General features: G+C 39.3%; 3 protein-coding genes, 1 long non-coding RNA gene and 1 pseudogene across 4 annotated transcripts; 2 read left to right on the forward strand and 3 right to left on the reverse strand.

The window, feature by feature from the left end:
* Positions 1-3,445: 3,445 nt before the first annotated feature.
* Positions 3,446-11,177, reverse strand: LOC140925928 (uncharacterized). The gene is made up of 3 exons (XM_073375757.1): positions 11,172-11,177; positions 10,011-10,257; positions 3,446-7,667 (listed from the first exon to the last, which is right to left on the reverse strand). The coding sequence occupies exons 1-3, from the start codon at positions 11,175-11,177 to the stop codon at positions 4,339-4,341; spliced, it is 3,582 nt and encodes a 1,193-aa protein (XP_073231858.1). The 3' UTR covers positions 3,446-4,338.
* A 541-nt stretch (positions 11,178-11,718) lies between these two features.
* LOC140925929 (uncharacterized) lies at positions 11,719-12,524 on the forward strand (annotated as a pseudogene).
* A 22,746-nt stretch (positions 12,525-35,270) lies between these two features.
* Positions 35,271-49,800, reverse strand: LOC140928149 (multidrug and toxin extrusion protein 1-like). Its single transcript, XM_073377861.1, has 13 exons — positions 49,762-49,800; positions 49,320-49,417; positions 47,941-48,038; positions 45,212-45,325; positions 44,308-44,375; positions 43,068-43,176; positions 41,096-41,171; positions 39,985-40,054; positions 39,335-39,464; positions 38,692-38,729; positions 37,662-37,718; positions 36,749-36,845; positions 35,271-36,282 (listed from the first exon to the last, which is right to left on the reverse strand). The coding sequence occupies exons 2-13, from the start codon at positions 49,346-49,348 to the stop codon at positions 35,903-35,905; spliced, it is 1,266 nt and encodes a 421-aa protein (XP_073233962.1). The 5' UTR covers positions 49,349-49,417; positions 49,762-49,800; the 3' UTR covers positions 35,271-35,902.
* Positions 49,801-49,944: 144 nt separating this feature from the next.
* LOC140928150 (uncharacterized) lies at positions 49,945-54,141 on the reverse strand. Its single transcript, XR_012164620.1, has 3 exons — positions 54,058-54,141; positions 51,308-51,828; positions 49,945-50,074 (listed from the first exon to the last, which is right to left on the reverse strand). It is a non-coding gene; the product is annotated as an uncharacterized lncRNA (long non-coding RNA).
* Positions 54,142-57,056: 2,915 nt separating this feature from the next.
* LOC140925930 (uncharacterized) lies at positions 57,057-60,570 on the forward strand. The gene is made up of 5 exons (XM_073375758.1): positions 57,057-57,170; positions 57,596-57,796; positions 58,559-59,290; positions 59,767-59,841; positions 60,484-60,570. Exons 1-5 carry the CDS (start codon positions 57,057-57,059, stop codon positions 60,568-60,570), a joined length of 1,209 nt encoding a protein of 402 aa, XP_073231859.1.
* Positions 60,571-64,495: the final 3,925 nt, after the last annotated feature.

The raw sequence follows: 64,495 nt of genomic DNA on the forward strand, positions 1-64,495 counted from the left end.
CGTCTCATTCACGATTTCACGTTTAATTCATAACAAGCTGCAAATCTGGTAAGCTTTGCCGTCAATTTCCTGAATGTATGTCCTTTCTTGCACCTTCACAGACTACCCTTCATGCAAATTTTAAAGACGATGTGTTTTGTTCAAATGAACACGGCCTCCATGAAAAGCAGTTTTTATTTTTTATATTTTGTATCTTTTTTTGGTAGTAGTTAGGAAGATAGACAGTTTTAAATACTGATGGAAATACCGTGTATAAATAAAGACATAACAAAACTGAATGCAGGGCTGGCACTACGGCAAAGTGCTGTTTTATATAGGCCAATATTTCGGCTAAAACAAAATTGGCCTTCCTCAGGGCCAGAGCTATACCAAGAGAAAATATCTTTTAATAAAGATATCTGTCTGTCTATCTATCTATCTATCTATCTATCTATCTATCTATCTATCTATCTATCTATCTATCTATCTATCTATCTATCTATCTACCTATCTACCTATCTACCTATCTACCTATCTACCTATCTACCTATCTACCTATCTACCTATCTACCTATCTACCTATCTATCTATCTATCTAGCTAGCTAGCTAGCTATCTATCTATCTATCTATCTATCTATCTATCTATCTATCTATCTATCTATCTCCCTGAGGGATGGTTGTTCATCTATCTGTCTGTCTGTCCGTCTGTCTGTCTGTCTGTCTATCTATCTATCTATCTATCTATCTAGCTAGCTAGCTATCTAGATAGCTATCTATCTATCTAGCCAGCTATCTATCTATCTATCTATCTATCTATCTATCTATCTATCTATCTATCTATCTATCTATCTATCTATCTATCTATCTATCTATCTATCTATCTATCTGAGGGATGGTCGTTCATTTGCTGCGAAGGGGGGGGGGGGGGGGATTGTGGTTAGCCATTTTAGACAAGCTGAGAATACTTTTAAACCTTCCCCCCCGCCCAAATTTATCCTAGCTTTTTAGAAATGACCCCACCTTATTCTCTCTTGCCCCCCATAAATGTTACATTTTATGAATGTGATTCCCCCCCCCCTCCCCCGCATATTTTAGCTATAGATCGTGCTGAGGTTCACTGCGCACTTCATCTAAAGTCGTGTGTATGAGATCGATGTTTACAATTTACAGCTGTTACATTCAATTTCAATTAATGCTCGTTATACTCTGCACTAATATACTTTCATGAAATTTAATAAAATACTCCCCTCCTCCCCATCTGACGCTCCCTTATCTAAAAATAAACCCCCAAAACGAATCAAGATTTTGAAACAAAAAATGTCTAGACCAACAACAGATACACGATTATCTGACCTTAACATTTATTTTCTCTTTTCTGCTTACAGGGCCCTACATGGGGAGGGGCCGGGGGCCCGAGCGGTTACTTGGCGAAATTTTTACTGGGTATGTGCCGCTGGCTTCTCAGAGCCCCTACCCCATTATAGTCTATTCTGTGACCAATTATAGACCCCATCTTGGTCCCTTTTGGGCAAATATGTAACTTTCGCGCGATACCAACTTAGGCCCTTTCTATTTTTCTGAATTGACCCATTTTTTAAACTGAATGAAGACCACTTTACAAACATTCTGGTACGTCGGTTCTAGTAACTCTATTGAAAATGCGACCTTATTATAGTCAATCCAGTCGTGAAAATGCGACCCCAACCAGCGGCACATCCCCATTAGACCCATTAGCCTCTTATAAGGAAGTACCCCCCGGGACCTGCCCCCTTGTTTTTTGCCCCAAAAAGTCAAAACATGCACGAATAAAAGTTGAAATTAATCTCCAAGGGCATTGAAACAATGATGCCTCTGCAGCTGGGTGAAACATGTTGTGGTTTTGAGATACAGAGACCAGTCCAATGGGTCCCCCGGACCCAAAACCAAAACAACAAAAACATTCCTATATATGGCCCATAAATATGGAACATAAAGCCAGACCCTACATAGACTAGACTACTCCAGTCTTGACTTCTCCATTTCACTCTTGTATTTTTGGTGGTTTCTGCGCCAACTATTGTATGTCATGCGAAACCATTTTATTTCACGCAGCACTATTTGTTTCGTCGTATCTCCACGTCAGTTTCGATTACATCATTCGACATGGCATTGAACCATTTGCGTATGCCTTAAACCATTTGTCTCTGGATTAAATAATTCGACTTTACATTGAACTAATTGCGTATGACTTAAACCATTTGTAAATGTTTGGGTGAATTCTTACTTTACTCAAACCATTACACAAAAAGGGCAGCCGACCGTTCGTTATCAAGCTCGATCATTTCGCATATGGTATATTGATGGATTATAATTTAAACAAACCGATTCTTGTTTGACGGTATCGTTTTAACATACACCTGTGAACAGCTTCTCTTCTGACCAAATCGTTTGTAGTTTAGGTGAACCATTTCACACAAAACAACCAGATTATTTTATTCTAAGAATGATCATTTCTTTGTTATTTGAACCATTTTGTAATTCGTCATAGTGACTAGACCATTTGCGTTTTCTCTGTGTTATTTGACATGACTGTATATTTGGTTGTAACGGCCGCCCATAAAGAAACATGTGGTGTAGCATCGGTTCAGTAAATCATGCTATAAAGGGCTAGCCACCTTTCTTTGTAGTGACATTGATTCTGAGCTATCATAAGCTAAGGGATTTTTTTAGTGCGCCGCGAAGGGAGAAAACAATTGGGTAATTCGTGTGACCTGCGGAATTAATCTGCGATCAGGCAGATCAGGGGTCCTAACGTACGTTTACACAAATCTTCCGCCTCATCGAAATTCTTGGGCGCAACGTACATTGAACAATAATTAAATTTGAGCTTGCGGATGAAGGACCAGCTTAAAAGTACATTCAAATCAGCTGGAGAGATCGACTAAAAAGGGCATAGAAATCGCGTTACCTAATAAGACGGACACAACCCTTTTTTTCTAGAACTTCCTAACTTGACAAAACGGGAGGAACATTCGATTTTCCAAAGGAAACTTTTCGGTTTTCCCATTTAAGTACCCTTTTCACGTTGGCTTTGGAGCAACCGCAAGTGATAATTTCTCATGTTTGGGTGTGATCGCGGGTCGAAAATGTGCAAGCTTTGTCATTTGATAGAGACCTGGCACTAACGCTCGTATTTCTGATAACTTATGCAGGACTCAGAATCACTTTTAGAGTTTGTAATTGACCGAAATAAATAGAGTTAATGGATTAAAATACCCAGACACCCGGCTCAATACGAGACATAGACAGCCCACATTAGCTGGACATAGTTGTTGGGAGTGACATTGCTACTTCTCATTTACAACGACGTCAGTCTTTTTGGCACCTGGGCAGAGATAAGGACACAAATACTATCAGCTGAATACGAAAACCAACAGCAACAACGATTACAAATAAAACAATAGTTTTAATTAACACGTGTGGGTGTAAGAGCAGTTGGTACTAAGTGAGGGATCACATAAAGACACGCTACATGTAAGTTACAGTCGAAACTATATCAAACAGCCTTCCTCGACCTAGCGGCTAGTCATCAAAAGCGTCAATAAATAATTTATCACTGAAAGCTAGACCTCAATTAAGAGGCCAATTGGCCTTCCTTGAAATAAGAGTGACTGCTTGATTGACGTTCGACTGTTATTGTAAAATAAAACTTGAAAAGTGTGGTCATCTTTTGAGGCTGAGCAAAATTGAAACTTTTTTTTGTATTTTAAAATATTTCTCCGTTTCCTATTGGTTTAAACAAAAAATACGCAAATAAACGAATAATCTTGTTCTGTTAGCGTAAGACGCTCAAAACAGGATATCTCTTTTTAGCCTTTAGATCAAATAACTTCCAGCTCTCTTCTATGAAATTCTGCACTGACACTTTTGCAACTTTCATTCAAAACCTCGCTAAGCAAACTTACGGCATGAACTAACCACTTACTAGGCGATCAGATGCGAGAAATTTAAATGCTTGTATCATTGAACTATTGCGTCTTGTTCATTGCTAAAATTGAGGGAAAAAATGGCGTCAACGCTAACAAATCAGAGTTGAGTAACTTTGCTTTCAATGTTATGATAAATGTAACATAACAATATCAGTGCAGTTAGAGTACAAATTACAAAAGGTTCTATTGGGGATTCAAAACGAGTTCTCCAAAGACGATCCGTTTGATTGTCCTTCACTTACAATTATTATTCTCGTAAATACAAGAACAATTATCATTACAATGTTCCTCATTTTAACGTTACTTATTTACATACTTTTCTTTATCTTCCTCCTCCTCCGCATCATTATTATAATCATCCTGATCGTCAATTTATCATCATAATCATGCTCAAGCAAAACATAGTTCAGCAGTTGTATTTACCGTATACACATTGGGCAATTCAGCAGCACCAGAATCACTAATACTGTTCTCACTCAAATCCAGCTTAGTTAAGGAGGACTTGACTGCGAGAGCCTGGGAAAGAGCTGCAGCACCAGAATCACCAATGCGGTTCCGACTCAAATCCAGCTTAGTTAAGGAGGAGTTGACTGCAAGAGCCTTAGAAAGAGAAGCAGCACCAGAATCACCAATATGATTCCCACTCAAATCCAAATTAGTTAAAGAGGAGTTGACTGCAAGAGCCTGGGAAAGAGATGCAGCACCAGTATCACCAATGCTGCTCACTCTCAAATTCAGCTTAGTTAAGGAGGAGTTGACTGCAAGACCCTGGGAAAGAGATGCAGCACCAGAATCACCAATGCTGTTCCCACTCAAATCCAGCTTAGTTAAGGAGGAGTTGACTGCAAGACCCTGGGAAAGACATGCAGCACCAGAATCACCAATGCTGTTCCGACTCAAATCCAGCTTAGTTAAGGAGGAGTTGACTGCAAGACCCTGGGAAAGAGATGCAGCACCAGAATCACCAATGCGGTTCCCACTCAAATCCAGCTTAGTTAAGGAGGAGTTGCCTGCAAGAGCCTGGGAAAGACATGCAGCACCAGAATCACCAATGCTGTTCCGACTCAAATCCAGCTTAGTTAAGGAGGAGTTGACTGCAAGACCCTGGGAAATAGATGCAGCACCAGAATCACCAATGCTGTTCCAACTCAAATCCAGCTTAGTTAAGGAGGAGTTGACTGCAAGACCCTGGGAAAGAGATGCAGCACCAGAATCACCAACGCAGTTCCCACTCAAATCCAGCTTAGTTAAGGAGGAAATGCCTGCAAGACCCTGGGAAATAGATGCAGCACCAGATTCACCAATTCTGTTCCAACTTAAATCCAGCTTAGTTAAGGAGGAGTTGCTTGCAAGACCCTGGGAAACAGATGCAGCACCAGAGTCACCAATTTGGTTAATACTCAAATCAAGCTCAGTTAAGGAAGAGTTGACTGCAAGACCCTGGGAAATAGGTGCAGCACCAGAGTTACCAATACTGTTCCAACTCAAATCCAGCTTAGTTAAGAAGGAGTTGACTGCAAGAGCCAGGAAAAGAGATGCAGAACCAGAATCATCAATGCTGTTACAACTCAAATCCAAATTAGTTAAGGAGGAGTTGACTGCAAGACCCTGGGAAAGAGATGCAGCACCAGAATCACCAATGTTGTTCGATCTTAAATCCAGATTAGTTAAGGAGGAGTTGACTGCAAGAGCCTGGGAAAGAGATGCAGCACCAGAATCACCAATACTGTTCCAACTCAAATCCAGTTTAGTTAAGGAGGAGTTGACTGCAAGAGCCTGGGAAAGAGATGCAGCACCAGGACATTTAATTGAGTTGGTTCTCAAATTCAAATTAGTTAAGGAGGAGTTGACTGCAAGAGCCTGGGAAAGAGATGCAGCACCAGAATCACCAACACTGTTTAATTCCAAATTCAGATTAGTTAAGGAGGAGTTGACTGCAAGAGCCTGGGAAAGAGATGCAGCACCACGACATTTAATTGAGTTGGTACTCAAATTCAAATTAGTTAAGGAGGAGTTGACTGCAAGAGCCTGGGAAAGAGATGCAGCACCAGAACCATGAATACGGTTCCCACTCAAATCAAGCTCAGTTAAGCAGGAGTTGACTGCAAGACCGTGGGAAAGAGATGCGGCACCAGAAGCATCAATGGAGTTTTTACTCAAATCCAAATTAGTTAAGGAGGAGTAGACTGCAAGAATCTGGGAAAGAGACGCAACACCAGAATCGTTAACCTGGCTCTCCCTCAGCTTTAACTGAGTAAAGTTAAGGTGCTCCCATAAGGTTTGAAGTAAACTTGCGTTCTCAGATAGACTTCTTACAGCAAATAATACACGTTTTGAAACGTCATTAGCTGCGTCTGTGTCTAACTTAAGACTTGTGAAAGTGATATTTGCAGCCACGCTTTTAACGAGAGATTCTGCAGTTTTCTTACTTTTTGACACCAATATTCCTATCAAGAATACAAATACTTGATATAGTTCGCTCTCATATCTTTGATCAGTCACCACTGACTCGCAGCTCATTTTTCCTTCAATAAGTTTTCCAGCAAGAAAGAAACCAGAAAAGAATTCTTGAAAGCTCTTATGAGGAAATGCGTAACGCGCACGAACTCTCCTCTTACTGCCAGCAGGCTGAAGTGAAAGGAATCCCATCTTGGATAAGACGATGCAGCCACCGCCTGATTGATGTTCTTCAAAACACAACCCTCCGTTTTGAAGAGACTCGAACGCCATTCTTCCGAGATATATCAAGTCTTTATTGTAGACGGACAAGAGGTCTTTACTGTCGCTCGATAGTCCTTGCTTTTGTTCATATCTTTCCAAAACAAGAAGAACAATCTCAGTGTACAATTCAGTTCTGCTCGTTGGGAACACGCCCTTTAAATCCTCCCAGATAACACAAAGCAAAGCAGTGTTTAACGGATTTGTTGTCAAATCGGGCAGATTTTGAGGTTTTTCAGACTCAATTAACCAGGGATCAGCCCATACCATTTCCATAAGCTTCATGGCCAAATGCTCTTTGTTGACGTTTTTAAAGTATTTATGAATAAAGCTTTCTGTATCCTTTCGGGTAAATCCTACAATCTCCCAAAGAATGTCACAGTACCGCCTTGCATTCCTTCCAGCCTCATGAAGAGACGTGAGAACAATGTAACAACTTGCGAGTTCTTTACCTTCAAGAAGGTTATAAAACATTTTGTGGTTTCTAGGATCCGCTTCGTCTAGTCCATCTAGCACTAACAGAACCTTGGACTGATTTTCACGAATGAATTTAAAGAAGCATTCCTTAGTTTCATTATCCATTTTCTCGGGGAGAACTTGATCATCAATAGCTTCCCAGATGTCAGACTTCATTTCGAGACATTTGAGAAGTAGAAGCACTTCAATCTTTGGAAAGGACGGGTTCAATTCGTCTTGCTTAGCTGCCCAGTCATACGCCAGTTTTTGACAGTACGTGGTTTTTCCCATACCAGAACCTCCCTCGATCAAGACTGTTCTCGGCCTTTGGCAGTCGCGGCGCGCTTTAAAGACTGCAGACATATTGGTTATATCATGAGTAAGTACTCCTTTGGTTTTTTCTTTTCCAACGATCTTTAATCTCGTAAAAATATCATTCATATGAAAGCTAGAATCTTCTAACCAAGAGACGGGTAAGAGGCGTTGTTCACGTGTTCTGTAGAGCTGACGAACCTTTTCTATGGCATCCGTTGGGTACAAAGAATCTACAATTGGAAAATAATAACAGCCAATTTAGTTCATTAGTTTTTTTATTGTTGCCGATGGAGGGGGGGGGGGGGGGGGGGGGCGGGCGGGCGGGAAGCGAGCGTGGTTAATCCGAGAAGCATGAATTCTTATTCAACGACGTTTTTTCCGTCGCACGCCAATTTCAGAGATTTGCACACCTAAAGTTACCCTAAGCTTAAGAAACAGGGGAGTTTCACTCATTTTGATCTTACGGAGTAAGTGAGGGAGGTATCAATCTTCAGTCCACGAAAATAAAGCTCGATCTACGATGGATTAAAACCTGTTATTGCGGTTCTCTGGTATGCTGGCTTATGCCATCAAAGACAAAATTTTTTAGATACTTAAAAATTCAAATTACCTGAAGTACAATGTTTTATTAACTGAAGATATGACTTGGCATTTTATTACCACATGTATTGAGTTTTGTACTACATGGTGGTGTAGCACTCCTTCAGATAAAATAGCCTAAAGACAGTAGTTTTTGGCGTGTTTCATGCCTGATCTGCAGGTGAATGTACACTCTTTACGTAAAACTGACCGTGGTAAAAGGCACTTTTAGGTATTAAAAAGTTGATGTGGCCTCCTCGAAGCGCAGCCCCATTGGAATAGAAATTTGAAACCTATGGATGCCAGAACATCTGGTTATGAAGTCAGCGTAACACCGTCCGCGCGTACAGACTGTGGGTGAGGCAAAAGGGGAGACTCTTTGAGGGGAGTGCAATGGTTTGTCTTGGCGAAAAGTTAATCAGTTTAGAGGCTACTAAAAAAGTTGACGTTTCTTGTGTTTGTCTAAGACAAACCTTCAAGAATAAAATTTAAAGGCATTGTTTTTAGTTTCGTCACGCTTTGGTCGCGCTCCAGGACCAGTCTAGTTTCCGAATGGTCAAAATTTTGACGGGTGAATGCTCGCGTAAAAACATTCATTCATTCATTCATTCAACATTCCCAGCTTCTGCCTCGCTTTCGTGCGGCTCATCAACACAGCTGTCCATTGCAATGCGGGCTCAACCACTTGCTTTACTCGATTCGCTTCCCGCTTTATTTTCAAGTATTTGGACGGACTTGTATGTTTTTTAATGCATTTTATTTAATCCTTTACCAGGAGAGAATGAGTTATAAAGTCTTTGTTTCCTATAAGTAAGGCAAAAATTGTAATTGTCATTTCTATTGTAAATATTAAACCGAATGTAATCTTATACTTTAGACTTTAACAATTAGGTGTCCTAAATATAGGCCACGTGTAGCCATCTGAAAGCGTGCGAAACGTTAATGAAGTTGGTTAGTTCAGTTCAGTATAGACTTGCCACAAGACGACTGCGTGAGCGCCGAAAGCGCGAGGGACGCTCGCGAAGCTGAATTTTGAGAACGTTAAAATCATAACGCGCGCGGTCCTTGATCTATCATAGTTTGCAACAAAGGATAGAGCACAGGTGTGTAGATCTTAACTCGAAACAAATAAAAATACAATTCCGTGGTTTTTAAATCCTCCACGAGAAACCCTTACTCCATTCGGACTGCTTCTGAAGACTTAGATTGCCATAATTATCTGTCGAGCCACGCCTAAGAGGGACTTTAAATTTGACCTACGAGAATGTCATTAGCACGATGTAAAGAAATCGGTTTTAAGACTGTTTGTCACTCAACCGAAGATTTGTGTCGGTCCAGGAAGTTGATCTCGACTCGTCAGGTATTGCGACGGGCTTAGAGAGAGCCTTACCTTGCTTGTTCTTGTTTTTTAGTTGAACGCAGGGCCTGAAAGCTATAATGTTAATCCTTTACTGCATTCAGATCCCTCCCCCCCTTTTTTGCGCTCTAAATAAAACGTAAACTACGAGCGGAGGCTTCATTTTTGCGATGTGGGCGTGGCTACCTGGTTAATTTTATTAATGTTTATTACTGCCAAACAAGAAAGATAAGATGTTAGGCTAAAAGATAACGAAGTCTTATGAATGAATGGAAATTAAAATAGCTAAAAACTTGTTGAACCGATTCCAGATATAACATGATAAAAACATTTAAAAATTTCAAAGGAACTGTATTTTTCTAAAATCATAATTATTCAACGTTTGGTTATCATCATCTACTGTATCATCAAGCCAAATAGGCAAATAAGAGCAAATTCTAAATTTCACCACCGTTGCAGTTTCATTTGTAAATTTTGGTGAATTCTCTCCCTCAGGTGGCAGTTACAATCAATATGAGTATCCCGCAGACTCTCAGTCAATGATTTCACTCTGATTAAGATGGCCCATCAACATACCTGCAATTTTCGAGAGAAGCTTAATTATGACAAGCTCTGTATTGCTCTTCTTTTATAGTACTCGTGATTTTAATTTTAGCTAGACCAAACGTTCTAAGAAGTTCCTCTGTCACAAGGAATTTTTGTGCCATTTCGTTAAGACAACCTGTGCTATAGTCTTCCCACAGTCCTTCCAGGATCTCAAGAGAGCTACATTCTACCATGACAATTAAACTTCCACTGGTAACATCCACAATAAGAGCGTTACGCACCCTTTCAATGTACTCAACAAACCCGTTAAACTCCTCTGGTGTTGATGGATCAACTTTCTGCAAGTATTTTGACGAAATGAAATTCAGAACTTCTTGTGATGAGAGGTAACCAGCCGGAAGCCCTGCATTTTTGTTCCATCTAGGGTAATATCGAACTAGTAGAGCTAGTTTGAAGGACAATGGGGCTAATGAGCCATTAGCTGTGGTCACACTAGAGACGTTTACCTAGGTAAAACCGATTTACCTAGGGCAAATTCATCAAAAATCTCCCGAGGTAAATTCATCTCGGGTTTTGTTTTACCTAGGTAAAAATTCTGGGAAGGTCACACTACTGATATCGCCTCCCAAGAAGGCAAAATGCGCAGGGATCTAGCTGATCAAAGAGACGTTTTTTTTCTTTTATCTCGCTGTTATTTCTTTCGCTAAGTCAACGTGCAAGGTGAAGAAAGGCGAAGACGTAGAGGACTCGTGCTCCCAAAATTTATTTCAGAGCGTGATCTATGTCCGGTTCTGTCATCAAGACCTTCGCCGATGAGCGTCTATTGGCTAGCAACCTCGGTATTTCATTTTTCCCTAGCTATTGCTTTGGGGTAGCTGTCAAGGTAAACTCTATTGTTTTCAAGACATATCCAAGACCCAGAGGTTAAAATTTCTCCGAGGTAAGTTACCTAGGAAAAAATCGGTCACACTTAAAAAATCAAGTTACCCTGGGTAAACTGTCAACAAGTCGTGTTTACCTAGGTAAAAAGTCTGTGGTGTGACCACAGCTATTGTTATCTGGTGTTGTGTCGGAGAGCCGCTTTGTCATCCGTGATAACCTGGAATGTTGTGCATCTCGTATCAAGATCAAGCGAAGCAAATGCCGGTGTGCATATTACTCCAATTCGACCGCGACATTCCAATGCCTACTCCAAGGCGACCTGGTATTTAAACTAAATCCCGGTCCCACGGGCGATCAATCAACCATTCACGTTCATTGTTCCGTTACACGTCGTCGCGTCCTATTGTCCACCAGAACAAGCAACCACTCGAATCTTAATACAGTTAAGAGAGCGCCAACAACAAAGCATTTCAACACGCCAATTCTTGAACAACAGGACAACAGGGCATTCCAGTTGGCAGTTTGAATGCAAGATCATTAAGAAATAAATCAACGGCTTTTGTGGACTTGGTATGTGATTTGAGGGCTGAGTTGTTTACGATATGCGAGTCCTGGCTCCATGATCTTGACTCTGCGATTTTAAGTGAGTTCACTCTTCCCGGTTATTCGAAGCTCTACCACTGTCCTCGTGCTGATCGTAGGAGTGGCGGGACTGCGCTATTATATCGGGACGGTCTGGATGTAAACAAAGTGTTTTCAGCCGAGCGATCTTCGTTTGAAGTGTCGGAATGGCTTGTGGTGTTTGGATCTGTTCGTCTGCGTGTTGTCATCGTGTATAGGCCAACATACTCTGCGGAGCAACCCGTGACTACGAGTGTTTCCTTTCATGAATTCTCAGTCTATCTCGAGTCGTTAGTCATGTGTAATGAGTTACTGTTAATATGTGGTGATTTTAACATTCATATGGACGTTCCATCAGACGCTGACACCATCCGGCTCAAGGACCTGTTGAACTCTATGGGTCTGGTACAGCATGTCAAACGACCCACGCACATACATGGCCACACCTTAGACTTAATTATCACACGGCAGGCTGACGATATGAGTGAGTCCCTTCCTGGGAGATATTTCTCTGACCATGCTGCCGTGATATGTAAGCTGTGTGGCGAAGCCTCCGCTAAGAATTAAACATGCTGAATACAGGAAACTCAAATCAATTGATATAACTAAACTGAAAGAAGATATCCGCAATTCTCAGCTATATCAAGACCCGCCTAATGATTTGAACATGCTTCTCGACTGTTATAACACTACTTTAAGATCACTATTAGATGATCACGTGCCCGTTTGTTCTCGTCATGTCTCCACTCGACCCAGGCCCCCATGGTTCAATGAAGACATAGTTCAGGCTCGTAGGGACAGGAGGAAGGCCGAAAGAAGATGGAGGGCAAGTGGTCTCCAAGCAGATCTTGTAGTGTTTAAAGCTAAGCGAAATTGTGTCATACATTTGATGAATGAAGTTAGATGTACTTATTACAAGGAATTCATTGACGAGAACAGTTCGGACCAATCAAAGCTGTTCCGGGCTAGCAAGAACCTACTAAATTTGCAAACGGACAAGTCTCTCCCACCTCACACTGACGCCTCTGTTCTTGCAAATGAGGTGGGTGAATACTTCATCCATAAAATAGTGGCTATTAGATCAAAGCTAGATGCATGGTGACAGGGTCTCTCCTGCGGTTACTGAGCGGGCGCCTCACGGTTCATCGAGTAGTGATGACCTTGTCACGCTATCAGAGTTTCAGCCTCTCTCCGAAGAGGCTGTAAGAAAGATGTCTGTGGCTTCTATGAAGACATGTACTCTGGACCCTCTTCCATCATCCATCTTGCTGGTTTGCATAGAGGAGTTACTTCCAGTGATTAGTATGATGGTGAACGTATCACTAGAGCATGGCTACTTTGCAGATGACTGGAAAAGGGCAGTAGTACATCCTCTGCTCAAAAAATCTGGTCTTCAATTGATAAACAAGAACTTTCGGCCTGTGAGTAATTTACAGTTCACGTCCAAACTCAGAGAGAAAGCGGTTGCAGTACAATTACAGGAGCACATGCTAGTCAATGGCTTGTTTCCAGAATTGCAAAGTGCTTACCGCCAACATCATAGCACTGAGACCGCACTACTCAAGGTGAAGAACGATCTCCTAATGGCGATGGATAAAGGTCAAGTTACGCTGCTGGTGCTTCTCGACGTAAGGTCTGCATTCACACCGTCGAACATGAGATCCTTCTGGAACGATTGAGGTCAACAATTCGATTGCGGGGGGAAGTACTTTCATGGTTTGAGAGTTACCTTAAGGGCAGATCGCAGCAAGTGTCTATCAACGGAGCTCTCTCAAAGCCGTTTGATTTGAAGTGTGGCGTTCCTCAAGGGTCGTGCCTGGGCCCGCTTTTATTTACCATCTACGTGAGTAAGCTGTTCCAGATTCTAAAACACCATCTGCCCTCCGTTCATACTTATGCTGACGATACACAGTTGTATTTGTCATTTAAGCCCTCTGACTCTTCCAGTGAAGTCGAAGCTGTATCAGCCATGCAGAAGTGCATCTTCGATGTCCGAGCATGGATGAGGGAGGATCAGCTGATGCTCAATGATGACAAGACTGAGTTCCTGATTATAGGTACTCGTCAGCAGCTCTCAAAAGTTTCAATCCAAAGCCTCTGCGCGCAATTTAGGCACATGGTTCGATACGCATCTAGATATGGGAACTCACATTACAAAGACTTGTAGCAACGCTCTCTATTATTTATACAATACACGTCATATTAGGGAATATTTATCCAGAGAATGAACTGAGAAATTTGCAATATTAAGAACTGTACACAGATGCGTCAGAGGTTCTAGATATCCATTCAAATCACGTGAGGTCTCAGAAGACTTCTCTCACGCTGTAGCCGGTCTACATCTGTATTCATAATTTTAGGCCTAGATCTTTAATAGTTTTTTTTTCTTAGTAATACTTGATTTTTAAATTTACATAATTTTTCTTAGTTAAATTAACTCTTTCTAAGCTAAATTAAATCGACAGGAATTGTCAATAGTGTTTTGAATGAATAGTTTTTTTTTCTTCTTTTTTAAGCGAATTAATTGTAAATAGGATTTTAATAGTTAGCATTGTTGTCATTAGTATTCGAATAACTTTTTTTTTAATTGAAATGGATTTTTTAATCGGAATTAGGTGGTTATTTTAATCAACTGAGAAATTAGTTTATGCTTTTATCAGTAGTAGATTGGATTATTGTAATAGCCTTCTGTATGGAATCCCGGAATATCAGACTATGACGTGTTATGAATGCGAGTGCAAGACTTATATATCGTGCGCACAAGTTCTGTCATATAACACCTCTACTCGCAGAATTACATTAGTTACCAGTGCGCTCCAGGATACATTATAAGATACTCTTGATAACTTTTAAAATTTTGCATGGCCTATCACCTAAGTACCTTTCAGATTTAATTAGTATTCGACAGCCTTCGTCCTACCATTTGAGGCGCAACGACAATGGTCGTTTGTTGGAAAGACCAAGTGTGAAAACCAAGAAAACATTGGGAGACAGAGCTTTCCAGGTAGCTGCTCCTTTCCTATGGAATAAGCTGCCAAGGTCCGCGCGCGAAGCAACGAACTTAGAATCTTTTAAGACTTTAATTCAGACATTTTTATTTCAGGAATCATTTCAGTTATCTTAGTATATCTATACTTCTATATCTTTATTTGTAATTATCTTTTACTCATTTAATGTAAATATTTTTTATGATTTTGATAGAAAAATTTGTAAAATTTAGTTATTAATTACTATTGTGATGCGCTTTTGAATATTTTATAGAAAAGGCGCAATACAAATAATAAATGTTATTGTTATTGTTATAAATCAAGAAAAAAAGCATATCTACAATCAATTCCTGTTGTCGTTTCCGCTTGTAAAAAGAAAGCTTTAAGAGAACGACCTGCTTCGAGGTATGTTTATTTAGTATTCGCTATTTCAAACACAAAGCCGGCTAAAATACTTGTACTGCAACAAAGGGAACAAGGTTTGAAATAAGATTCGCCTCCTTGAAGAAAAACTGTTGTTGTTGTTGAAAAATTATTCACGTTTTGATTGTCTTTAATGAATATTGTGCAATTAAGGTCCCGCTTTTTTCTGTGAATGCCGCTTTAGCTGAAGTTGAATAGAACCTCAAAATAAGTGGCATAATACCTTAAATTATATTGATTAATTAGTTTTTAAACAGAAGCCTCGCTGTTAGGCTTGGTTAAATCTATCTATATATTAGACAAAAGTATTTATAAATACAACTGTATCTTACCAGCTTGGTCATGATGAGCTTGCTCACTTGTAGAAGATTCTGTGAACACCCCAGATGAAAGATCACTAGCATCTTTAACCCCTCCTTGCTCAGGACCTGATGGAATACAAACCAGTAGGTCACAGTTACAAGTTATATCGTTACTAAAAGAGCAAAGCAAAACAAAAAAAGAAAACACTTTATTTAATTAGTTTTTAAACGGAAGCCTCGCTGTCAGGCTTGGTTAAATCTATCTATATATTAGACAAAAGTATTTATAAATACAACTGTATCTTACCAGCTTGGTCATGATGAGCTTGCTCACTTGTACAAGATTCTGTGAACACCCCAGATGAAAGATCACTAGCATCTTTAACACCTCCTTGCTCAGGACCTGATGGAATACAAACCAGTAGGTCACAGTTACAAGTTATATTGTTACTAAAAAAGCAAAGCAAAACAAAACAAAAAAAACCACTTTATTTAATTAGTTTTTAAACAGAAGCCTTGCTGTTAGGCTTGGTTAAATCTATCTATATATTAGACAAAAGTATTTATAAATACAACTGTGTCTTACCAGCTTGGTCATGATGAGCTTGCTCACTTGTAGAAGATTCTGTGAACACCCCAGATGAAAGATCACTAGCATCTTTAACCCCTCCTTGCTCAGGACCTGATGGAATACAAACCAGTAGGTCACAGTTACAAGTTATATCGTTACTAAAAAAGCAAAGCAATACAAAAAAAGAAAACACTTTATTTAATTAGTTTTTAAACGGAAGCCTCGCTGTCAGGCTTGGTTAAATCTATCTATATATTAGACAAAAGTATTTATAAATACAACTGTATCTTACCAGCTTGGTCATGATGAGCTTGCTCACTTGTACAAGATTCTGTGAACACCCCAGATGAAAGATCACTAGCATCTTTAACACCTCCTTGCTCAGGACCTGATGGAATACAAACCAGTAGGTCACAGTTACAAGTTATATCGTTACTAAAAAAGCAAAGCAATACAAAAAAAGAAAACACTTTATTTTATTAGTTTTTAAACGGAAGCCTCGCTGTCAGGCTTGGTTAAATCTATCTATATATTAGACAAAAGTATTTATAAATACAACTGTATCTTACCAGCTTGGTCATGATGAGCTTGCTCACTTGTACAAGATTCTGTGAACACCCCAGATGAAAGATCACTAGCATCTTTAACCCCTCCTTGCTCAGGACCTGATGGAATACAAACCAGTAGGTCACAGTTACAAGTTATATCGTTACTAAAAAAGCAAAGCAAAACAAAAAAAGAAAACACTTTATTTAATTAGTTTTTAAACAGAAGCCTCGCTGTTAGGCTTGGTTAAATCTATCTATATATTAGACACTTTTTTTACAAGTATTTGGACGGACTTGTATGTTTTATACTGCATTTTATTTAATCTTTTACCAAAAGAGAATGAGCTACATAGTCTTTGATTACTATGAGTAATGCAAGAAAATTGTAATTGTCATTTTTATTGCAAATATAAACCAAATGTAATCTTATACTTTAGATTTTAATAAGTAGGTTTCCCAAAAGTAGGCTACGTGTAGCCAACTTAAGCGTGTGAATCGTTAATTAATAAAGTTGTTCAGTTCAGTTTAGACTTGCCACAAGTCGACTGCATGAGCGCCGAAGGCCCGAGGGACGCTCGCGAAGCTGTATTTTATATAAGAAACGTGAAATCATAAGGCGGTAGTTGATCGATCTATCGTCGTTTGCCACAAAGCATGGAGCACAGAGATGTAGATCTTAACTCGAAACAATAAAAACACAATTTTGTGGCTTTAATCCTGCACGATTCCATTCGGACTGCTTCTGCAGACTTTGCTTGCCATAACTATCTGTCGCGTCACGCCTAAGAGGGGCTTTAAATTTGACCTGCGAGTGTCATTAGGATGATTTAGCAACAGCACGGGAACGTCAGTTGACGACGGGAAAGCGCGTGGAAAGAACTAAACACGACGTCCGGTGCCCAATTTGCCCCTCTGCCATCGGTTAAGCCAGTTATTTGATTTGCGCGCGCCGTCGTCAACTGACGTTCCTGTTCTGTTGCTAAATCAGCCTATTAACACCATTAACACGACGTAAAGAAACCGCTTTTAAGACTGTTTGTCGTACAACTGAAGATTTGTGTCGGTCCAGAAAGTTGATCTCCCCGCTAAAAAAGCTAAGTACGTGGATCTCGACTGGTCAGATACAAACGGCCAGGGTTAACCTCCCCCTTGCATATTCTCGTTTTTTAGTGAAGGCGTTGAATGCAAGACCCGAACGCTATAATGCAAATCGTTTCAGATATGTGTCAGCATCATCGTTCGTCTCCCCCTTTTTTTCGTTCTAGACATAACGTACACTGCGAGTGGAAGCTACATTTTCTGCGTTGTGGGCATGGCTACCTAGTCGGTTTCATTAATGCTCATCACTGCCAAACAAGCAACAAAAGATGTTGGGGCAAAATATAAACGAAGTGTTATGAATGAATGGAAATAGCGAAAAACATAACATGATAAAAAAATTCAAATTTCAAATTTCAAATGAACTGTATTTTTCTAAAATCGTAATTATTCAGCGTTTGATTATCAACATCTATCTATCATCAAGCCAAGTAGACAAACAAAAGAAAAAATCTAAATTTTCACTATAGCTGCAGTTTCATTTGTTAATTTTTAACCAGCCAATATATCTTGTTTTTCTCCCTCAGTCATGCAGTTACAATCAGTGAGTACCCCGCAGACTCTCAGTCAACGATTTAACTCTGATTACGATGGCCCATAAACATACCTTTAATTTTCGAGAGAAGCTTGTGACAAGCTCTGTATTCCTCCTCTTTTATAGTAGTCGTGAGTTTAACTTTAGCTAGACCAAACGCCTTAAGAAGTTCCTCTGTCACAAGGAACTTTTGCGCCATTTCGTTAAGACAACCTGTGCTATAGTCTTCCCACAGTCTTTCCAGGATCTCAAGAGAGCTACATTCTACTATGACTATTAAGCTGCCACTGGTAACATGCAAAATAAGAGCTTTACGCCCCCTTTCAATGTACTGAACAAACCCGTTAGACTCCTCCGGTATTGATGGATCAACTTTCTTCAAGTATTTTATCGCAATGAAATTCAGAAGTCCCTGTGAGGGGTGAACAGCTCTATTTTCGATATTTTTTCGCTTACGACCAGACGTAATCTCCGCTCTGGGTGTTTCTGAGGTACCAGGTACTACTGCCGCCCCCTGGACTTCTTCCTGAGATTCAACTGGGGCTAATACCTCTCTGGCCTCCTTTTGTAGACATGCTGTGGCTACGGTCTGCAGTTCATTCGAGTTGAACGATATACGCGCAGTTTGGGTTTCCATTCTTGTAGATGCGTCTAGTTCGCCAAGGGTTACCATTTCCTCACAATCAATCCGTATTGGAAGGACAGCTGTTAATATTAAAAGGAAATTATTGAAACTAAGTTCGACTTACCCTGATCATACTTTCCATTCCTTTCCACCACTAACAATCTATCGCTTTTTTAGTCCTTGTTTACTAACTGAATCACGAGGCGCAGAGGACTTATGTTTGACCTTGATTAATTGCAGTTTTAAAATAGTGGTTGCGGTATATTAATATGATGTGTAACAGATTGAGAGAGCTGAAACGCAGGGGGGGCGGGGGTGATCGAAATAACAATTGTGAATGGGTTTTTAATTGAGTGTATGATGTTCCCACGACAAACGTAACTGTTCTGGACCACGTGCTCTGGGTCAAGTTGTGCAAAGCGCCGTTGACGATATACTTATTGGCTATACACTACAAGCGAAGTTAGTTTTAAGTAAGCACTTCATTCACGTTACTACCCACATAAACAAAGCGACAATATTAACAAAAAAGAGGCCCTAAATGTAGGGCGAAAGACAGTTATGGATGCATCTAATCGCGGTGTTACTACTTTCGGGTTGACCGTTACTGGTGGGGCCGCTGGGGATCAAAAGAAAAGTAAAAAGTAGATGTTACTTTCGGCTAGCCGTTAATAGGGAGTTTAAGATACGGCGACTACGGACTACGACTACGGTTAAACATGCTACTGCGCATGATCAAAACCACGTGACTGTTTATTTTTCCCGCGTAGTCCTGCGGCTACGGTGAGTTGTTGAGCTGTTTCGCGTAGTCGGGACTACGGAGAACATTTTGCTCGTATTTTGCCGTCTCGGTGATTCAAGAATCCCGTCTTTTCGTAAGAAAGTTTTCAATTCACCTGCTTTAAGTGAAGGGGAAGCGAATTATGTAAGTTGTGCCTAATTTCTGCTCAGATTTACGCTTTTAATCCACCGTTGTGACTACATTTTTATCTAGCTAAGCTCATATTTAAAGGAGCTTAGCTGTTTATACGAAGTATTCAGATTGTTGGCCGAGGAGAAGAGAAATCATGCACGTAATTTACTTTCTCTTCGTAGTTGAAAAGTTTCAATGTTTGTTCGAACTGATTAGTGTGTCTTTCTACTTGTGTGACCTTTGTTTATGCGAGTTTTTGTATCGCATTTGCTGAATGAAAATGATGTAAACATCTTCGAGACAATTGAAACTCGGCATTTCAGTACTTCAAACTACATCAGATCAGTAGTCGGAGAAGTCCATCTTCTAAATCTAATAAATGAGCTCTTACTATTTCTGTCTATTTCTTTAATATTTTACATAAGTATTCGTGGGCGAAAAAAATAAAACCTGTGCAACCAAAACTTTGTTTATCAATTTCACCCGAGCTCGAATCAACTTGTACGCGAATCGACTGTACGTAATTGCTTCCTTCACGTATGGAAGAATTTGTTCATTGTTCTAAAGATAAGATCACATGCAAAACTGACGTGCATTTTTGTGAACTGTGATGAAAACAAGAAAATCTTTGCGTGTTGTTCCCCTCTCCGCCTCTTCTCTCGTAGTCTACCGTCTGTAGTGCAATCTTACCGTTCTATATATGCACGACTCAACCCAGTGCTACAAACAAACGACAACGCTCATCCAGCCGTAGTTCGTAGTCTGTAGTCTCCGTATCTTAAACTCCCTATTTTCGAGGAGACCGTTACTTTCGGAATTCTACAGCAAATGGATATCTTAACTATAACAATACCTGAGGTAGGAGTATATAGTCTGTGGGAACATTCTCTAAAAAGCTAATTACATTTTTATTGAATTTCGTTAACTTTCATTTGAATTATTTATTTCAGGCATTTTCTCGGGCCCACTAGTATCAGTGCTATAAATACTGCTGAATGTAAAAAAGGACATTGTTATTTCTACTACACGATTTACCATAAAAGCTAAGAGTCTATACGTGCTGGGATGTCTGCAAACTAAAGGGGTTTTAAAGGGACAGTGTCCCGATTATGCGCACGCGCGAGCGTCATCTGATTTTTCTTCAAAAGACAATAGAACTGTCATATTGACTCGACAAGATTTTCTTCCGGACCGCACCGCCGACAGAGATTTGTTGTTTATATTCTCAAGTAATATTTTAGACTTTCAAAGAAGTCTTTCGTCTTATATAACAATTTGGCTCGCGTTTCGAAGACTTATCGCGATTTTATCGCTAGCTGGGCCGCCTCGCGACCCGAAAATCTCGTTCCGCTCGCTTTAAAAACATATTTTCTAATTTGAAACTCGTGTCAGAGGTCATTTGTTCCCAGTCCAGTAATATCTGCCTGATTTGCTCGCGTTCTAGCCTCAAACGTTTGAAAGACATAAATAAAAATGCAATCTCAACGCTATGAATCATCAGAAAGGTTAGTCAAAAATTATATTATGATTTCATGGCACTAGTTTTTCTAAACATGTAGCGCCTGTTTGTTTGATTTTGTCGGCCGTTAGGGAGATTCATTTAAAAAAGTTTACTGTCGCGTCGTTGCAAAACATTCTGCTTCACGAAGCTCCCCTCCACAAGATCTCCTCAGTCACATCAATGTCTCAATGGTTTCTTTCTTACAGTCTTTATTGTTGCCGTTTCATTTCTGCGTATTCCTTTCACAATTATCTGAGCTTGTATGGAAGCTAGCAGAAGAAATAAGCCTTCAATCGGCACCAAAGTGCTCCCAATCTGTTGGTCCTCAGGCCAACGGCAATAAAAGTAACGCCAAAAAATCCAGATTTTGCCCAAATCGAAACTTAACAGGAACAATATATCATTGATCTGTAATCCTGAGAAGTTTTAGTGTCGTATTGAACCCGGTCAAGCGCGATGCAAACGGATTTTTCAAGGTTCTCTTACTCTCCTCGCATCTTTTGATTTCGCGACATCCTGTCCAAAAATCAAAGTTTGGTGCATGCGCAGTAACAGGATACTGTTCCTTTAAAAAGTGTGGAAAAAATTGCTAAATCAAATCGCCTTTTTCCATTGATACAAAAGTCAAAGTCGTTTAAAACTAAAAAATTGGCAGATCCACCAATGTTTTTTTTTTCCAATCTCTGGTAATTAAGGATGGTATCCCATATAGACAACCGAGCTGCAAAAGGTCTACTGTAAAGCATACCTGTTTCCTCAGAAGCTTTTTCACTCAAAAGCTCATTCAGCTTGTCTTTGATTTCGTCTTCCACCTTCTTCCACTGCTTGAGAAGTTCTCTGAAATGTTCCACATCGAGGAATTCAATATCCTGGTCTTTCATTTCATCAATCACATCTCCATAATCAGCTCCTCCCAACCTCACTAGTGTGTCACGGATATGCTGCCAGTAGCTACTGAATACAGCATTACTCACAGAGCCTTCCGTGGCATGCTTGGACAAGGCGTTCATGAAGTACTTTATGCGCGCAATGTCAGACTCGCGATTGGTGTCTGCTGTAAGAGGAGGTGTATCCCAACCAGCGGGTGGAGGACTCAGATTACAGATTGTCCTTAGAAGCACAATCAAGAGGGGGATATCAAAGCTTGCAGATGACACTTCAGTGGGTGTGGCAGGGTACAATTTACTCCAATGAAATGAAGAAAGGACTCTTTTCTTTCGCAGTAACTGTAGTCTGGAGTGCGCCTGGTCACGTTTCAACAATTCTCGAAGATTCTCTGCTGGAATTATGCTATCAAATGTATCTCTTAGCACACGCGAGCCTATGCTGATCAGCAGGCGACATAGACGAGAATAATTGGTTTTCCCTTGAGTGGACTTTGAAACTGAAGAGGATTCTACAACCAACAACAAGAGTTACCATTACATACAGTCCTAATTCTTCAGACAGTACTCAAAAATAGAACACCACTATTCCAAGTCACTGTACAATAGTCAATTGACCAATTTTTCGGTTAGATGAAGAGCCAGATCTACCTTATTGGTATTTATTCTCGCGGGTCTTTTAATTTTGCGTTTTTCGCGATTGTTAAAAAAATCACGCAATTAAAGACTCGCGAATAAAAGTCCTCGCGAAATTTAATACCTTTCAGAAAATTCAAATAACAGAAAAAGAATGATTAACATGTGAAATAAAACCAAAATATACAGGATATGTATCGACAAATACACAAATTATTAACTGATTTTAGTGGTAAGTTCCATTCTGTATCTTCTGTTGTGAAAGAACGATAACACTCTTAGAAGTTATTTGCGTTTTGCCTCTTCCAGTTTTAAAAGTAACTTTGAAAATATCGTTTATTACAGGTTTAAACTACACAAGCTTATAACCAAGAACGAGAAGTCCAAAGACTACTGCAAAGCTGATTTAAAACAACGTTTATTGTTTTTTTATAACAATATTTCGGCTGGCCATACCAGCCTTCTTCAGGCTTATAACATTTTTCTAGTTGCAAAAATAAAGAAGAAAAGCGTATCTACAATCAATTCCTGTTGTCGTATCCGCTTGTAAAAAGAAAGCTTTAAGCGAACGACCTGCTTCGAGGTACGTTTATCTAGTATTCGCCACTTCAAACACAAAGCCGGCTAAAATACTTGTACTGCAACAAAGGGAACAAGGTTTCAAATAAGATTTGCCTCCCTGAATAAAAACTGTTGTTGTTGTTGTTGAAAAATTATTCACGTTTTGATTGTCTTTCATGAATATTGTGCAATTAAGGTTCCTCTCTTTTCTATGAATGCCGCTTTAGCTGAAGTTGAAAAGAACCTCAAAATAAGTGGCATAATACCTCAAAAGGTAAATCATTACAAGGGCTCCTTAAATTATATTGATTAATTAGTTTTTAAACAGAAGCCTCGCTGTTAGGCTTGGTTAAATCTATCTATATATTAGACAAAAGTATTTATAAATACAACTGTATCTTACCAGCTTGGTCATGATGAGCTTGCTCACTTGTACAAGATTCTGTGAACACCCCAGATGAAAGATCACTGGCATCTTTTACCCCCCCTTGCTCAGGACCTGATGGAATACAAACCAGTAGGTCACAGTTACAAGTTATATCGTTACTGAAAAAGCAAAGCAAAACAAAAGAAAAAACACTTTCATTCTTGACTTCCATGGATTAGGAGAGTTTCACAAGTGGGAAGAACTTTTTTGGTTTTGTTTGTTTTTTGCTTTACTAATCAAGACCAAGAGAGAATGAGCTAATTAATTCTCTCTTCCTCTTGTCAACACATTATTCAGGGCTTCTGATATTTCGCGGAAAAAAAGCAAAATTTCGCGGGATTTTCAGGGGCAAATTCGCGGAAAAATCGGCCGATTTCGCGGGATTTTCGCGGGAAAAAGTCAAAATTCGCGGAACAATCGGCCGATTTCAGGCGATTTTCGCGGGAAAAAAGTCAAAATTCTCAGAAAAATCGGCCCGTTTCGCGGGATTTTAGAGGAAAAGAGTCAATTTTCGAAGGATTTTCAGGGCAAATAATTTCCTAAGAATTTCTTAGGAAAATCGGCCGATTTCACGAGAAATTTCGGGGGAAAACTTCGCCAAGAGACAATCAGTAAAAAACAGCCGATTTCGCTGGGTTTTTTTTGGCAAATTTCGCTAAAATCGATCAATTTTGCGTCGATATGCCAAGCGTTGGTAAACGTTTTTTTTTAACACGGATAATCATTTGCTCTTTCAACAACACAGTTCGCTCGAGAAATGAACGCATGTTAAAGCCATCAACATTATGGTTAGTGCCCAGTTTTTCGCAACGTTCATCTAAAAACGCCTGGTAGTTTTGGGATGTTGTTTACTCGTTGCAGTGATGAAGTTTCAAGCTACATTTGGAATTTGGGGTTAATAAAACCGGTCTAATAGCCAAGATAAGTATTAAATATGTTTTGCCGACATGTATTTGGAAATATTTCTGGCGGATTTCGCGGTATTTTGCGTTTTTTGGGGAATTTCGCGGGATTTCGCGGAAATACCTGAATTTCGCGGGTCCGCGACCGCGCGAAATATTAGAAGCCCTGATTATTATAATTACTAGTAGTAATCAAAGATTATGGTGCGTCGCTTTAAGGAATTACGCACTGCATAAGAAAAATCAGTACTTTCCTGATCAGGCTATAAATCTAAAAGGTTATCACAAAAGAAAGAGATTTATTGCTGAGAGAGCAGATCCATTTCATTCAAATGAAGGTTGAAATCTCGCCAGACGCTGGTAGGATATTTTGCCTCGCTTTCGTGCGGCTCAACAACACACAACACAGCTGTCCATTGCAATGCTGGCTCAACCATATGCTTCACTCGATACGCTTCCCGCTTTATTTTTCAAGTATTTGGACGGACTTGTATGTTTTTTACTGCATTTTATTTAATCTTTTACCAAGAGAGAAGGAGTTACAAAGTCTGTTTCCTATAAGTAAATATTAAACCAAATGTAATCTTATACTTAAGATTTTAACAATTAGGTGTCCCAAATATAGGCCACGTGTAGCCATCTGAAAGCGTGTGAAACGTTAATGAGGTTGGTTAGTTCAGTTCAGTATAGACTTGCCACAAGACGAACTGCGTGAGCGCCGAAAGCGCGAGGGACGCTCGCGAAACTGTATTTTGAGAATCTTAAAATTATGAGGCGCGCGGTCCTTGATGTATCATTGTTTGCAACAAAGAATAGAGCACAGGTGTGTCGATCTTAACTTGAAACAAATAAAAATACAATTCCGTGGTTTTTAAATCCTCCACGAGAAACCCTTACTCCATTCGGACTGCTCTGCAGACTTGGCTTGCCATAATTATCTGTCGAGCCACGCCTAAGAGGGGCTTTAAATTTGACCTACGAGAATGTCATTAGCACGACGGAAAGAAATCGGTTTTACGACTGTTCGTCACGCAACCGAAGATTTGTGTCGGTCCAGAAAGTTGACCTCGACTGGTCAGGTACAAACAGCCAGGGTTAACCTCCTATTGCGACGAGCTTAGAGAGAGCATTACCTTGCATGTTCTTGTTTTTTAGTTGAACGCAGGACCCGAACGCTATAATGTTAATCCTTTACTGCATTCAGATCCTTCGTCTCCCCCCCTCCCCAACTTTTTTTGCGCTCTAGATAAAACGTACACTGCGAGCGGAGGCTTCATTTTTGCGGTGTGGGCGTGGCCACCTAGTTGGTTTTATTAATGTTCATTTCTGCCAAACAAGATAGATAAGATGTTTGGCTAAAAGATAAACTAAGTCTTATGTATGAATGGAAATTAAAATAGCGAAAAACTTGTTTAACCGATTCCAGATGTAACATGATAAAAAAAATTTAAAAATCTCAAATGAACTGTATTTTTCTAAATTCATAATTATTCAACGTTTGGTTATCAACATCTACTGTATCATCAAGCCAAATAGGCAAATAAGAGCAAAATCTAAATTTCACCACAGTTGCAGTTTCATTTGTTAATTTTTGTGAATTCTCTCCCTCAGTCATGCACTCTCAGTCAGTGGTTTAACACTGATTAAGATGGCCCATCAACATACCTGCAATTTTCGAGAGAAGCTTGTGACAAGCTCTGTATTGCTCTTCTTTTATAGTAGTCGTGAGTTTAACTTTAGCTAGACCAAACGTTCTAAGAAGTTCCGCTGTCACAAGGAATTTTTGTGCCATTTCGTTAAGATAACCTGTGCTGTAGTCTTCCCACAGTCCTTCCAGGATCTCAAGGGAGCTACATTCTACCATGAGAATTAAACTTCCACTGGTAACATCCACAATAAGAGCGTTACGCACCCTTTCAATGTACTCAACAAACCCGTTAAACTCCTCTGGTGTTGATGGATCAACGTTCTGCAAGTATTTCGACGACATGAAATTCAGAACTTCCTGTGTTGAGGGGTAAACAGCTTTATTTTCGACATTTTCTCGCCCACGACTAGAAGTAATCTCCCCTCTGGGTGTTTCTGAGGTACCAATCACTACTGCCGCCCCCTGGACTTCTTCCTGAGATTCAATTGGGGCTAATACCTCTCTGGCCTCCTTTTGTAGACCTGCTGTGACAACAGTTTGCAGTTCATTTGAGTTGAAAGATATACGCGCAGTTTGGGTTTCCATTCTTGTAGACGCGTCTAGTGCGCCAAGGGTTACCATTTCCTCACAGTCAATCAGTATTGGAAGAACAGCTGTTAATATTAAAAGAAAATTATTGAAACCAACTTCGGCTTACCTTGATCATACTTTCTATTCTTCTATAATCCGATGACCATCTTCTTAAAATCACTAACAATCAATTGCCTTTTTAGTCCTTGTTTACTAACTGAATCACGAGGCGCAGAGGACTTTTGTTTGACCTTGATTAATTGCAGTTTTAAAATAGTGGTTGCGGTATATTAATATGATGTGTAACAGATCGAGAGAGCTGAAAGGCAGGGGGGCGGGGGTGATCGAAATAACAATTGTGAATGGGTTTTTAATTGAGTGTATGATGTTCCCACGACAAACTTAATTCTTCTGGACCACGTGCTCTGGGCGAAAGACAGTTATGGGTGCATCTAATCGCGGCGTTACTACTTTCGGGTTGACCGTTACTGGTGGTACCGTTACTTTGCGGATTTAAAAGAAAAGTAAAAAGTAGATGTTACTTTCGGGTAGCCGTTATTTGCGAGGAGACCGTTACGTTCGGAATTCTACAGCAAATGGATATCATAACTTGGGATGAAACAATACCAGAGATAGGAGCATATAGTCTGTGGGAACATTCGCTAAAAAGCTAATTGCATTTTTATTGAATTTCGTTAACTTTCATTTGAATTATTTATTTCAGGCATTTTCTCGGCCCCACTAGTATCAGTGCTATAAATACTGCCGAAGGTAAAAAAGGACAGTGTTATTTCTACTACACGATTTATTATAAAAGCTTAAAGTCTATACGTGCTGGGATGTCTGCAAAACTAAAGGGGTTTTAAAAAGTGTGGAAACATTGCTAAATCAAATCGCCTTTTTCCATTGATACACAAGTCAAAGTCTTTCCTCGTTTAAAACCTAAAAATTGGCAGATCCACCACTGTTTTTTTTTCCAGTCTCTGGTGATTAAGGATGGTATCCCATAAAGACAACCGAGCTGCAAAAGGTCTACTGTATAGCATACCTGTCTCCTCAGAAGCTTTTTCACTCAAAAGTTCATTCAGCTTGTCTTTGATTTCGTCTTCCACCTTCTTCCACTGCTTGAGAAGTTCTCTGAAATGTTCCTCATCGAGGAATTCAATGTCCTGGTCTTTGATTTCATCAATGACATCTCCATAATCAGCTCCTCCCAACCTCACTAGTGTGTCACGGATATGCTGCCAGTAGCTACTAAATACAGTATCACTTATAGAGCCTTCCGTGGCATGTTTGGACACGGCGTTCATGAAGTACTTAATACGCGCAATGTCAGACCCGCGACTGGTGTCTGCTGTAAGAGGAGGTGTATCCCAGCCAGCGGGTGGAGGACGTAGATTACAGATTGTCCTTAGGAGCACAATCAAGAGGGGGATATCAAAGCTTGCAGATGACACTTCAGTGGGTGTGGCAGGGTACAATTTACTCCAATGAAATGAAGAAAGGACTCCTTTCTTTCGCAGCAACTGTAGTCTGGAGTGCACCTGGTCACGTTTCAACAATTCTCGAAGATTCTCTGGTGGAATTATGCTATCAAATGTATCTCTTAGCACTCGCGAGCCTATGCTGATCAGCAGGCGACATAGACGAGAATAATTGGTTTTCCCTTCAGTGGACTTTGAAACTGAAGAGGAACCTACAACCAACAACAAGAGTCACCATTACATACAGTCCTAATTCTTCACACTGTCCAGTTAATATAAACAGTACTCAAAATTAAAACACGACGATAACAAGTCACTGTACAACAGTCAATTATATGACTTTTAGCTAGCCAGCGTAGCAGGCGCTTGAAAGTAGTGGGTGCAAGGAAGAACGGGGCGCGCTAGGGAGACACGCGTGACTTTGTTGCGCACCCTGTACTTTCTCGCTGACTTTAAGCAAGGACTACGGAAGCGTCCAGTACGGTGACTGGTATAAGTTTTAGCGACAGCAAATGAGTTTTAGTAACAGCGAATGTATCCTTTAGCGATAGCGAATTTATACTTCAGCGACAGCGACTGCAATTTTGCGACGACTGCATTAATTTAGCGAATATTGAAACATCCCGACGACCAGAAATTTGCGCTTTTTTAATCCTTATCGCAATTATTCCAACTCGCTTCCGTAGAACTTAATATTCTGTTTATGCACAGTGGGCGCGGCCTCAAGACTGGTGAAGGAAAAGCTAGAGATAGCCTGCGCAGCAAGCGTTTCCGTCAGTTTCTGAGCAAAGAAAGACCGAGGAACGGGATTTTCGGTTTTGGCCGCTCAAGAAATGGAACGAGAGCCAAAAAGTGAAAGATGGGGAGGGCGAAGGGAAGGAAAGAAACTCTTTCAGACAAACCCAGGATTTTGAAAACCTTGCTCGCCAGCGAACGGGTTCCTGATTGGCTTGGCTAGTCGAACATTACTGACATGTGTTGATCCAAGTCGTTTCATACTGAGAGGTCGTGACACGCATATGAATTATCTGCAATTATTGTCTTTGCCCTCTGATGCAAGCAAAGGTAACCAGGGCTCTGTGATAGTGCCGCAGTACGGCTCCAGTAAAATTACAGTGTTGTATCGGGTAAAAATACGATCCTAAAATTTGTAGGAAATATTTCCTTCTCCGAACAGATATTCTGGGAAACCGTCTCAATAACAGTAAAGACCATGGGCACCCAACGACTGTTTTCTGTAAAATATCTCTTCGGAGAAGGAAATATTTTCCTAGAAATTTCAATTACTTGAGGACGGCTAAAAATTTCTAGATGACCGCTCTATTCATGTACAATTTTCGAAGTTCATCTAATAACTCCCCAACGATTTCCTGAAGTTTAATTTTTCACATTTCACTCCCGGATTCAAAAATGTGATGGAGAGAGAAATCAGAAAAATTCCCACTTTCGTAATACGTTCAATTGCATCTTAAATATTCGGGAAAATAATACTGAAACCCTTGTAATTTATAAAAGGCTCATATTCCCCTAGGATGACCGAACAGGCACAAATTTTATATATCGCCCCGCTTAGAATGCATTTCTAGATATCTACAAGTACCCTGGCTAGCCTCAAAAGTGTTAGTTTCAATCTTTGTAGGAGGTAACCGTCGTTAGGTGCCGCTGAAAAACACTTAGCAATACACTTTTAATTTGTAGCTTTTTAGGCAAAATGAGATCCAATAATTTGTTCAGTGAAAAGTACGCAAATAGCACGTGTTCTCACATGCCGCATATTCTCTTTTTCTTTTCTCTCTCTCTCTCCCTCCCAACCCCTCCACCCACTTTTTTGGCAGATTCGAGAACTCTAGAAGTTTTGATGTTCTTGAACATACGCAGAAAGAGCGAAATCCTAAACCAGTTCGAGACAGACCAGAGCCAGCCGCTCTGCTTTGGCGGTATGTATAAGTCATGCAAGTGAACTTAGTTATCGTTCATCCACGCTAATTCAAGCATGGACGCCCGATTCAAATGATGTTAACAATTTTACTGAACAAAAAAAACTTTTGACCAGCAACACCATTCAAGACTAGTATTATGACGTATTACGCTGATTAGTCATCGGGGATACCTTCTGGGTCTACAGTTGTCCCCTCCGTTCGCTGAGAAACTTTATCGGCGGATGGAGAAATTCTGCGTTTTGTTTCTGAAGAGCTCTGGTAATTTAAAAGAGCATCTGTTGATAAAAAAGAGTACTAATGTAGCAACAGGCTGTTTTTGGTGAATGCGGATGTATGAAATAATCACATAAGCCAGTTAACTGGGGATAAATTACATCATAGATGGATTGGGTCAATATTACTTTCGTGCGTTTGCCCAAATGAAACATAAAACTTTGTAAAGGCCTTTTTTCACGATCTCACCCGGACAAAAAGGCAGCGGATATTACTCAAATTTGGTTTTGTCTGGAGTGTATATTTTTATTTCTTCTTAGAGTCCACGTCCTGTTATTCATTTTGCAATGTATAAATAATTTTTTTTCATAAGAAAGAAAATTCACATTCATACCGTAAACCCAACTGATCATCTTGTCAACGAGATCTTTTATCTGTTTGGCCCAGTTGTATTTCTTGCCATACGATTCGCGCAGGGTTTCCGCTTCCTCAAGACGACTTCTCCTGTTCTTGACCCAGATTGTTTTGATAGCAGAGGTCCAATCCACCGGTTCCTCTGAGTTCACTACATATGTTGATCCAAACGGTACACTGAGTAAAGCTTCTCCAAAACCGGAGTTGCGGCTGACGAGAACAGGGAGACCAGCTGACAAGGCCTCCAGTCCTGTCAGTCCAAAGCCCTCTGTTCTTGAAGGCATGACAACAAGATCCACTTCTTGAAACAAGCGCCTTAGACTCTCTCGATCTTGAACAAATCCTCTTACTCTCAAGCGACTTGGAGGGACACCACATTCGGTAAACCGTTTTGCTATTTCTTCGTGTTTTCCATCTGGAGCCCCAACAAAGACAAGACGAGTATCTTCTAACTCAGCAACCGCTTTCCCAGCGATGTCAAATCCTTTCAATTCGAAATCCTCTACGTCTCCACGACCAAACACCAAGACACTGCTTTGAAGCCTTTCGCTAGGAGCCTGCTTCACAGCCACAAATTCTTCAAATACTCCCGGAGTGAAGTCAAAAACATTGTCATCTTTTTGGCAGCTGCGAAGATAGGAGCGAAAGGCCTCGCTCAACTTGGGGCCAACTCCAACAACATGATCCGCCATTTCACACAGTTCTACTTCGGTCCTGTGCTTTTCCTCGCCTTTTGAAATTGGATCTGAATAGTTTTTGAACATTCCAAGTTCCTCTGGATCTGTGTGCACCACTTGAACCCATTTGCACCTTTTAGATCTTTTAATGATTTGTGCCTGTTTACCGAGTTTAACTCCATGACCTACGATAATGTCGACTTGTAAATCTTCAGGCGGAAAGCAAAGCCAGTCCAGTTGCTCAAAGCCAGACAGGGGGGTTGCCTCAACGATCTTTACGTTGTGCCTCAGGGCTAACTTCTTGTCCTCTTGACTGCATTGTGGTAAAAAGAAAGTGATTTCCACTTCAGAGCATTTGGCCAACTGAATGGCTAACTCTCTGTTTATGGTGGAAAGTCCCCCTTTACTTGATCCCCATTCAGAAGCCAAAATTGTGACTTGCACTTTGCGGGAATCATCTACTCTGCAATCCCGTGAATCAGGTTCCCGTAAAGAAGATGCCATCGCCAAACATTAAAGTTGTCATGCATCTTTATGAAAAGGAAACATAGAGAGTTACTTATGACCATCTGGGAATGTAAGGGTACCCTCAGGTAATGCAAAAGTGTTTGGTTTGTTAAACACGTTTCTGGTTCAAAAGGCTGGGTTATTCCAAAAGGTTTATCTGCTGAACATGCTGATATTATTGTTATTATTATTAATATTATTATAAATAAATAAATATTGATCCCGTTTGTTTGAATGACTTGAATCTGTTGGTAGTTGTAGATATCAGATTCATCTCTGCATTCCTGCATGGGAAATGAACAGCGAATTCACACGCGAGGTTGTTAAGAAATTTCTGCCCAAGTCAGTCGGGCGTGGGTTTTCAGAAAAGTGTGATGTATCAAAACTTTACCCTCCCCCCCCCCCCTAAAATAATTACATATGAAAATTGTATCCCCCTCCACCCCCTTGGCAATAACAATTTTTCAAATGCACCCAAACCCCCCTCCTCCAACCCCTTCTGGACCAAGTCTCTTCTTCCATCCTTGGGCATTGATTTCATAAGCTATAAGACACCGGTTGTTGGCAGCGTAGCGTGAGATTTTGAAGGTGCACGCAGGGGAAGAAAAGTTAGCGCGACATAGGCGCTCCAACCTGGGGGAGTCTGGGGGCATGCTCCCCCACAAACTTTTTAAATTGGGGTCTCGGAAATGCCATCTCCTACGTTTTCTGCTGGACATTTTCAGTAAATAAAGACGAGGGACATTGCAGTAATAAGTTGTTTATTTTACCTACTATCTCCGGGATAGAATTGGGGTTGGCTTGGTCAAAAGTGAAAATGAAGAAATGATCGTCGCAGTGAAGGCAATTTATGCAATTGCGTAAAGAAGCCTGTAATTAAAATTTTTCCATTTATTTTTATGGAAAAAACAAATGTGACATGGTCAAATACTGATTACAGCCTAGAAATTTTTGTTTTCATCTTGTTACTTTCATAGTTTTCCTGAGTGTTATGAGGTTTAATAGTACCGTATCTTGAGACTTACAGTGTTATTACTTCCTTTCAAAGGGATGCCTATTTTACAGTTCAACCCTTCAAGAAAATTTAAAAAACCTAGGAGACCCTCCCTTCTCTACAAGAATTCATGTATAGGAACAGTCTACGGAAGGACATTATTTAGAACCCAAAATAAGAAAGGCTGAATTCAAAACTGGACTGTCGTCATTTCTTTCTCAATAAATTTATAACATGGGTCTTCCAGCTAATTCCTTAAAACAGGGGAGTGGTTCCCCTTTTAAGCTTTCAATTTAAAAAGTAGCTGAATGGACAGACTCCCTAAGTATAAAATCAATGAGGATTGGAGTCATTTAGTCATGTTACTAGCTTGCTTTGAGGGGGGTTTACTTTTGAAAATGCACAGAATGTAAGGGAAGTCGGAAAATTGAGACACAGGACTGGCCTTCCATGTCAAAGTTGTCAAACCATATTATGATTGAAGCAAATCCAGGTTTCCTTCAAAAGTAGACAAAAAAAAATACGCTTTGACGGTTGTTGTTTATGTCCCTTGTGAGAGTCCTCAGATCATTCACTTCAGTTGGTGAAAACTGACCCGATCTCTCTACAAAGGAAAGAACTTGCTGCATATGGCGAACTGCACCACCTAACCTAAGGAGTAAAAAATCTGCAGTTTCCCTATCTAAAGGAGAACTACGACACCTATCAACTTCTTGCAACAGTTGTTGAATAGACGATACAAACCGCTGTAGTTGCCTGTTAGCATGTGCACTGTGTGTCATAGAGAACAAAAGAAGCAAAATAAGAAGCAAATATAATTTTTTACAGTCCAATAGATCGTTTTTACTGTCATACAATAAACACAGCACCAAAAAAAGAAACTGGGGAAAGATCAAAAGTCAAAGTCTCATGTCCAATAATATGGCCGCTGGAAAGCAACAAAAACATCTGGAATTTACTTTTTCAATAAAAGCTCTTTCTTGTCACACCTTCTAATACTTCAGAACTGCATGCAAACTGTCGTTGGTTACATGCCCCCTTTCGGAATCCTTTGCAAACGTAGATTAACCGCTAAATCTACCAGTATTTAACTTCTTGGATTAGAATTCAAATAACTGTTCAACTGGCGTCAAGGACAGAGTTTACCAGCGACTCACAAACGCGTATACGGGGTAGTAAATCACAACAAGGCAATCATGAGCTAACACGCTCCAATTCCAATATGGCCGGTCTACGCGACTGTTCTACAACAAATACCTTCAATGCCTCCAGGCTCGACTCGTGACATGATTTGTAACACGAAATACCCAAAACAATAAACAAACAGAGGTAAAAGAGTGGTAAAATAAGACCATAAAAAGCAGCTTGAAAACTGCAATTGTGTCAGACACGAATAAACCGTGAAGCCATAAACCAGACGACATTCAAGATTCATGTCCATACCGCTCAATTTCTTTTTTACATTCGTTTAGACCTTGAAGAATTATTGAAGGATCAAGATCTTTAACACTAACCTGTATCCGTGTGTAGCAGAATTTGTCAAATGAAAGCATACAGCAATTGACTGATAAAGGGAAGTGTTGCCCTTTCCCACCAAAATCCCAACTCAGACAAGTGGGACGGAGCAACAAGGAAACGAATGTAAACGAATATTTTTAGGTGCGGCACATGACGTCATCGTTCAAATAAGTCACGAGAGACATGTCACGCGAAGCTTTTTAAATCTTATTAAACTGTCGCGAAATCGTAAATGTCATAAAGGCAGGATTTCAATGGTAATTGGATGGATAAGCTTAAGATGCTTAATATTCAGGTTTTTTAAAAAGTGAACCGGAAAAAAACACGATTTAACCAGTCAGTTGTCGGATCCCCCATGTTTGCCAACAAAATTTTGCATAACTATTGCCTTCGATTTCTCTTGGGGGGTCTGTAATAACCAGGAGAAACTGGAATAATGGTTATGAATTATTATTATTATTTATTTATTTATTTTTAGTGGGCGGCCCGGGGTGGGGGGGGGGGGGGGGGGGACAAGGTGCATTATGGTCTATGTGAAAATAGTGAAAAAACGCAGTGGTGAAGAAACATAGCAACCTGCCAAAATAGCCGACTCTCATCGCTCCTCATAGCTGTCACGTTTCTTACATGCGATGAGGCATTTTTTTTCAATGGGGAGATTGAGTACTAAGGTCAGATGACGTTAACAAGTATGAAGTGATTGCAGGTTAGGACGTTTCGAGAGAGAGACTCTGTGGCGAAGGGAAACCATGAGAACTGCCTGTAGAAACAGGAAAATGACAGAAAACAAGATCCTTGCCGTGAATTAAAAAAAAAAAGAGATCAAAACAAAATGAGACAACTATGAAAAAAGGTACTTTTTCCCTTCCCCTCACCTGCCGGAAATAAAATCTTGGAAAAAGATCACTTTGCTATGCAAACAAGGCTAACCCTTCGGAGGCTATTATTTGTTAAAATAACTGAAGAACTGTTCATTTTTTATTTTTCTTTATTGTCAATGAATCAATACAGTAAGAGAATTCCACAAAGATGTGTGGTGTTTATGGCTTATGTGGACTCCGTAAATGAAATAAATATTACATATATCTTAAAAATTTAAAATCGTATCAGAAATGTCTTGAATTATTACGAACCTTAGATTCCAAAAATATGAAAACAATACTGCAGGGAAAGAAAATAATTTAATGTTATCTTACATTGAACAAAATTGATATAAATGTTACTAGAATTCAGTGTTTAGAATTTTTATCCCCCAAACACAAACAACTAATCATAAATTCCTGTGATAAAATGCTTTTTGGCCCTGATGAGGGAAGAGTTGACAGGTGGAAGCGATTGTGTGATGTTTGCATACATATGGAGTGAACGAGGGAAAACTCTGGAGAGTAGATAGTGAGGATGACTTTGCAGTGTGTTATAATATGTGATCAACAGATAAGACGTTTACGTTTCACTTATGTAGACTTGAGTTTTACACAATAAACAATGTTAAAAACTCGCGATTTGTATCGCGTCTCGTCCACTATGGTTCCATTCAGTACCAAGACAGGCTTATTGAAACACACGGTCCCGATGGCAACTGTGACAATGATCCCGCGTTGTTCAAGTTACTAAGTTAGTTGTTAGATTATTATAGGAAGTATTCGCAGTAAGTGTGTCATTTCCAAATGAAGAGGTCACGTGCGACGAAGGTAACGGAATTAGGAACCGTACGGCTACAGCACCGCCTAAAATCATCAGAGATATTACGAGAGGGATAAGTCGCTTTACAATAAGAGTTCTCTTTTGTGATGAAGTAAGATTATGACTTCTTTTTATATCAGCGGTTGCTTCAGATTTAATCTCTTCTTGATGACTATCTCTCTCTGAAGTGCTCCCATCATTTGAAAGTAAAGCAAGTCTAAACTGAGAGTTATCAGCATCGACGTGATTAAGAAACAGTAAAGACGAAGTCTTGTGGATCCAGCTTGCAAGATTTAGGTCTGAAATAAATCGACACATAATTTTATAAACATTTTGTATTAAGCTGAAGGTTCGGGCTTGGAGGATAAAACTCAACTACAAAAATAATCATGAGGCAGCAGAAATGTTTTGTTAACTACTTACCGGAAAAAAAAAATCACAAAAAAATCATTCCTTTTAGCAAAATACGGTTTTTACTAAGAAGTGTGATTAAGCAAAAGTTCTGCCAAAGAGGTCTCATTTGAATGGAAACATTTTCAGAGAGACATTTTTAGAGTCACGCAACTTAAAGCAACCTTAATTTGGTGCAAGACAGGTCTGAACGTAAGTGGTAAAACGCGTAACATCGCTCTGCAGCGATGTCGCAAAACACGTTGCACGTTTTTGTTGCCCGTTTTTAACATAACTTTATTTGGTCTTGTTATCAGAGGCATAAGAGGAATTCCTAATCAGTTTTACCCCCGGACCCTGTACAAATCATCGCACCTCTGTGTTTTGCGGCGGACTGTCCAGCGAAATGACCATTTAGTAAGTTTCCAGAGGTTAAATCTTTGACAGTCTTGGCTCCTGTTCTTCGCTGTGCCTGACAAATGAAAAACCATCATCGAACTAAGAAATGTTCCTATAAAATCCTAAGAGTCGGTACACACTACGCGACAAGAGTTGCAGCAACATGTCGCGGCGACTTTTTGCAGCGACAAATCGCTTCGTGTGTACTGGAGACCTTTTGTGAAAATCTTTGTAGCCGCAACAGAATTTTGTCGCCGCAACAAGTCGCACATTTTTTTTTTTTTGCGACTTGTTGCAGCGACAAAATTCTGCTGCAGAGACAAAGATTTTCACAAAAGGTCTCCAGCACACACGAAGCGATTTGTCGCAGCGACATATGGGTGCAACTAGTCGCCCGACCTGTACACACTGAGTGATCTGTCGCTAACTTGTCGTATAGTGTGTTTACATCATCCTCTTTCTCCTACTTGGCCCCCGGAGCGAGAGATGGGCCGGGTAGGAGAGGACCCTGGGAATGAGGTCGAAAACACACTCGAGTCAGTTTAATTAAAACCAATAGTAATTGTCCAGAAAAATTTTAAATAACTATCATTTTACAAGTCCCTATATGTCTTTTGGCTTTTGGTGACCAGGTTGGAAATAGATTGTAACTACTTCAAGTTCGGTGTCGTGACAACTGCCACGGCGAACAGAATCTCTACTTAAAAGAAACCATATGCCCCCTTTCCATGGTGGTCCGCTTCAGTGATACCAAACTGGTTATAAAACGATACGCATTTTTTCGGATTTGCAGACGAGCGAAGGCAAGTGAGCGGCGGGCGTGGAGCACAAAACACACACTAGCTACGTACGGTAGGAAGCCGCGCACGAAAATCAGAGATTCACTTACTAGCTCGGCTTGTTTGTCCCAATCTGTTCTCCAAAGAAGAAATAAATACGAAGCAGACTAAAATGAAACAGAAAAAAAGAGAAATAAACTTTTACTGTATCTGAGGTTAGGTACAAGTAAAAAAGAGGAAAAAGAAAGACAAGAGGACAAAAGAAAAGAGATTAAAAGGTGCCTCGACACAGTTTTAAATTGACAACACCTACTCTCTTTGTACACGAAATGCAAAGATGCCTCAAACAAAAAAAACTAGAACGGCGCATCCATGGCAATACAGTGGCCTCATTGTGATTTTATAGAGCGTATTCACATGTCGTCACGGCGGCCATATTGGTGTTCCAAACAAATCCTGTGGGAGTTGGACTCTTTTCTTATATAAAAAAATTCTCTTGTTCCCATAAAAATGGCAGAGATGCTGTTCACGTGAGTGTAAAAGCTCTATCATAATAATAATAATAATAATAATAATAATAATAATAGTAATAATAATTTAAAATACTCATGTTGCGCTATTTACATGAAAATGATCAATAGCGCTTTACAATAACTCACTTACTTAAAAATCTTATCCAAAAGGGGATAAAAATGTGATGTAAAATACAATTTAATAAAAATTGGTTAATTAATTAATAAAAAAATAAAAACTAAGAATAAAAATAGCCTAACGTGCCCGAAAAAGGTGGGTCTCAGGTTTGAGAAATCTTGAAGCTGCTTGTAGGGTTTTAGTCTTCAGTTAGCGACCAATCTTAAACAATTTTTATGGAGAGCGTTTTCGAGAATCTCTGTTTGAAATTTTTGGCTGTTACAACGAAACAAATCACCCGATATTCAAAAACGAAAACGTACTTTTAGAGTTATATTCCACATGCATTACTCTCACAATTTATCTTGCTGTTTACATCCGAACTGCTGCATCAAAAACGTTGCAACAATAGACAAAAATACCTCTAACCTATAACTCTCACGATATCACCTACAATAAGAACTTGTTCGCAGGATACTATAGGGTATCGACGCTGTTTGAGATGCTTACCTGGATAACCACTCCAGTTAAAAGACCAATCCACAGACCTTCATAATAAGACAAAAAACTAAGCACAGTCAAATCTGACCTTGAAAACATCTCGCTGTTACTAAAACCCGGTACTGATATGGAGGGCAGCTATACCCCAGCCCAGACACAAGTTGACAAAAACTATCGTCCATTACAGATTCTTGGGTCCCTACATCACAGTCTTTAATAATGAACATGGAGCATCATTGAACATTTGTATAGGATGTTTTTTCCGTTTGTATGATGGGCGGATTACTTTTGTCTTTTTGTTACATTGAAGCTTTAATCAACTTTTTTTTTGTTGCAAGTCCCATTAAAAATAGCTTTGTACGCAGTCGGTTATTGTGTCGTCACGCCACGCTGTAGGGAGTAGTTCGTTACATGCTCGTGGAGTTTGCGTTTCCTAAGGTCTAACTATAGCTACGTGTGCACCGTGCACTTTTATTATTATTATTATTATTATTATTATTATTATTATTATTATTATTATTATTACTATTATCATCATCATCATCATCATCATCATCATCATCATCATCATCATCATCATCATCATCATCATCATCATCATCATCATCATCATCATCATCATTATCATTATCATTATCATCATCGTTTTTACCTGCGCTTTCATGAAAGACGAAAAACATCAGGGTAATGCCAAGGGAAAGAGCCACGCAATATGACAGAAAATTGATCAGTACTCCTATCCTCTGTCGGCCAGCCCCTCGTACAATCCCACTACAGACACCCTGAAATAAAGGGTAACCAAGGCAAACAAGTCATGTACAACTTTGTAATGTTTTAACAGTACAACACTCTTACTTCAACCCAGTTAAAAGGCGAGTAATGACCTCAGAGAAAGACGTCTAGTCTGTTAATCTTAGCTGAGTACAGCCCTTGGACACTGTAATTTTTCGTTTCAATAGGCAGTGCTATCGTTAAGAGCACCTTAAAGTGAACACTGTTTTATCGAGTTTTAGTTTTTTAGAGCTTCTCTTTCTGCTTAGGAGATATATCAAGGATTTAAAATGCGAGGAAGCTGTGATATTTAACACTCGTTGGTAATTATCCTCAAGCTAGCACAAGCAACTACATGACAAAACTGGATAAAATGGACTGAACAACGTGAGAAACTCCTTTTTAAACGGTAAAATGTGTATTATCCTAAGGTATTTTTTAGTTGATGGTGGCACAAAATTAATTACCACCACTTATCGACTGACTACCCAAAGCCTTTGGTTCGTAAGTTCAAAGTAAGTCGACATGTACCTGAATTCCATCAAAGAAAAACTGAACTGACACGATGCGAATATTCTTTTTGTAAACAGCCAAAACATCGCTGAAAGAAATGGAAAAAGTTTACCTTAAACTCCATAAAAATCAAATGTTACATTCAACTGTCTAAAACATATATCTTCCGAAAACAAACACTTAAGGGTTTGCCCCTGTCGTTGTTCTCTCTTTTTAAGGGAGCTTAATGCAATGTCGCTGGGGACGATTCGTCACAACATTGTTTCAGTATTGTTGCGCTCAAAAATTGTCGTGGCAAATCGTCTTGTCAACAATGATGGAGACGGTTCTCTGCTAGCAGAGAGCGTGTGTAACAAATGAAGACCGAAAAACGAAGACCCCTCTCAAAATCACTTGAAATAGGTCGACACGGCTATGGCGACCTGCGTTTTTGGTTTTCTACAAAACCCCTCCTAAAGTAAAAGCCCGGGCGAAGTGGGCGAAGTCCGGTTGCAGATACATGTAAATTATAGCTCACCGCGCGTGGCTCTAAAGAAAGAGGGGCTAATGAACACCTAGCCTGTTCCAAGCTCCGTGATATTGGCCCTTTCCCGAGTCGCGCGCGTCTTATTTTCGCTTTGCTCGTTTTAATACGTCCGCACTATACTACCTGAGAGCCTGGCACAGGCTAATGAACACCTTACAATTGTGGTTGAGGAGTTTAAGAATTTGATTGTTTAATGACTAATCCCCGATTGCAAATCCAAGCCTTAAACAAGACATAAATATAGGATATTACACGGTGGCGCGAAGATATGAATTTTATTTTCGAGTGGCAAAACAATATTTTACGAACGAGCGCAGCGTGTGAGTAAAATATTGTTTTTGCCAAGAGAAAATAAAATTATTATCTTCAAGCCGCCGTGTAATGTTCTTTTTATTATATAGACAAAAAGACATCGATAAAATAATAGAGGGAAATGACCGAAATTACGTCATCGATAAACTCACGTGTGAGACTGATTATGGAAAATAAACCACTCGGGTCCCGGATGTAGTTTTTATGAATTTTACGAGTGGTATATTTTCCAGTAAAACACTCTTGTCTAAATAATAAAATGAAATAACTGTAAATATGGCATTTACACACCTGCTACTGGTGAAGACACGGCCACTGATATCTCCAAGACCAAAGAATAGAGAAAGTATAATGAGCTCTACAGAAACTGTAAGATAAAAGCAAAAAAAAAAACTTTTGGACATTCAAAGGAAATAGTTGTTTAGTGCCTAGTTTATAACAAGGAAATTCTTAAAAAACAACTTCAAAACATTATTACACTTACACAGTTAAATAAGGTTATGATAAGTGACTTGCAAGTAGGTGAGGTAAAGGTTTCTGCGGTTTACTCTGTTAGAAACCTGGGTGCTTGGTTTGATGCAAACATGAATATGACCACACATATTAACAGCATATGTCAGAATATTTATTACCATCTACATAACATCCGGCGTATTAGAAAGTATTTATCATATGATAATAGGAAGTCCATTGTACAGGCTATTATAATGTCACGATTAGACTATTGTAACGGTCTATTATATGGTACGCCCGCTGTTCATCTTGGTAAGCTGCAACGCCTGCAGAACGCGGCAGCTCGGCTGGTATGTACTATATCTAGGTATGATCCTATCACACCATCCCTGATCAACCTGCACTGGCTTCCGGTTACCCACAGAATAGAATTCAAGATAGCAATGCTAGTTCACAAATGTATCTACGGCGTCGCACCACAATATCTATTAGACTTGATAAAAATCAAAGAGAGCTCGCGGTATCAGTTGAGATCATACCGGGGCATACTCCTAATGGACAATACCTATAGAACAAAAAAGACACTCGGGGATAGGGCGTTTGAAAATGCTGCGCCCAAAGTATGGAATCGACTCCCTCTAGAAATAAGACAATGTCAATCATTGAACATTTTTAAAGTTTTACTAAAGACACATCTTTTTAAATTAGCTTTTTATTAGTTCTTTTATTAACTCATATTTTACTTTTATTGTTTTCCGAAAATTGTAAATTATTATTATTATTATCATTATTTGGACTAGCCATTTATTACTTTAAGATTTTAGTGTTGTAATGCGCACTCGATCATATCTTTATCGCATGCTAGACTGCGCAATATAAGAAATAAACATTATTACTATTATTATTTACTCACCGTATTTCCTCAAATAATAGCCGGGGACGATTATTTCTTTTTTCGTACCAAAAGGGGGCAATTGTTCGAGGGAAGGAGATTATTTGAGGGAGGCGATTATATAAAACATTGTTCACTAGAAGTCGTGACCTAAATATTTTGTTAATTATTATCCCAATAAATCAAAAATAAATATCACATCAAATAAACTGAAAATGGGCTTTTAAGTGTTCCAAATTTGGTTGCTTGGTTAATTTTGAGAGCTTGAATCGACACTGATCAGTTTTGCTGGATCATCATTCCACGGAGGGGATAAAAGAAAGGGAAGATGGCAAGAGGGGTGTGTGTGGGGGGGAGGGGGCGATTATTTGAAATACTTCCATCAAAGGGGGGCGATTATTCGAGGGAGGCGATTAATCGAGGGACGGCTATCATTCGAGGGAATACGGTACACTAGGAACAAGCAATGGAAACGAAGACAGAACGGAAGCATTGTTTACATCGTGGTCAAATCATAGGGCCCTGGCCAAATGTCAGAAATGGTCAGCTGGACCGACATTTTGAAAACGAAATAAGCTTTTGAACAGAAGGTTCGCATAACATAAAGCTGTTTATGTGATAGCCGCAGATGGAATAAATCATAAATAATAATCATAATAGTCACTGCGAAAATGAAATCAAATGAAGAATGATCCTCGCAGTTGTGAACGCAATTTATGCAATTGCGTAAGAAGCCTGTAAAAAAATCAGGACTTCAGCTGTCGGAGTCGTAAGTAGAAGCCAAAGGATACACCATGAAAGGCAAAAGCTAAATAAGCAAATAAAAACAAAACAAAGATAAAATTTTCACCGTCTTTGGGAGTTTGACCTACTATAATGATTTCAGATGTTAAACTTAGCGGTAGTAAACGCGTTTACCTATCAGTCCCAGAGCCACTTTGATCGTCTGTTTTACTGCCTTTGGGTTGCCAGCACCAAGGAAATTTCCAACACGAACCCCGGCAGCAACACTCAGTCCCAGCGGTATCTACAATTAACACACATAGATTCAGATTCAAAGCCAGGGGGAGTGATTACATAGGAATCGTACTCTAACTACCTCACTAAATAAGAGATAAAAACAAAAATCAGAATTAAGATGATACAGAAAAAAACCTGCTCTACAAGAAAGCCATATGTAAGTATTACTGTTTAATTATTAAATAACATCACTATGCTTTAAATTCACTAACGGATGTCTATTGTCTGACCCACAAAGGCAAGCTGTTCCACAGTACACCTCCGCAATTCACACGCCCAATTCAAATTCAGCGCCAGCGCGAGGGGGAGGGGGTGGGGGACTTTTACAAAATACACCTGTGTGACTTTCAGAAGAGGACTCGAAGGATCTCCTATTGTTTTCTTTTACTATGGAGAAGAGTTATACATAGATATTTTGATCCGGAAAAGAGAGCAAGCATGACTTAATTATCCTCAGCAGCAACAAATACAGTCAGTCCCGATGGAATCAGCAATTTGCGCACTCAGAGTCAGATTCAGCGCCAGAGAGAGGAAAGGAGGTGGGGAACTTGCTGTAAAATTAAAATACACCTGTAATACTTCCAGAAGTCAGGGCTGTCATCAAGAGGCGGGGCCGGGGATTTCCCCCAGCTACTATGAACGTTTTCCCCAGTAACTTTCAAAGGAAAATAGAAGCAAAATTGAACCAAAAGAAATTCCTAGCTGTTTGATTCCCCGCCTACTTGTTGTATTTACCCAGCAACTTGAAATCTTAGCAACAACCCTGTCAGAAGGCAACTCAAAGACTTCCAACGATACATTAGCCTTCTTTTACTATACTACTATAAATCGTTTTAAAGGGAGGTTAGGGACAGACTATTAGAAAACTTATGGGGGGGGGGGGGGTGGGCGAAGTACAAAAAAATATTCGCGCAAGGGAAAATTAAAAGAAAAAAATTCATGCACGCCAATTAACCCTACAAAATATTCATGCTATGGCCTAAAAAAAAAATTCATACAAAGAATTTGATAATGAATAAAAAAATTCCTGCGGCTAGAAAATTCCCCACCTCCCCCCCATAACTTTTCTAATGGTCCGTCCCTTAGATATTTTGATCCATGACAGAGAGTATGCATTACAATTAGATATTAATCTTACCATGAATACAAAGATTGCCCAATTGAACAAAATTCCAAATGCTGCCAATTGCACTTCACCAAGAGTACCTTAAGAAGAAAATCAAGATGTTACTGTTAATTTTAAAACAACAACAACTGCATCCATCGAGTAATTATTTGTTGGTTGCTGTCAAACCTAATGTGCATCATACAGTACATTTGCAACATAGCATTTCTGGCCCCACTTGTTCAAAAGGTAATTACACTGGCTAACCAATGCATGAAACTCTACCCAAAAGATAACATATCATTGGCTTTCCTATTACTACTTATCCACTGGATAGTGATTTATCCATTGAATAGCACTATCCATTTGTGAAAGGAAAATAAAACAAATTTGACATCCTAACTTCAAACGACTATAGTATTTATCACTAAAAAATGGTTCAAAAAGTATAGTTAAACTTGTTTTCCTAATAACTGGTTGTTGTCATTATATCATGTATCAGTAGTCATAGTCAGTTAATGCATCAATATCAGGTTACTTAGGTCTGTAGTCACTATAAGGTCATGCATTGAATAAGATATCTAACAAATCGTATCCTAGCATCTAATAAATTACTATCTACTTTTCTATGCACGCTTATATTTGTAATAGTTTCATTGTACACTGTTGTATTTATTTCCTGAATATATGACCCGCCTGCATAGCTAACAGTGGGTTTGATTTTATTTATTGTATCGCGAACTATGAAAACAAAACAAGATAAAATGTATACATGTATAAGTATGCTACGTGTGTATTTCACCTTCTACAAGAAGATTTAGAAAAAGATAATAGCAATATTCAGTGGTATTTTTAATTCAACGTACAACCAATCAAGTGTGTTATAAACTGCATGCATTGATCAGCAATATAGCATTGAGAGTAGTGTACACTGTACCTGTTAAAAATGCTCCAATTTCAAAGCTCCACCATTCAATACAGATCATGGCCATTCCTGACACCGCAAGTTTAATAAATTGTGACCAGTTCAACAAGCTTTCTATTGTCCAACCTAAATAGCAGAAAATCAACAGCTGTATTAAATAAACAACATTTTTTCATGACCATGCACTGCAGGGTCTGAAATGGGCTTGTATTGTTCCGTGATTGGATTTCACTGTGAATGCCTAATAAAGGAAAGATGGCTGTCCAATAGACAACCTACATAGACTTCAAAAAAATTAATACTTTCAGACCCTAACGCAGACTTAGGCAAAACTTTAGGTAAATAAGCCTGTGCACTACAAGCCAACGTGGCCCACCCCACTGGAGTTTATTCCATTTTCCATAGAATAAAGCACCAACAGGAGTAATACTATAGTACATGTACATGTGTGTCCCATAGTGGAGTAGTGTCATATAAGTTAATTGAAGACAGTCTAAACTATGTTATGACAAAAAAAAATACTGGTAATACTAAGAAACAGCCAAAATGGATATCAGATTAAAAAAGTCCTTTTGTTGAAAAAATTAGCAAAACAGGCCAAACTTTGACTAAAATGCCATCAGTTTTAAATGCAAAACAGAGGATCGCGAGCCACAGATGGCAATAAAATCATTGGGTAAATAATAATTTATTACCAAATTAACACCAGTATTAAAAATGCATTATAATGTAATTTACAAAATAACTACGATAGTATGCGCGCTCTGATTGGCAGAGAGGCATGTTTGCATGAGAGAATGTGAACATGGTAATTATAACATCAAGATGTTTTTCTTTTCAGTCGTGCTAATCAAGCAAGGATGAATTTGAAAAAAGTTTTTGAGTTGAAAACACAACAAGTTTACTATTAATATTTACCCATTTTGCCATCGGCTGAGACTTCGAAAATCTTTACAAACCTGCTGTTGCAATTTTTTTTCACTTAAGCTGACATTTTAAGAATGAGTGATTTAAGAGGAAAACTATCATCACTAAAATAACAACTATTAAATTATGTATGCAAGACTTCGTGAACAAGACTTTGCAACTTGTAAGGATTTCTCTTTTAATCAGTACCATAACAAAGAGTTCTGCGATCTTTCTTTAGGAAGTTATAGCCAAATTCATTGTGTCGCACTGCGTGTTTTGCAAACTTCAAAGGAAACTGGCGCTTTTCTGTTCCATCAATCATCTTAGCGGACCTCTTTGGAAACACTTCTTTTGTTTCCTTGTGATTGCTGCATTTTGATCCACTTTGTTTGTTTCTGTGTTTCAGGGTTTGCTGCTTGTGATTGAAATGTCTTGGGCAATGATAGGCTAGTTTTCTTCAAAGCTTTTTATGATCTTTCCTATTCTTGTCTCCTGCAAGAATAGAGCAATGTCTGCCTCCTGCCCTCAACAAAAATTCCACTCATGATTGCGATTTCCTTCGCTATTCTTGAGCAGTTTAGGGTCATTCTCAATTTTGTTTTTACGGGCCAAGCTGGGCGAGTGCATAGCCTGAAATTCATCTGATTGCTTCGAGTCATTTTCTCCTCTCAACAACGTCTGAATCGACCGGCCGTTAATGCCGTCCAGTGACGTCACTCACTACCCAAAAACCGGGTAGTGATTTTGATTGGTTGATTGTCTAAACATTCACATAATTATGTATAATTATGAAAAATTTTAGCGGGATTGTCGCTTGATATTCAGCGGATCGCATCCCGGGCATTCTTTTGTTTAGTTCAAACCTTTCGATAAGCTTAATCTTTATATTAAACGGCAAAATTGCCCTTGTCCTCGAAACTGAAATGCTAAATTGAACTGCGAATGAAGAATCATTGCAGAGAGTCGGTAGGTTTTTCATTTAGAGCCACTTTGTGGTTTCGCCGGCCGGTGATTTTGTTTACGCGCAGTTTTTGTCAATGTTATGAATTCAGTTACTCGACCTTCTTGCTATTTTTACCGTCAAGTGTAATGATTCTGTTAGCTTTTCTTTCTTGTCTCCATGTTTTTTTTCTTCACTAAAGCACCAAATAGCTTCTTTCCAATTAAAGCAAATCATTGTGTTTTTGAACTGTGTTCCGTGTGTGTGTTAATTTCATTGCGTGATTGCGACCAAGTTTGTTTATAGAATTTAGTACAACTGGTTCAGAGTTGTACTGCATGCAGTTTACGTTGATAGTTTGAACGTTAAACATGAATTACGATCGAAAAAAATAAAGCAGTACTGTATCATGCAGACATTTCCAAACCATATTTCTTGGTTTGCCACTTGAAAATTGTGTTTTACTTTTTGCATGAATTAAAGCAAAGGTCAAGGAGTAGTGACGTCACTGGACGGCATTAACGGCTGGTCGATTCAGACGTTACTGAGGGAGTAATAACGACTCGAAGAAATAGGATGAAATTCAGGCTAGGCGAGTGCATTGCATTGTGATTTGCATTAACTCCCACTCAAATGATTGGTGGAACAGAAAAACCCATTCAAAGTTTTGCAAACACACAGCGCAATACAATGAATTTGGCTATAATTTTATATAAAAGCAATAGAAGACTTTTTTCTTGTATTTGCATAGCCTATTGTAAACACTTGAGGGGTTGGGAGAACTCTCAACATTCATGAAAACCCTTGACTTTTGTCTTGGAAAACATTTTTTATTGCTTAAATACATGTTGATCAAAGCTTTAAAGTAAGGACCATGAATAAAAAAATTCACCTGGCCAAGTTTTTGTATGGAGCTTGAAGACCTTCATGTAAGTTAACAGCAAACTTGTTAAGATGCATGCCGTTAGAGCCCAGCTAATGGCCACTCCCCTGTAAAATGTAAATGAGAAATATTGTCACTACATCTTTGATAGATTGAACACTAATTTATAGTCTGTAGAGGCATCACTTTGAAATTACATCTACAATGATGTCATAATTCACCTTTTCACTACCTACTTCTAGAAACTGGTTTTCTCACAGGTAGCCCAAGCTCAGTATGGGTGTTTAATCATTTTAATGACAATGTGACCTACCGGTAGGTTCAACGGTCGTCATGTCATGGTGAGTTTGTACACGGATGTCTACCAGAGTTGGACCGTTAAAATATCGGGGAAGCAAAACTGCCATGTGGCTTTTGCTTGCAGGGACAGGATTGCTTGGCTAGGGAGCTAGATTGACAGAGTAACCTTTGCAGTTGGATTCTGCGATGGAATTTTGGCTGTGGGGTGATTTTAACCAAGAAGTTTTGGCTTTGTTCAGCGGGCTGTCCAGATCACAAGTGTTTGGCCTTGTCCTCTTTTTATAAATGGAAACTCGGGATAAAGGAAATCGCTTAAATTGCAATGAATTGGGAAAATAACCACACAGGAAACAAGAACACACCATGGTAAAGCGTTTTTTTTTAATACGGAAATTTCTGCAAGTATTTAATATCTTCTTGAATCTAGTGTCTGAATTACCATACAAATCCTTAAATGGCCATTTCGAGGATTACACAATATGAGCTTGGGCTGCCTGTGGAAAAGCCAGAAAGCATTTTGATCAAGATTTTTTTTTTCTTCCAATGAATAGTTATGACTGAGTGTTGTAGTCATGACACTGCTAGAGCTGTCTTGTCATACTTTGAGGAGTACAATCAAGTATCAGCAGAAACTCATAAGGGGTGATAACCCATAACCCCTTATGAGTTTCTGGTATCAGTTAAAAACTAAGCAATCAATAAAACAAGACATTAATAAACCACTACACAGGTTTGGTTATCTAAGTTTAACCAGTGTTCTAAGTCATTTTCAGTTTGCCCAGCGCTTTCATCGAAGCACCATTTGTTGCGAACAGTTTCATTAAAGCAATAGCATAATAGTGTAGACTAGAAAAGCATTTCTCTTATTAAATTGACCCACGAAAGAAGAAATCTGGAGGTCCGAAGATTTCTAAAACCGCGGTCTAAGTCAGACTTTGTTTAAATAACTGACCCACAACATCTAACTACAGGTCAAGTCCGGCTGTTAAGATTAAAGCTATTATTTACACGGCTAAAGATCTATAAAATTAGGATATTAAGTACATGTACAAGTACCTTAAATACACGTACTATGAATCTATGTTTACCTGAAACCTAGATTAAATACCAACACCATCAGAACGTTAAGACCAATTTGTATCCCATTAGTAACAGCACAGACATAGAGTATTGGCTTCACAATGCCCTAAAAACAAAATTCCAAGGTTAGAATAAAAAGCTACACCTACAGTACATGTAGGAATTACATGTATAATCATTATGATTATATTCATTGTGCTTGGCTATATAATTATTATTATTATTATTATTATTATTATTATTGTTATTATTATTATTATTATTATTATTATTATTATTATTATTATGCCTATGTTATGTCTATGTTGTTATTACTTCACACTGCAAAACAACTTAAAATAGTTCCCAGGTGGCTTTGCTTGACTTTAGTATCATTCGCCAGTGTATACAAGTATTGTTACAGATTAAAAATAATCTTGTTCAATTTATTCTACTTTACTTTGAACACACCTGAGTCTGAAGATATCTTTGTAACAAGACAAACAAAAAATTCCCCTGTTTATTCAATAAAGAAAAAAAATAGCAAAAATATGATTAATTAAAAAGATTTAAGTTTCTGTCCTTTAACTCATAGGTCATAATATATTCAGTGTAATAATTTATTATGTAAACCTCTAAGAAAAGGCTTCTGGCAAAGGAGATATAGTTATATATTATTGAAGTGAACAAAATACAAAAAACTTCTGTTAATAGTAATAAAACTGAAGTTCGTGTACTAACTATTAAAGCAGGAATACATATGATGACGAAGTCTTGGGTCAACCTATGAAAAGTTAAAACAAATTGAGTGTTAATAAAAAATTATACCACACTATATTGTGATGCCATGTTGAACTCAACAATAATTATTGACCATTTTCGATATACATTGTATTAAAATTCAGACTTGGCAACGAGGCTTGGGGGAATAAAACCATGTCCTCACCAAGATCTGGGTAGTACTTCTGATTTTTATTGTGCCATGAAGGAAATTCACCACTATCAGTCAGAAGCACTACCCGGATCTGGGAAGTGATGTCATATATCATCATGGAATTTCTGTACTTGTTCCTTGGATGTCATTTTGCAGGGGACCATTGCTGCCGTCACCCAGTTCTCTTCTGTAAACAGTGGTTGCCATTTTTAACGGTCGATGCCACCACTGGTAACCAAGCCTTTGGTCATGATAGATGCAATATATTCCCTGGATTACATGTAAGTTACAACAGGTCAAATATGAAGTACAACTAAGAAATGTTTGAGGAAAAAACTCCGAGCCCCCAGCTGGAATCAAAACCCAATGCCACAACCTTCCAGATACTGGTCCCCAGTATTTTCTTAGTTGGACTTAATATCTATTTCATCACAATTGGGTGGTTGGTTAATAAGGCAAATGATATGTTTTTGAATATTCTTAGAAAGAATGACATTGAAGCCTAAGTTGAATTGACGTTAAAAGTTATGGAAAGGGCTAGGGTCACCTGTTATTGATGTTATACAAACTGTATATCAAGCATGAGATGCAGTGTTGCATCACCAGATGAAGCACTTAGAAGAGAGTTGAAAATATGACATTGCAGCAGAGTATTTTTAACGAACTTCAGGGTGTTTCATCTGGTGAAGGAACACTTTGTTGAATGCTTGATATTACTTCTCACACAAATGGATTTTAGAAGGAGAAATCAAAGATGCAAAAATGAGCAGTTTTTCATCCGAACACCGAACACTCGTGAAACATTAATTTTTATAAATTATTAATGAGTTTGAGAAGTATCAGCTAAGAAAGACAGTTTGCTAGTTTATGTGCTAAACATTTTATGGAATTTTGGCGATATGGTGTGGTAGTGAAGTGGCAAGGGGGAGAGATTAGATACAAAAAGTCCAGGTTCAACCCTGGGTTGCAAACTTCTTTCTTCTTAATAGAAACACTCTTAAGAATGGCAGCAGCGAACATTTGCAAAAGGGAAATTTGTGCTGGCGTTGCTAAGTGTCAGCTGTTTCTTTAAATAAAACATACCTTGCAACAGTCTCTTCTTGTTGAACCAGCAACAAAAGCAACTCACTATTAACCCATAGTGACCAGGCTAAGATACAAGTTAATCCTAAAATCCAAACTCCTCTTTGCAGCACTACACCAACAAGGCGATAGTTCCTCGCTCCAAATGCTTGAGAACAAAGTGTCTCTACTGCTGAACCCAAGCCAATAAACAGTGAAGGTCCTGTCACATTGATAAAAGATAAAGCTAATGTTCCAGCAGCCAGTTCTAGTTTGCCAACGCGCCCAGCAAAAAACAAGCTGATCATGTGAATCATGTGGTAAAAGAAGTAGGATAACACTGTGGGCCAAGCTAGTGTAAACAATTCTTTGATTTCTTTGCAGTAACTTCCTGAAAAAAGTCCAACATGGCAATGACCAGCTCTTTCCTCTCTTGAGTGGCGAACATGTATCTGGAATTCAGCAGCATGCTCAGATTCTTTGGATAAATCTGCATTATAAGGATGTGCTTGACCAGCCATCTGGATCATTCAGTTTGTTATCTGCAGGCAATCAGCAACTTCTATTTTCCATATCAGTTTGATTAAACAAAACAATTACACATAATTCATTTGTTGTTCAGCAGTATCATTGAATAAGGCTGAGTATGATCTGAAGAATAGGCCATTTTCACAATAACCACATTTGACTACAACTACCAGAATCCATTTCGTTTTTCCTTTATTATTTTTTGATTTTAAATTTGTCAATCCCACTGAGGTTTAAAAAACATAGCACCCATTTGCATAACTAGAAAGCAACAAACTGAAAAAATCTGGTACAGAATGTTGTGTAGTTGTAGTAAAGTGACATCATCATCAAGCAATTGTCCTATTATGCAGATTGAGGAGACTGTACATTACCCAGAGAGGCAAAGGCCAAGGTGGATAACAGCCTAAGAGATCTGCATAATTCTTCACATCATATGAAAGCAGAATTCAACAATTATTTTATTATTCATTCATTTTCTGGGAGAGCATACCCCCAAACCCCTCTGGTTTGGAGCACTTTCGGCACTCCAGCTTTTATTTCAGCTCAAACATATTCAAAATTCCATGCTACGCCTCTAACAGACCTCCCTGAGTTTGCAATGAACAACCGATACCTGGGAAACTTGGACTGGGTCCTCATCTGGCATTAATGGTTTACAGGGGCCAAATTAAGCACTTTTCCTCTAAGGGGACAGAAGAAATAGCTATTTGTGGAAGGAACCAAAATATAATCGGAACCAAAATCATACACCACCAACTCCAAGTCATGTAGCTGTGTACATGGGTAAGGTGTTGCTCATACATACTGAAGAGTTGGTAGTGTTACTTCTTGCTGAAATTTGTTTTAACCATAACATACTCTACAGAAAATTTCTGAAGGTGTCAGTACAATAATTGAATTGGAACTGTCAAAAAAGCTAAGAAGCAGGAAACCAACAGCACATACAACTTAACAATAGAGGGGGGGAGGGGGCGGGGAGCTGACATGTTCAATACATAACAGGAAGGGCTTTGAAATACTGACAAGAGAGGTCCCCCTCTTCCACCCATCCCTCATCTATATCTGAGACCATGTTAAGGTAAAGTACTGACAAGTGACATGGGCTTGAAACGGTGACTTAAAACAAGATGAAATGGTGACAACCAACATAAAAATGAGTTAAATACCGACAAGAACATGGCCAACTCTTCAAAACACAAAACGACTGCATTTGAAATTCAGACTAGGGATGAATGTACCCCCCCACAACTCAAAGGGCCTCATATATGGCTATACTTGTTCAAGGTTGCCCAGTGCACCAAGAACAACAAATGCCCTTTCCTGCCTCTATAGTTACCAGAAAAAAGGGCTTCTTCAACTGACCCTGGGAAACCCTTTATTATTGCACTGCAACATACAATCCTGAAACTGCCATCTTTTTTAAAAGTGTTGGGAAGGTTCCTACTTTTCACCTTTTTTTTATCCTTTTTCCCCATCAACACTTAAGTACATGTGCATGTCATGCAGATCATGTGATGATACTCTAGAGAAAGTGTGTCTCTATTTGCATGCATATTTACCCGTTATTTAATGAAAAGAAAAAGGGTTTAATTCCCCTGGAATCTTAATTGGGAAACAAAACATACAAGCTAAACAGGTCTACATTGTTCCATGTCTTGACTTCTATTATTCAGCTGTATCAATCAACATTAATTAAGGAGGCCAGTGGGTATTTTCAGCACAAGGGAAAACCATCGTTTTTGAACATTAAAATGAGCTGCTGTTCCTGTCCGGGATTGTAGCCTTGAGTACCATTTTACGGTCTCCATATGAAATATAACCGTGTTCAGGCGGTCCTTCTTTCCTTTTTCTTTGCCCATCCGCTGTCTCCCCAATTATTACTGTAATGTACTAGAATTTTATGACACTTAAATAAAGGTTTCATCATCATCATCATCATCATCATCAGCGCTCCCGAGAAAGAAAAGAACGCCTGATCGCAAAAAAAAATACTGAAGTCACTTCCACATGCGGATGTCACTATTTTAAATAAAAATCGCATCCATCTTAATTCGCTTTGAAATTTTTACCATTGAATGTTTCTAGCCCTTTGATATACCAGTGGATAAACTTGTCGCAATTGAAAATTGCCGGGTAAACGAACCTACACTGAAGGGAAGGCCGCTTGACACATTTTAGCACTCAAGATTGTCTTATAACGGTAATTAAGACTAACACAAAACGGTTTACTTTTCACCTACCCACGCAAGCTGCTAATCACCACAAAACTGGCAAAAAATGAGGATACCGTCAACGCGGCAAACTGTTTATCTTGCAAGATTTTTTCTTCTATTCATCTCGTCAGCGTTTCTGTCGAAAAGTAGCGCGGACTGCATATATGAATCGCGAGAAGCTAGGCAAGCAACCACGCTATTTTGAAAACCGAGAAGCCCCTGGGAACAAGGTTGGAGAGAAGCAGAGGCGTGACTTTGAAGCGTGACTAGGTCACTAGGAGGAGGGGGGCTGTCTGGCTCGAAAACTACAAGCAACAACAACAACGTTTATTTTGTACTGTATGAGAGTAAAGAAATACATAGAAAAGAATTGAAAAAGTACACATAGCCAAAATACGTGGCCACTCATACAAACCAGGAGCCCTAACAAACAAGAAAAGTTTGGCCAAGTCTAAAAATTCTTTTTATTGTAAATGCAAGATATTCACTCAGCAACACCATTTTTTTTATCTTTACTGGTATTTCGATTGTGCATATTCCAATTTTATCATCATCATAACCTTATTAAAGTGTCAATATAGTATTTAGCAGAGGGTTAATTGAGGACACTGAAATAAAACTAATTCTCAAATAACAATACACAATCCGAAAGAAACTAGCCTAGATGTACATTATACACTATAAAACTATACTGTAAATTACAATATTTCTTTAAAATACCTAATATAAAATAAATTCTTAGGGGTCGGAGGCTACTTCGCGCCTCGTTGACGCGGCTTCGCCGCGAACCATCAGTATCGATAAGAAAAAAATATCCTCTACAACCCAGGGTAGCTTTATGCACATTTAGCTCCAAACCAAATCATCGCCGACACGTCTTCTACGGCATGACCAGGGGGCATGACTAAGGGTTGATTTCTATTGTCGCGTAATTTTTACCCGCTTAAAATTTAAGTCCACAAATACAATAGAGGCAAGGCAGGAAAAGTCGTCGTAAGCGTAAAAGTTGAAACTTCCTTTAATTTCTCGTTTAAGCTCACTACTTTTTACCTTGCCTTTATTTTACCATAAATAAATTACCGAAAAATTACCACAGGTATTTGCAGCCTGTAGACGCTCCCTCTCTCCGTTTTTCCTTCATCGGGGGGAGGGTGCGGTTACACGTAGGCTCAGGTATTTGGTGAAGTTTTTAATTCCACTTGGAAATTCTGAAAGGGACAAACAGTTAAATAGCAACTGAATAAATGCTATTATCCACAATAAAAGAAAGAAGAATTCTAACAATTTCATAGAGTACTTTTCAGAGAAAGCTTTGTATTTGCACTGCCAGCCTCGTTCTCACCGCGAGCCTAGCTGTGCAAATACAAAGCTTTTTCAATCTCCTGGGACAAAATGACCGACGCGTGACAAAGTTCTATTGCATCTATGATCTCGTCCAGTAAACTTAGTAACTTCCCATTCTTTGGGAAGGCTTTCGGTAAAAAAAAGCCACTTTGCTCAGGAACTCTTAGTAAAATTTTGTACCCTGTATTAGACTCAAGACCTAGAGCTTTTGAACCTTAGCTGTATAAACCCACTTAGGCCAAATAAGGAAGTGTCCCGCGCCCTAGATCTGAGTATAAACGCTAAAAGGAATCTAGTATCAGAAGCTTCCGGGGAAAAAATCGACTGTGGTATAAATGTAGCCTTAGGGCGCGTTCCATTTGTCAGAACTGAGCGGCCAGGGCATTCCCGTCGTAATGAGAATTTCATTTTTTATCAAAGCTATTCAGCCAGATCAGTCAAATCCTAAATACCATGAGCAAAAGAAATAGCCGAAACTCTTGGAGAGAGGCCTATCTCATTTTCAAAATGACTGATCCGGCCATGGTCCTGCTGGCCAGTTCTGACTCTTGAAAAGCGCCCTTCGAATGAAGTTTTACGTGCCATGATTAACAAAATGAACAGTTGCAATCAGATGTCAATGTAATATTTTGGAGGGTAACATTAACTGAGTGTTCCATGAACTAAACGCGCGCAGAAGAACGTTTTATTTTGTTTTTATGACGTCGGGCATTTTAATCGTTCCACGTCGCTAAACGAGTTTAGTCGTGTTGAGCTTGAGAAAGAGAAAAGTCATTCTTGACAAAATGAAAACGTTTTTAATCTACATTATTTTGCTCCTAACAGTGTTAGGAACTTCCACTGCTTCAGGAAATGTCAACGAAGAAGGTAAAACTTTTGTTATTTTCACATGTACTCTCTTCGCGTTAATTTTCCCCATGGCGTAAGCTACTAGCATAAGTGCAGGGCACGCGCGAAAATCGTTATTTTTCCCAGACTAACTTCGCCTCTGCCTAAAAGTTATCAAACTATTTCGCCAACTATTCATTTAAAAGTATTAAAGCTTGTTAAATTCTTTTAGAACCAAATTTATCTGGTTGTCGTTAATTTTCTCTTCTTGGCTTCAAACAGTGAAAAAAACTTTATTTGTTTGGGTGGTTTTGTTTCCTTGGTTACTTGTTTCTAAGGAAACGATTCTCGTGCGCGCGATAGAAGTTTCTTAAAACGTCAAAAATTTCAGTTAAATTATTTGTTGTTCCTGCAAGTTTAAATAAACTTATTTAATTTCAGAGCTTTTTAAATAGGTTTATCAGTGTAATCTAGTTGTGGCCATACGCGTAGGATCTTTTAGATTCAAATTGATGAGCAATAGCACTTATACCATTAGAGATAAAATATTTATTGTTCTTTTATTACCTTCAAATGCAGAATTCAATGTTGCTGATGAACCGTTCCAACGACGCTTTACTGTTATTGAAGACTTTGGAAGCAAGAGCGCTTTAATCGAAATCCACCTGACGTCGATTGATATGCTTGTATCCGTGACGGTTAACTCAGTCAGCAAGTCAGTCAGCAGTTTCACAACAGCTTTTTTGCCTGGAAAAACCTTTACAAATGAAGTAAGTATATAGCAAAGGAAGAAAGTGCAATATGAAAATAGAGGCAAACGTTACTGTTTTTTACCAGGCGAAAACTGACCCATAATGGCCTCCGCTCCGCTCAGAAGGGGCACCTTTTTCAGGCTTCAGGTGTATGAAAGGGTAGGGATTACATTAGTTGAAGTTCAAGAAAGGCTGATAGAGAAATCTGTCATCAAGGTCTGTAAAAGGACCAAATATGGCTAATTGACGTATTTTATGGATGTGAAAGAGAAAAGAAAACTTTCTAGTCTAGTGATTTATTCAGTTAAAAGTGATTTATTCAAGTTAAAACGAATGCAGTCTTCTAAACTAGCAATCAATGTGAAAGCGGCACTGCATTTTTCAATAGAAGGTCACATAGGAAAGAGATGCCTTTTCTGTATATGTGTATCAAATGGTAAGGGTTTGGACCGCTGTCTCCGTATAAGCGTTTTTGGAGTACCCCTAGTGTTTCTCAGAACGTAAAGACGGCTGAGAAGTTTTGCGCATTGACAGAATATTAGCTCTCGTTCCGAGTCAGGCATCACATTTCGCTGAGGAACGCAAAATTTGGGCTGTTTTCTCGTTCTGATAGGTCGATGGTTTGTCTATCTTTTCTACAGACGGAAATGGACGAGGAACAACAAATGGACATGGTTGGTAGATACCAATCCACAAATAAGGCATGGGACAGTCTCTTAAGTGCTGTAAAGTCACTGCTAAAGTGGCTGCACATTGGTATCGCGTGGCCTAAGGACACAAACTCAGAAGCATTTGCTCGAAGGACAGTTACTGCATCGGACTCGACATGCTCGGCAGACGGCGTAAGTTTGACGTTTTTATGTATCATGCTATTCAAGTTAAAATGTCGAAGGGAACTCGAGCTTTAAATGATATCTGCCATTGCACTAGGAAACTGGAGGCTTTTTCACGAAAAATAAACACCGTTTTGCTAAACTAATTTGCAGTTTAGGCATGACAATGGAGAATGTAATTGTGAAATCAGGGCAGCTAGCGTTAAAATCAAGACTAAAATAACAGGTAGGTAGGATTTGGAGATGTAGCTAAAGAGTCAAGTCGGGTTGCAATGATATACTATCTACCTGTAAATTTTAAAAAAGTAACCCGGTTATAAGCTTCCCTCTAGCTTGTGTTAAAATTAATTTGATCTTTACGACGATAAGAAGCGCCTCCCCCCCCCCCCCCTCCCACATTTATAAGCCCTCATAGGCAGCTAAAATTCCCTTACAAAGTTGTACATAACCACGGTTTATAAACGGTAGTTAACGGTATGTAGGTGTGTAGTGAAATCTAGCCTGGTGCATGGCCATACATTTCGGACATTTGAGCTCGCATAGCGGTAGCGGCTTCTCCCAATCAATGAGGAGACTCTCGTTTACTGCCCTAGCGGGCGTGTGCGTCCTTAAATTCCTGCCTTCCCCCCACAACCCACCCCCCGACCCATCCCTCCCTACAAAAATTGGAACCCGCCACGCAGGCTAATTTAGTGAAAGCAAAAGTTTAACATGGATAGTTTATCATTAGGGCTTAACGATATATTCTGCCCATTGTTATGTATTCTTCAGAATGTCACAGCAGAGGACGTAAAATTTAACACAACCCTGCCGGCTACAAGCTTTGGAAAAGAACGTAACGCTACTGTTTTGCCTGGCAATGCTGAAAGGGAGGTGAATGAACCAATCGTGATATTTATGGGACACTCGGACAGTGAAGAACTCAGTGAAAATGAATTATCTGAACTTCCAAAATTTTCTTCCTCACCTTACTTTGGTTTGCATCCCGAAATTCGTTCATCAAACCGACAAGAAGGCAATGACATTACGTTTCTTGGCGTTATGGGATACTATGGTATGGCTTCACATAAAACAGTTCTTGAATACCATGATACCGTTACGAGCCTTGACGGTGATGAAGATGAAATTCAGTCTACTGCATTGGGAACGTCTTCTACTGAGGAAACTCATCCCAAGGCAAACGGGCTTGCATTGCAGCAGAAAGACACTGAGATTGGAACCTTTGCCCTTCTGGATGAACCTCAATCTACTCTGCTAAATGGAAATCACTCTCAGAGTAGTGGATCCTGGTTAAAAAATGATCACAGTGGAGTGTGCATGAAGGGACGTGAAAAGCTTGGCCTGCTTATTAACGTTTTACCTTCTCTGACTACCCCGTACCAAGATATTACATTCCTGCGAGGTTCAACAGCCAAGAAATCGCAGAGTAGGTGGATGACCAAACTGGTCAAAGATGAGTCTACGCATGCTTTTTACCACACTGGTTTGAATCAAAGTGGCACGGTAAGCGATAATGAAAGTATTATCTTTGGTATGTTAGGGTCAGTTCTCCGCGTATTGAGTTTGACCTTTACCAGTAGTAGTCTAGATACAGCTCTGATACTCTCTCTTTTCTAGAAACGTATTGGGATTTTTTATTGCTAGGATTTCGGTTCTGTAATGAATTTAAGACCCAATCTGGCCAAAAGATAGAGCTTCATGTCGATAGTCCCGAATTAAGCACCACAATAAATCCCTGTGTTTCCTTCTGCCAGCTGCATTGATTATATTGCCGCAATCCCACAAGCGCTTGCGCGTGCACTTTCGGCGCATTAGCCCGTTACTCAAAAGTTCCTTTAACTTTTCGGACCCGATACACTGAAAGGAGGCGTAAAAACGGTGTAAGAAGGTGAGGCCTGCTGCACGACTACAGTAACAAACATATTTGGTCTTTGTTTGAATTTTATTTCTGTTAATGGTGTTGCTTTCTTTTGGTGAAGGAATGTTGTCTGAAGAAGACTAGTCTATCAGTAGACTCAAGCTGGTTTATTGCAAGGCTGTGGAACAGAGGTTTGGTATCAGTTGGCTTGCGTAAGCCCAGTAGTGTTCCCCGGCAAACCAGTTTCAAATGATCGCAGGCTCAAGTTTATTTTTTCCAAGGATTCATGTCAAATATGTTGTAAGACGTTTCACTCTAAAATATTTAGCCTTTCCCTCAAAAGTCACATGAAGATGCCCTTAAGTTAAATGATTTTTGGATTGAAAGTTTATTGTTTCATTTAAATTATAATTTATTAAAATTGGAGTTTCGCTTTTATCCCTGGCTAACTCTATATATTAGTTACAATTACAACTGCGCCTTTTGCCCCGTTTCAGACAGTTAACCCAGGATGAGAACTAACCGGTATTTGGGCAAATTCAGCCAGGATTATTCTATGTTTTTATGCATTTCACTAAAAATAATTTTTACTCAACGAAGAATATAATTAAGGTAATAATAGTCTGAAAGTGAATCGAATATCCTGTTTTTTCTCGAATTAGGAAACACTATGTTGCACAAAGAAAGCTGCCAGACGCCAAGCTGAATCAGAGTCTTACACTACAAAACTGTGGATCAAGGGGGTGGAGTTTGTAGGCTGGATCAGATCAAATAAAACTCAGGAAAAGGCTTGGAATCTAGTGAATTGTAAGTATTCAGATACCTTCAATCTTTGCAGTCATTCTTTGTACGCCCAGAGGCATCGAACATGCAACAACAGCTTACGATTGCTTTACATCTCCAGTCTAATCCAAACGAAATTTAAATCTCTCCCAGCATATTTCTTCTTGTTTGAAAATATGCATTGATTGATCATTTTGTGAGTCAAAACTGAATTTGAAAGTGACAGATTAATCTTTACTTTGTTTGTTTCTTTGTTGTTTCTTAATTACGCAATTATTGTTGTTCATACTGAATTAAATTAATAAAACACTTCCAAAAAGTTGTTATATAATAGCAGAAACGTTTTCGAGATAACGATGCTTAATCTGAAGAAAAAAATGAACAGTTCTGATTGTCACATTCAAAATAACAGGTTTGATCCGTGCAATTAATCGATGTTTACTAACTCTCTTCACGGAGTTAGAGTAGAAATATAAGGAAGTTTGTGGCTGCGCCTTGTTCGTTAAAGATCACTTACTATCGCTCAATCTCTTTTCAGTTTATTTGACAAAATGCCTTACCAAAATGATGAATTGGACCTGGCAGGACACGTTTGATGTGATGACTATGATCTTGGTGACTGAATATTGCTGTAGGGCCTTGTACCTCGCCATTCCTTTGATTATAAACAGCATCAAACGTTTTATTCGAATGTTGATTCGAAAATGGAGGTTAGAGAATACGTTTCGAGTTTACCGTTTTTTTAAGCAATAATACCACACCAAATTTCTACGTTCATGGCCCGGTTTCTCCTAGGGCAGAACTATAGATTCATATTAAGTGGCTACGAACCACGGTTAGTTGAGACTTTTGAGTTTTGCACTAAAATAAAAATACAAAATTCAGTTCCAAATAGCAAAAACAGTAGATCTGTTACATACGTCTATGTAGACTATGACAACGTCAAGACAATGGTCCAACACAACCCTTTTAACGGCTGGTCCTGTATACTATGTTTGTGGAAAAGGTTGCCAGACTAGTAAAGTGAAAACCTCACCAAAAACCCTGACCATGCCCATTTTTGGGGGCGCTTCAAGGGCAACTACTTTTTGCGGTCAGCTGGTCAGTTGGGTTCTTTGGACATTTTTATTAAATATCTAACATAGTATACTCGCTCTGATTGGCCGAGAGGCGTGTTTGCATGAGAGTATGTAAACATGGTTGTGACGTCAAAATGTTTTGGTTTTCTCGCGCTGATCACCCAAGCAGGAATTTGGAAAAGTTTTTTATTTGAAAACTCGACAAGTTTATTTTATTTACCCATTCCCTCGTCGACTTAGGCCTGGTTCAGACGCCGTACTTTTCATGTGCCGAACCTAATTGAATAAGTTCGACTTTGGAGCCACACTTGCGCACTATCTGATTCAGACGGTGCACCGTGTATTGAGACAAAGTTAAGGTCGACAATACTCTCCTTTTGCAGTTACAGATGTGGTGCAACCTCGAAGCGTAATTAAGGCCCAACCCACCCATAAACTTTTCTGACTGGAAACAGAGATTTTTCCTCCGGTTGGCCTACCGTCCACACGTGTCCGGTGAAAAAGGTCATCGACAACGTATCTTTTCAAAAACGCTCTCCAGGGTGGAGATTTTTAAAAACACCGGCTTTTCGTTTACTCGTGGACGGACGAAAATGGAGGTTTTCGAATACGATCATGTCATGCATCATATACTACAAGCATTACGCATGCTCTGTGAGGAATGCTATCGTATATCTATCGTTTTGGCGTTTGATTTGATGTGGACGGACGAGAAGGATTCGAATATGCTACGTTTGGACGCGTATTTGTTTGCAAACCGAGGGAAAAGATCTCCGTTTTCAAAAATATCCCGATACATGTGGACTGGGCCTTAGGCTTGAAAATACAATCTACAATGTACAATACCCGCACCGCAATTGTACAACTAAACAACAAAACATTTAACTTCCGCGACATCAAGATACACCCCAGCATTCAATTTTCGCCCCTGATCGACGCTCTTTTGAGCTTAATCAAATACAAAATAAATATGGTTCGTTTTCGTTTTACAGATTGTATCGTGAAAATCAACGCCAATTGGAGGAAGAGCGGCGAGAACGATTACGTCAAGAAGAACTTGCCCGCCAAAGAGCCGCTCAACCGAAACCATGGCGACCAAAACAACTTAGAAACAGAAAGGCCAATTATTGTGGCAGATTACAAAAATGGTAGCAATCACCAGATTAATGCGCGGGAAATTTAACGTTTTGCCAAAAGGACGTTTCTGTGTTAAGCGACCTTTGTGTGGTATTGTGAACTGTTTGTAAATAAAGAAAAATGCTTGTTTTTATATCTTTGGACTTGTGGTTTCTTTAGTTATACTGTTGGCATCAAAGAAAGAAGGGCTTTCCCCCTAGTGAACAGCAGTCCTTGTTCCAGCAATATACAATTAGTATATTTACTGCCCTGCTTAAGCAAATATTTGCCTTTTTTCATGCGAATCCAAAATTCCAGTTCATAACTTTTCATTATTACTAGCCCAGATTAGTGAAACCACTGAGAACTGAAGCCGATAATAGACATGTAGTCTTGGCTTCGCTTTATGTATGGGGAAATATTGGAGGAATGTAGAGGAGCTAGCGCCTTTATAAGCACTGGGAAGAACTTTAAAGACAGGACCACAAAATGCCGAGCAACTTTAAAAAATTCATAGCGGTTTCCTCATTCTTTACCAAGACAGACAAGGAAGCCAACGGAGTATCTAATTGGATATCTTAATTGAAATGCACCCTGAGGACGAATTTCTCCGAGGCAATCCGTTTTCGGATTTCGCGTTCGATTGCAAAATCCGAAATCCAGATTTCACAATCTAAATCCAGATTTCGCAATCGAACGCAACCTGAGACAGAGCTAGGGATCCGATTCCAATAGCCCTCTTTGGTCGGGTCGCTTTATTTTCTGATTTTAACTGTTTATTTGAAAATAGAATTAAAGTAAAAAAGACTGCTGCAAAGACTGATAAAACAAGGTAAAAAAAGGCTGAGGTATACTATATTTCGACTGGCCAATACCAGACTTCATGCACGTTGTGCGGCAAAGCCTGCGTACGACAAGCGCTTAAAAATAGAGGGCAAAAAAAAGAACGGAGGGAGGCGAGAGAGACTTTGATGACTTTGACTTCAAAGGTAAAGCCAAAAGAGGGCGCTAAAAATTGTTTTTCCTTCCTTCTCTGTGCTATGAGGATGCCCGCAAGAAATCAGGCTTAATTCTGCTGCGCCAGAGGAGGGAGGATGCGTGCATAACATTTCTCAAGCGAAGTTGCTCTTCCTCCGACCTGCTACGAAACTTAGTGCCGCGAGTTGCACACACAAGACCGTATGCCCTTAGAACAGGAGAAACTGGTAGCGGTGCTTCATCGAGCCCTAGTAAATTTGCTCCCCTTAGTCTATCAGTCGCAGACATTATTAAACTTGGGAAGATCAGGACATGCCAAGGCCCAACTACAGTAGTGCATTTGCACACATTTGACATAGATCTTTTGTCATGGTCCAAGTTACCAATAACTGTCGAGTTCAATGAAGAAAAGGAGCCGTTTGCTCACGGTGGGTTTCGCAATGCATACAAAGCAACCACAAAGCACCCACAGTTCAAGGGGACTACTTGGGTTATTAAAAGATACCTTCCTGATGCTGTGAAGGGAATAAATGACATTGGGCAAACTGTCCAACAACACACCCAAAAGATGGTTCAGGTGCATCTTCTTGCAAGGAATTTTGCTTGCCAGTTGGAACAAAAAATCGTTGAAAAACATGCTATTGATGCATTTGGAAAGGTCCCAAGGTATAGAAAGATCTACTTCGGTGAAGATGATAAAGGGGAATGTGTGTGACTGTGGAGGAGGAGTAGTAGTAAACCTTTATTTAACTAGGGTAATCCCTTCAGAATACTTAAAAGTATATCTGTTATCAATAAGAGCCCTAAATTAAGACTAATAAAAAAGTTCAAAATAAATAATAAAAAACTAAGTAACTATAAGTTAATAATAGTACAGTATAACAATTAAAACTA

The sequence above is a fragment of the Porites lutea genome, chromosome 2 (assembly GCF_958299795.1).
Source record: "Porites lutea chromosome 2, jaPorLute2.1, whole genome shotgun sequence".
Taxonomy (NCBI): domain Eukaryota; kingdom Metazoa; phylum Cnidaria; class Anthozoa; order Scleractinia; family Poritidae; genus Porites; species Porites lutea.

Bases quoted from the DNA above. Each gene is read 5' to 3' on its own strand.
- LOC140925928 (XM_073375757.1), bottom strand. The intron at 7,668-10,010 runs GTACTATAAAAG...TTCCAATTGTAG, and splicing joins AGCTAAAATTAAAATCACGA to ATTCTTTGTACCCAACGGAT.
- LOC140928149 (XM_073377861.1), bottom strand. From the start codon at position 49,348: ATGGTGTTGGTATTTAATCTAGGTTTCAG. The intron at 44,376-45,211 runs GTACAGTGTACA...TTTCTTCTTAAG, and splicing joins AATTGGAGCATTTTTAACAG to GTACTCTTGGTGAAGTGCAA. The intron at 38,730-39,334 runs GTAAAAACGATG...CTTATTATGAAG, and splicing joins CGTCTTTCATGAAAGCGCAG to GTCTGTGGATTGGTCTTTTA.
- LOC140925930 (XM_073375758.1), top strand. From the start codon at position 57,057: ATGGCCTCCGCTCCGCTCAGAAGGGGCACCTTTTTCAGGCTTCAGGTG. The intron at 57,171-57,595 runs GTCTGTAAAAGG...TCTTTTCTACAG, and splicing joins TAGAGAAATCTGTCATCAAG to ACGGAAATGGACGAGGAACA. The intron at 59,291-59,766 runs GTAAGCGATAAT...CTTTTGGTGAAG, and splicing joins GTTTGAATCAAAGTGGCACG to GAATGTTGTCTGAAGAAGAC.